The 69,758-nt window shown below is 35.7% G+C and overlaps 10 protein-coding genes, 1 non-coding gene and 1 pseudogene across 14 annotated transcripts in view; 1 reads left to right on the plus strand and 11 right to left on the minus strand.

The window, feature by feature from the left end:
* Positions 1-358: 358 nt before the first annotated feature.
* LOC105163397 (LOB domain-containing protein 16-like) lies at positions 359-1,542 on the minus strand. The gene is made up of 2 exons (XM_011081721.3): positions 1,112-1,542; positions 359-965 (listed from the first exon to the last, which is right to left on the minus strand). The coding sequence occupies exons 1-2, from the start codon at positions 1,391-1,393 to the stop codon at positions 681-683; spliced, it is 567 nt and encodes a 188-aa protein (XP_011080023.1). The 5' UTR covers positions 1,394-1,542; the 3' UTR covers positions 359-680.
* Positions 1,543-4,119: 2,577 nt separating this feature from the next.
* Positions 4,120-11,765, minus strand: PARP1 (poly(ADP-ribose) polymerase 2). Of its 2 annotated transcripts, XM_088881864.1 has the most exons (21): positions 11,495-11,765; positions 10,909-10,958; positions 10,623-10,806; positions 10,255-10,438; positions 9,844-10,189; positions 9,185-9,380; positions 8,921-9,085; positions 8,734-8,794; positions 8,578-8,641; positions 8,235-8,486; positions 7,560-7,797; positions 7,334-7,446; positions 7,184-7,260; positions 6,937-7,097; positions 6,330-6,521; positions 6,066-6,174; positions 5,877-5,959; positions 5,647-5,784; positions 5,300-5,482; positions 5,056-5,099; positions 4,120-4,451 (listed from the first exon to the last, which is right to left on the minus strand). In XM_088881864.1, exons 1-21 carry the CDS (start codon positions 11,636-11,638, stop codon positions 4,445-4,447), a joined length of 2,991 nt encoding a protein of 996 aa, XP_088737990.1. In that variant the 5' UTR covers positions 11,639-11,765; the 3' UTR covers positions 4,120-4,444. The 2 variants fall into 2 exon arrangements, with proteins under 2 accessions (XP_088737990.1, XP_011080022.1); XM_011081720.3 differs by lacking the exon at positions 4,120-4,451 and having other exon boundaries at positions 4,777-5,099; positions 11,495-11,763.
* Positions 11,766-12,628: 863 nt separating this feature from the next.
* Positions 12,629-15,861, minus strand: LOC105163395 (ARM repeat superfamily protein). The gene is made up of 7 exons (XM_011081719.3): positions 15,559-15,861; positions 15,101-15,234; positions 14,800-15,014; positions 14,572-14,710; positions 13,786-13,912; positions 13,179-13,297; positions 12,629-13,094 (listed from the first exon to the last, which is right to left on the minus strand). Exons 1-7 carry the CDS (start codon positions 15,722-15,724, stop codon positions 13,050-13,052), a joined length of 945 nt encoding a protein of 314 aa, XP_011080021.1. The 5' UTR covers positions 15,725-15,861; the 3' UTR covers positions 12,629-13,049.
* Positions 15,862-16,000: 139 nt separating this feature from the next.
* Positions 16,001-19,466, plus strand: LOC105163394 (Membrane fusion protein Use1). Of its 2 annotated transcripts, none has more exons than XM_020694868.2 (8): positions 16,001-16,167; positions 16,357-16,449; positions 16,745-16,812; positions 17,547-17,619; positions 17,757-17,875; positions 17,951-18,052; positions 18,483-18,582; positions 19,091-19,466. In XM_020694868.2, the coding sequence occupies exons 2-8, from the start codon at positions 16,366-16,368 to the stop codon at positions 19,265-19,267; spliced, it is 723 nt and encodes a 240-aa protein (XP_020550527.1). In that variant the 5' UTR covers positions 16,001-16,167; positions 16,357-16,365; the 3' UTR covers positions 19,268-19,466. The 2 variants fall into 2 exon arrangements, with proteins under 2 accessions (XP_020550527.1, XP_011080020.1); XM_011081718.3 differs by having other exon boundaries at positions 17,763-17,875.
* Positions 19,467-19,871: 405 nt separating this feature from the next.
* TRNAG-GCC (transfer RNA glycine (anticodon GCC)) lies at positions 19,872-19,942 on the minus strand. Its single transcript has one exon. It is a non-coding gene; the product is annotated as a tRNA-Gly (tRNA).
* A 1,344-nt stretch (positions 19,943-21,286) lies between these two features.
* Positions 21,287-21,874, minus strand: LOC105163582 (protein LATE FLOWERING-like). The gene has a single exon (XM_011081993.1). It carries the CDS (start codon positions 21,872-21,874, stop codon positions 21,287-21,289), a length of 588 nt encoding a protein of 195 aa, XP_011080295.1.
* An 8,500-nt stretch (positions 21,875-30,374) lies between these two features.
* On the minus strand, positions 30,375-32,842 carry LOC148787957 (uncharacterized; annotated as a pseudogene).
* A 3,491-nt stretch (positions 32,843-36,333) lies between these two features.
* LOC105163580 (transcriptional regulator SUPERMAN) lies at positions 36,334-37,499 on the minus strand. The gene is made up of 2 exons (XM_011081991.3): positions 37,320-37,499; positions 36,334-37,197 (listed from the first exon to the last, which is right to left on the minus strand). Exon 2 carries the CDS (start codon positions 37,067-37,069, stop codon positions 36,452-36,454), a length of 618 nt encoding a protein of 205 aa, XP_011080293.1. The 5' UTR covers positions 37,070-37,197; positions 37,320-37,499; the 3' UTR covers positions 36,334-36,451.
* Positions 37,500-40,946: 3,447 nt separating this feature from the next.
* Positions 40,947-57,590, minus strand: LOC105163579 (myosin-11). Its single transcript, XM_088881893.1, has 38 exons — positions 57,456-57,590; positions 56,592-56,735; positions 56,315-56,460; positions 56,056-56,212; positions 54,995-55,053; positions 54,734-54,893; positions 54,477-54,626; positions 54,261-54,397; positions 54,034-54,180; positions 53,828-53,929; positions 53,683-53,740; positions 53,503-53,604; positions 52,480-52,517; positions 52,274-52,400; positions 52,001-52,183; positions 51,740-51,871; positions 51,534-51,643; positions 51,387-51,447; positions 50,883-51,060; positions 50,551-50,756; positions 50,353-50,472; positions 49,971-50,069; positions 49,564-49,785; positions 49,337-49,476; positions 48,378-48,492; positions 48,245-48,274; positions 47,913-48,164; positions 47,671-47,826; positions 47,255-47,452; positions 45,327-45,470; positions 43,312-43,382; positions 43,125-43,224; positions 42,998-43,054; positions 42,493-42,549; positions 42,323-42,403; positions 42,067-42,149; positions 41,753-41,956; positions 40,947-41,341 (listed from the first exon to the last, which is right to left on the minus strand). Exons 1-37 carry the CDS (start codon positions 57,588-57,590, stop codon positions 41,833-41,835), a joined length of 4,581 nt encoding a protein of 1,526 aa, XP_088738019.1. The 3' UTR covers positions 40,947-41,341; positions 41,753-41,832.
* Positions 57,591-61,507: 3,917 nt separating this feature from the next.
* Positions 61,508-63,979, minus strand: LOC105163393 (transcription factor MTB3). 2 transcript variants are annotated; one of them, XM_011081716.3, is made up of 2 exons: positions 63,878-63,979; positions 61,508-63,382 (listed from the first exon to the last, which is right to left on the minus strand). In XM_011081716.3, the coding sequence occupies exon 2, from the start codon at positions 63,220-63,222 to the stop codon at positions 61,717-61,719; it is 1,506 nt and encodes a 501-aa protein (XP_011080018.1). In that variant the 5' UTR covers positions 63,223-63,382; positions 63,878-63,979; the 3' UTR covers positions 61,508-61,716. The 2 variants fall into 2 exon arrangements, with proteins under 2 accessions (XP_011080018.1, XP_011080019.1); XM_011081717.3 differs by lacking the exon at positions 63,878-63,979 and adding an exon at positions 63,582-63,871.
* Positions 63,980-65,176: 1,197 nt separating this feature from the next.
* On the minus strand, positions 65,177-65,910 carry LOC148787958 (Serine protease inhibitor, potato inhibitor I-type family protein). Its single transcript, XM_088882004.1, has 2 exons — positions 65,780-65,910; positions 65,177-65,587 (listed from the first exon to the last, which is right to left on the minus strand). The coding sequence occupies exons 1-2, from the start codon at positions 65,793-65,795 to the stop codon at positions 65,394-65,396; spliced, it is 210 nt and encodes a 69-aa protein (XP_088738130.1). The 5' UTR covers positions 65,796-65,910; the 3' UTR covers positions 65,177-65,393.
* A 2,767-nt stretch (positions 65,911-68,677) lies between these two features.
* LOC105163392 (cytochrome P450 94A2) overlaps positions 68,678-69,758 on the minus strand; it is a 1,799-nt gene continuing 718 nt past the window's right edge. Inside the window, exon 1 of the mRNA XM_011081714.3 lies at positions 68,678-69,758. This exon is cut by the window's right edge and continues 718 nt beyond it. Coding sequence (XP_011080016.1) covers positions 68,885-69,758 — 874 coding nt within the window. The 3' untranslated portion in view covers positions 68,678-68,884.

The following is a 69,758-nucleotide window of genomic DNA, read 5'->3' on the forward strand; positions in this document are numbered from 1 at the left end:
TAAATTGGTTGTAGTCATCTAAGAGGGTGTCTGGCATTTGCCTCAGGCTGCTGCATTTGAAGGATTGCATATTACGGACAACTTGCCACCAATTCAAGGCCAAAAGAGATGCAATCAGATGGAGAAACCAACAGTTGATGCAATGATGTTATTTGCCCCACAAGTCTAGCCGGTAATGTGGAGTGCACTACTAATGGGACCTCTTAAAATCCCAAAGAAATGTGTTTATATTGTGGTTGGCAATTCAGACAAAAAACTGCCTACATCAGATAAGTCATGGCTGCAATATGTAGGAGGGAATTGTGTTATATGTGATGACCATGTTAGTGAGAGCCACTCACACCTCTTTCTCCAATGTCCGTTTTCGATGCGAATATTGACGTCAAAAGGGATATTGCCTGAATTAATTAGTGTTCCTATTTCTCTTCAATAATAATTTGAAGAGATACGACTTACATAGACATTGAAAACAAGAGAGTGATTAATTCATGCTTAGTTCTTAGTATACAATATCACTTCTACTGTAGTTCACAACTAAGTTAAGATTGACACTAGCTAGGTACCATTTTTCATCATCGTCAGGGCTCCCAGCAACAGTGCAGTAAGAACATGAAGTCTCTGCGTGTGTGTGTGCGCCTGCGTCTCTCTCTCTACATATATGTATATATTTATATGAGTAATCAGTTTTGATTCTTGATCATTGCAAGAGCCAGTTCTTGAAGCTCAGACAAGTCAGTCTGTGGAGGTCTCTTCTTGCTATATGGTTCTCTCATCACGCTCTGCGGTGGTGCGATGGAATAATTCACATTGTAATTCAACGTTGTAACTGGTGATGATCCAATTATTCCTCCAGCCACGCTGCTCATTGGCCATTCATTGATCTCCGCATTTCTTGATGATTCATCAATCATGTTTCTTGCCAGCTGAGCTTTCACCTGCATCACCTGAGCTTCCAAATATGCTACCTACGCACACCAAATTCCCAAAAAAGCAAAACTAATTATATACACGAGAACGGACAAGTCCGATGTTTTCTTGAAATCGTGTAAGTAGCGGACCTAGTACGTACCCATGAAAACAGTTATGCAATTATGAGACAAGTGTTAATCACCTGTTGTTGCAAGGCAAACATATGAGCCACGCAGCCATAAATCGGGTCTCGAATCCTCGCTTGAGCTTCATAGGCGATGGTGAATACAGCCTCACAGCGATCGGGAACAGGCACATGGAGTAAGAGTTTAGACACATTGCTGGCCCCGAACACCTTGTGGATGGCCGCGAATCTTGCCGGGCCCTGCTCCGACCAAAAATACGGTGCAAAAATACAGTCCGCCGCGCACTTCCGGCGGAGAAACTTGCAGGCGCCGCAGGGTGAGCCAGTCCCGGTTGCCATGTTAAAGGAACACAGAGGAAGAAAGTTTGAAAGCAAAAAAGAGGTATACCTTTCAATTGTTTAGGCGCACGAGTGCACTAGAAAAATGGTGGAAATTTGAAGGGCTTGTTGCAGGCTTTTGGGTGGGTTAGGGGGTATGATTGGGGATATTTTATTTATTTGCACAATACAATTTAGCCAGGTTTAAGTCGGCTATGACTACTCTATATAAACAAACCTAAATAAAATTAAATATTTCTTTCACTTGATTAACTTGTATAAGGATGTTGGTAAAAGGAAAAATGTAATTTTGATCTTATAATTATAGGGATGTTATTTTTTAAATTCTCAAACTAGTTAGATCTCGTACAATGCATGTGATTATTTATGATCAATTTGACTTTTTCAAGTAAGATTTGGACTAAATGTGTTATTTTTATAATTACAATCCTTAATTGTAATTTTCAAATCGGACAAATATGTATGAAAATACCACCACTCTATAGTTAATGCACCGAAATTATATTTTTTTCCCATTGATAAATTTGATCTTCATAGTCTCACCAATTAATTTGATAAATTGCATCTTGAGTGATGTTTTGCTACTTCCAACTTATATTCAGACACATAAAATGCCAAGTTCAATACATAATTTTAATAAAGTTCAAACTCATATCTCTTGAATAAGAAAACTTAATAACCTAATCATGTATAAAATAAAAGAAAAAGATAACATACATATTTTTATATATGTGTTGCGTCACCGGGGAGGAAAAATTCAAAGGAAATCATTACTTTTATAATTAAATTTTTGTAACATAGTGTAAGAATTGAATGTTAGTGTAATTGTGGATGAACCCGTTTCAATAGTTGTCCCAAAAAAACAATTTATTTCCGCCGAACGCCGTACCTGGGAACTGCTGCTAATCTTTGTTGCTTTTCTTGAAATTGTGTTTTTTTTTAAATCCTTTGCAGACACTTTCTGGTGAAGGTAAGTGCAGTTCCATTAAATGTAAAAGCCAATGATGATGAAGCGCTTTGTTGAGTTGAGTGGTGTGGTCTGATTTGAATACAACACCAAGACTTTGTTTGGGTAATACTTTAGTACAAGTTGGAAATTACAAAATGTAGTGGGTGCCCAGTTCAGAAATCACAACTGTCCAAACAACTATCTTAGGGTTTGTAAGTATATGGGCTGGGAATTAGGGGCCACCAGATGGGCAGGAAATCAGTTGAAAGAAAAAAAGTCGGAGAAAATTATATTTTTGATACCATAGTTTAAAATATTGTGAAATATTTGTAATATATTTTTCAAAATAACTAGAAATGATATAAGAAAATAGGTTTCGTTTACAGTTCTTTGGTATCATAATATATTTTTTTTTTTTTTTTTGACAAGGTTTTGGTATCATAATTTAGATATGCATTTTTTATACCAATGGCGAGCCGCATGTGGCTGTTTACTCATGCAAAGGGCGATAAAAAATGAGAACATTGCATTTTTTGTAGTGTAATTTAGGGTACATTACGATATTAGTACAAAAATTTAGTGTAATTTGTAATATTAATACCATAATTTTCAATTTTGTTAAGAATTTATGTGTCACCATTTAAGTACTTCTTCCGTTAAATTTGAACTTGTATCACATATACAATTTATTTGGTATCTCTTGTGCACAATATATTTGGTATCCTCAATTAACCTCTTTAATTGGAAGGGTACCTTTTATGACCGTCTAACAGTAATTCTTAGCACTAAAAGAATAAGTGAATTCGCGTGAACTTGTTAGCTACGCATACCATGAAGATATTGTCTTGCCTTCTAACCTCCTACCCAAAATCTCAGGCATGCAATTCATTACCGATTTCAAGATAGAATCTGTTGTTTATCATGAGATGACAAAGAACTTCATATATTCTCAACAATATGCATTTCTAAAACCCATGACCCCTCTCACGAGGGGCCTTCCTCAAAGCGCAACGTGTAGCTAGTAGTCCGCTGTCTACTTCCACCAATCTCAACACACACTCCCGCACAGCACACGCATCGACAGGAATCACAATAGGGAGGACAATCACACAACAGCAAATTGCACACGCGATTTCAGAAAGGAGCTTTTATTAATGCTAAAAAATGCGTATACAATAAACAACGATGCTAGAGCAAGGGGATCGCCTTGAGGGGGACTCTAACACGTCACTATGCCAAGCTTCTTATACTCATTCCCCCCTATAATAGGCTTAAAAAAAATAAATCCTATTGAAAGTACTAGATACTGAAAAAGCTGAAAAATGTACCTCAGGAGGCATAACGTCCCCCTGAGCAATTTAAACAACAGAAAGCAAATAACAAAGCAATAAAAGACCAACACCTAGGACTCTAAGACTGCGGATGTCTAGCATCTGTCAATGAAGCTGAGTGGTCGGCCATGTAAAACGGTTGAGTGGCCAAAATGCACGTCAAGGGTGCCGAGTACGCGGACGGCCCTTGACACCACGGTAGTGATTAAACAGAAAAAGAGCAGCCCTTGTGGTACTAATATTACAAAATACCCCTAAATTTTGGTAACAAAAATACGATTTTCTCGTTTATCAGCCCATTTTTACTGTATGACTAATGGTCAAATGTAGCGCACATGATTTTATCGTTAGAAATCTAATGGCAGTATAAAAATACAAATGGACTCTATTTTTAATACCCTTTCAAGCTATTTAAAGAAAATATGATATGAATATTACAAAGTCCCTTAAATTATAATTCTAAGACTGCAATTATCTCAAAAGAGTATGGAGATTTGAGTTGGGAAATACCCCGCATACCATTTCACTTGGTTGCGATAGAATGAATCAAAATAAAATTTAGTATTACCATACCGTACAGAGACGACATCGCCCTATGGTTGCGACAGAGTAATTCGAAATAAATTTTGATATTACCGTACTGTACAGACACGATATGGGTCCCGTGTAAAATCATACATAGGCAGATGACGAAATACGACTCTGTCCAGACGAATGGTTCAACAGCATTATTAAACGACTTCAGCTAACCCCACAAAGATAGCATCTCATTCATTTCCTGAAAACAAATTTCCAGCTTTAAAAAACACGATTATGGATTTGGAGGAATGTCCGTCCATTCATTCAGAGCTTATATATGTCTGGGTAGATTTTCTTTTTTTCGGGTAAAAAAATATAAAAATTTTATTCATGTTGTGTGCAGAATATGTAGGATTTTTAGCTTGGCAGTACTGAGAGTTTCTAATTTAATTTAAAGAAAAAAGAAAGGTGCTAAGTCTTCAGGAAGTAGCCAAACAAACACTAGCGAATGAATAAACCTGCTTGTATATGCATAGACGAGCATTTTCACGTAAATTTAACGATCGGAGATAAATCACACCACCTTGAATAGTTCAGCAAAACGCGAATTCATAGATTAAATGTCCAGGATGAACGGCATTACTTAGAGAAGCGACGCACTACCCTGAAACGATGACCCCTTAGATCTCCCGAGAACCCCAAAATGAGATCTAAGTGAGATTCAATTCGCATTACACCAAAGATATCAGTGGCAGGGACATATGGTTACGAAGATGATGATAAAACCTACTACCCAAAATGACGCGTTTCGTTCTTTACATTACTATACATATCTAAAGATCTACTTGACGTTTGGGTCTCACCTCTTGTGATGGAACCTCACCTTCAGTAGGAACTGCATCTTGACCTACAAAAACACAGAGTCGGTCAATATCAAACTCAACGTGTAGAAACTTTTGCCGAGAACCATTTGGAGTCCGCGCGTAAACTAATATAATTACAAGATAACGAGAGGAGCATCATCTGGCATTCTTTGTTCGCAAAATATACATGTGGCTCATTCATTTCCAGGGAAACAAGGGGAGATCAGGCAGTGAAAATACTTACTTGAGCTGTATTATAGACAATATATTCGTTATACATGAGCTCTGATGTCTTGACTTTTGATGCCACCGGTTTTCCACACGGTACAACTACTTCGTCCTTCCATTTCACATGTTCTGACTCTAGAGGCACTTTCTTGCCAAGCCCTTTTGTGGAGTGCTTTCCTTTAGGAGGTTTATCCATGTACTGGATGAAAATGCAAAATACAACAAAATTGTACATGAGAAGACTTCCAAGTATTTAGAGCATCAAGAACACGAGACCTATGCTTGAATAAGTGAATCGAGATATACAAGCCAACAATGTAATAAAAGTGACAGCTTAGAGGAAAAATGACGACTTCATGTCACCTGTGACTTGGTTAGCTCATAAACCTCGCCTAAGGCAACTTCACTGAGAAGCATCAGTCCCACTGGATTCTTCCGGTCCGTGTAACAGTACTGAGCACTCTTACTTACCAGGTCGGCAAAGTAAACTCCCTTCCCAAACTACACATCATAAAAGCTTTTCAAAGTAAGTACATATATGAAACTAGCTAATTAGAATTTCATACAAATACGGTAGAGAAATAGAAGAAGACCATGTAGCCTGTTGCTGGGGCTTCTGGGGGAGCAATTCTTAATCCTTGGCTAAGGATACCAACAAAGTTGGTCAACCGTGATCCTGTATGAAACAAAATATTATAGCACCACTGTTCATTCTCACTATTTCACATATAAGTATATGCTGTCCGAGTAATAATTTGCCATGCATAGACATCACAACCCACCATGCCAGAGAAGCATCCTGTTTTTGAGTTTCGCGCGATAAGGCTGATACTTATCCACTTCCCCTTCCCTTTCAAGAGAAAACACTTCCTCCAATTCAAGAGCCCATTCCTGGGATGATGCAAAATTTAAATTTTACTGTTGTTCAGACATGCTCATCAACTCAATCATAAAATTGGAAGTATAAGTAGTACATTATTAAACAAAAAGAAGGAAAATCAACACAAAAGAGAAAAAGGGCGAGTGGTAGGAAAAGGAACACCCACTGTATGTGTAGGAGCATGTGTTGTATTGAGATACTTCTCAATCAGTTGAAAGTCTTCACTATCGTGAGAAAGAGGAGAAATTTGGCACCGTAACTTTGAATACTTCTCATCAATAGATTCATCGCTATCAGCATCAAAACCAACTAATCTGGAAGCTATCTCAATATCCTGGAGAGCTTCCAGCATTTTCACCTGGGAAAATACATGTAAGCAGATCATTGCACAGCTGGAAACAAATATCATTGTCTAGGCTGGAAAAGAAAATGGACGATAGATAAAGACATGGATTGGAAGAAAGAAAAGGAAACCAAACCAAGGACCCTAAAGAAGAAAAGGTGTTCCTACATGGAAATGCTTTCAAGATTTTCTCCACTGTATCAAGCATAGTCTATCACAGGCTCACATTAGTCTCCAAGAAAGTTACCACTTCCACAAGATGAATGGCTAAATCAGAAGTCACTTCTATTGCAACATACTGATATTTACTTGTCTAAGAAGGCACTCTAAATTTGATTTGGGAGCAAAGATGGAAGAGTTTGCATGAATTAGAAAAATATACAGCAGCCTAAAAAACGCCTAGGACAAAAGAAGTGCCATCACCATGTACCTTTGCTTTAAACTCATCCTCATCCTTAATAACATGTGGATGGATGGAAGGAATAACCGTGAAAAATCGGTTGCTAGCATCAACTAGAAGACTCTCTTTGACATTAGGAGCATAGGCCGTACCATTTAACAAATTCTGTATCTGAGTTAAAGCCTCAAAACCTGAAAAATAAAGTATAACAATATGATCAACATAAAGTCCACAGAGGCATTTTGCAGTAACATATGATAAAGCAAGATAGATGCACCTTTTTGGATATTACTTTTGCTGAGTTTCCCCAGTGGCATTTCAGACAAATTGATCTCAAATTCCATCATAGCAGCCCTGGATAACATCTTTCAGATCAATCATGCAACGTAAACTATAAAATTTTTATACAAGAATAAATTCCTGAAACCTGTATGTCTCCACATTGAAAAGCATCTTCATCAATTCTACCAACTGAGGTGCAAGTTGGCTGCTTGAGAAATTAAGCTGTTTTTTCTTAGATAAATCTTTGACCCCATAATCCTGCAAAGAATCCCCAACAATCACACTGAATGCATTAGAGGATTTTGATTAAATAGCTTTGAACATCCAGTGGACAAAACTTCCAAGCAAAAGGGAAAAAGAAAGTAGCATACAATGTCCAACGGATAGAATCTCCCTGGTTGCTTGTGAAAATCCTTTTTATCTTCCCATGACTCCCACGAGTTCCCAGTCTTCTCAAGAAACAAACGCTTGAATTCATGAATCGCATCAGATTTAGACATTTCTTCCAACTTGTTTCCCCCAATTTTTTCATTTCCAACTCGACCCCATTTCCGAAACACATAACAATCAGAGCTTTTGTCATCTTGGATGATTTGAAGAATGTAATAACTTCACAGACAGGGCAAGAAAGATTATGTAAGAGAATACGTAAGTGAAAGCAAACATCCTGAGAACACAAGTGAACACATATCAGCAATGCCAGAAAGATTTTCACACATCATGGGAGAGGAACTATTCAGACCAAAAACTAAATGCAGTTCATGGCATATCATAGAAATAACATACTAGAGATCTCTGTACCATGTGGCAAACAATAAGAAGATTTTGTTAGTATGGTACCATAGAGCCAGGAATATACAGGTGTATGTACTCAACCAAAATGAACTTCAATGACATGGAAAGATTGGCGTGAGATCAAAAGTAATCCAATCAATGGTAACTTTAATTTGCGGTGCTCAAGGTGCGGTTTCGATTTTTTTAAACCTATTTCAAATTGAATTGCCATTGGCGATTTCATAAAATAATTTTTTAAGAAAAGAACTTACCTATTAACACCAGTTGACAAGTCAGACATATTCAGTGTTGTATTGTAAATACTTTTTCCATCCTCAAGAATGTGGCCAGAATCTTGTAAGCCAGAAGACTCATGTACTGCACTTTGCCCCTTCACCTTGACAGTAGCCATACCATGTGTCTTTTCAGTGGTTTCTACTAGGTACAAGTCAAAGGGGAGCTTTTTCTGTCTTTTTATGCAATCAACCAAATAATCTTCCCTCACAATTGGTATCTTCATCCTCCTGCCAAGATGGAATACTTGAGTGGTGGAAAAGCACAAAAAGAAAGTAAGGTCAAGACTCGCAGGAAATATGTTGCACTGTTCAGCATTACCTCGCCTTTTTCATCTCAGCAGCACTATCATCCAGCACTCCGCAGACAACTAAGCAGTTGGTTTCTGTAAAATTAACATAAAGTGAAGGAACATAAAATTTTAATACTACAAAGGAGATTGAAATAAACCCCTATATTAAGCACATGACTATGAACCTTTTTTGATCTTCATATGAACTTGTCCACCAGCTCCCTCAATTTTGTGCTTCCACTCCTCCTGCAAAGGAAGCATTCTTTTCATAAAAGGAAACTAATCCAACAATCCCTTCATGAAGTTATGAAACAGTTATTATCTTTAAGATAACAGGAGAGAAGGAACAAGAAAGTGAAAAAAAGGAAATACCATTGACCCATTAGGTACACCAGCAATGGACACTTTTAGATCTCCAATATTTTCAACCATGGAAGATTGGCGTGGCCCATTAGCAGCTTTACTGCCTGATGACCCACCGGGCGTAGTTGGAGGAAGCATTCGTTCAGGTTTTTTCATTTTTTGCGATTTAAACCACTGTGAACATCAATTCAACAGCAAAACCAACTCTTAAGCTTAAACATAACACGAAGTAAGCAAGCCCAGGGAAGGTTTATATTGTTTTAGTAAATTTACCTTCAGAAGATACTCGTTTCCTGTTTCTTCAGGGATTTTCCACTTGGCCTTAACACGCTGAGGTTCAGTTGTAGAATATGAACACTTGCTCCACTCTGATAAATATCCACCACATCTATACATGCTTGAGGAATAATGGAGAGATCCAGAACACATAGGGCACTTCACAAGTGCTCCAAAGAGCATTCCATCAGCACTGAACAAACCAAGATTGAGATACAAAACAAGAATATCAAAATGCATGTAATACAATAAATTTAGCATAAAAGTGTAATATGCTTCTAAATAATCATATCGTAGTGACAACTAAGATTGACGGAAATCCGCACTTTGAAAAAATAAATTATGGAATAAAGCATAATCAAATGGGTATTATAACATTTTCTTGCAGAACATATATAGCTAGTGAGTAGAAACAACCACAACTGTCAAGCAAGAAAAAGTAAGATTTGAGACATCATAAATAACTCAAGCCTGACACTGGAAAAGGAGTAAAATTAGGTTAAGCCATTATGTCTCTAACAAAAAAAAAAAAAAGAACTTGACACCAGACATATATTTCACTTTTATATTCCGTTACCAGTATTGGTACATCAAATGAGTCAAAAGTGGGTCGTCTTATTTGGTTAATGATTATCAGGAAGAAGCTGAAATATTACCAGCGTTCTCGCAGATCAAGTTCTGATCCTCTTGAGTCCTGCTCATTGGCTTCAAGCATCTCTCTTAACTCTGATGTGGTGACATACTTTTTGAGCTCATCTTTAAGGTCCCACAATGCCCTGGTCTGCGTCTCCAGTTGGCTTTCCAGGACAGATGCTTTAGAGTGTTCATCTTCTAAACTTTTAGTATTACTTGAAGAGGAATTCTTCTCGGAAGAAGCGTTTCCTCCAGCTTTAGAAATTTTTGATTTCTGATCACTTTCCAAGGCTCTTTTCCTCTTGGCACCACCTTTAGATGTTGATTCTTGCAATACTTCTCTCTCTTCCTCATGCCCCACTTTTGTGCCTGAAACAAAGAAGTGTGTGACATAGACAAGAAACCAATTAGCCAAACTAAATCAAATGTCAAACCTTTTGATGTGGATGGATTCTTCTTGACGAGTGAAATAATCGCAGCATGGTCAGAGGCTGAAAGACTTTCCCATCCAGAAAATTTCTCTACTTGAGAAGTTGGGGATTTTTCCATGTAACACTTGGCATGGTTCCAAGATAACCCTCTGGGACCTTGACCTTCAGGCTTAGTTGAAATGCGAATCTAACAAAAGAAGAAAACCGATATATACATATATATATATAAACAAAAATATGAATCGCTTCCAGTAAAGCTTCAAAAAGTAGAAAACAATTTACAGCATCAATTATCCTACAGCACATAGAGAAAAATGTTGTTCTTTAAGTTTCAACCTTATCCATACAATTATTATCAAGTTAATACCCACCTCTCCTTTCACAATCTTTAGGTTGCAGCAGCGACAAGTTGCGCGAGAAGTTTGTGAAACTTCAATGCCGCATTCTACAACAGCAGGAGCAGAGGAATTTGACATCACAGCACCATCAATATACTTCCTGATCTTCTGCTGATCTTCCCAACGAAGCAATTCTAACCCTTCAACATCATCAACCCTGAAAGTAGCATTGTGCATGAATCAGGAAATCACCGGAATCAATTATTTGCCTTTTCAATTCAAGACAGATATAGTTTTATTTAAAATTTGAAATACTTACGATTTTATCTGATTTGCTTTCCTCAAGATACAAGCAGCATGGTTCCACATCTGGCTCAAGAAACAAACTTAAGTCAAGAGGCATAAACAAACAGTTCTTCTCTTTTTCCACCTGTCCCAAAATTAACAACAAAGAACTCTAAACAACTTACGGAGTCAGTTTAAAGAGTTTAGACCAAAAATGTAAATGAGTTCAAGAAACCTCAAAGTATATTAGAAACTACCACACTGGTAATAGTGTGGTATAGACTACCACACTGCACACTTTCTTTATAGAACCATGAAAAAGATGTGTCAAACCCAGGTACAACGAACAGGAAATTGTACAGAATTTAGGGAAGAAAACGGGTATGTGAAAATGAAGCAAAAAGTAGTGAAAGACAATTTGACTTAAAATAAAGGGACAAAAGTTGCAAGAGGAGAGTGCACAGATAGCATTACTAAAAAAAGTGAAGCAAATGAAAGAACCCACATTGTCATATGTGGGAAAAAGGATTTAGGGCTTTATCAAGAAACACCAAGAACGACTAAAATTTCATCCCATCAAAGTGGAATAAGAGTGAGAAAGGGGGTAAATAAATGTTTACAGGCATGAAGCCATCAAATTGGGAGGCCTGGACCATCTTCCCAAGCCTGAGATTTTCCTTTTCAATGGGGTTCTTGCAAGTCTTGCATGATGATCTCGACGACTTAGCATACTCAGCCTTCCACGGCTTCGGAGGGCTCGCCATTCCCCCTTTCCCTTCGGAAAAACACTAATCTTTTTCTTGCCTTTTTTTGCAGAGTGGAAAACTGCTTGTACTATATATATATATGGGGTTTGGGCTCTGCAGAGAATGAATAAATATATTTATGAATAGTTTAAACCACAAAAAAGAGAGTCCAAAGGAAGGAACTTTTATAAACAAATCACATCATCATTTCATGGGGTTGAATCCTGATTATTATTATTCAGCCTAAAAGGAATCTTTACTGCTCTTCTTCCTACAAAAACACAAGCACCCGTGCGGGCTTTATTTCTATGGGCTTGTCGTTTGCTGTTCAAACTTTGTGGCGGACAACTTAGTTTAGGCTAATTCCCCATCTTTTTCGGCCCAAATAGATTTTTGTTTTTTTAGTTGGTTTTAATTCGATCTGTAATTAGATTAAATTATAACGAGATTTCTTATAATTTATCAAATTATAAATATTTTTTATATTTAAAAGCTGTAGTTGCCCCCTAAAATTAATGATATTTAACAAACACTCTCTCATGACAATTCAATATCATAATTTTTTAAATATATTCGTAATTTTTCAAATAACAACATAATTCCGTTGGGATGTATAGTATAAGTTATAACAAAGAAAATTATGCTAATACTCTCTATACTGTTGCTATTGAAAAATGAATCTCAAAATTGTATTTATAGCATGTCATTGTTATTTGAAGTAACTTTTTATATGATGCCAATGATAAGAGTTCCCCTTCTAATTGACCAAACAACGAGTGATGGTTATGTACCAAACTTATTTTCAATGGTCTGATAGATAATATCACAAGTTCGCATTTTGTATTTTCCAGGTCACTTGTATATGTGGTCAAGCCATTCTGTCCCAAGTTAACGGGCATGAGTTGCATTCAACAGAACACCAAACATATAACACATGCATGCCAATCGCATGTTCAACCACAATCCATGACATATAAAATGAAATACGTATCGAAATATAATCCCACCTTGAATGTAAAATTCACCTTCAATTTCGTGTCTTGTCCCGCCAACAATCAACTGTCATAATAGTTATCGTAGGTGGACTAATAATATACTAATTTTGTCCACAAAAAGATCTACAATTTGTGGAAAGTGTACATACACAAGAATTAGAAATGAAGGCAGAAGAGAATGTGAAGTATGCTTTTTTTGTCCCTTCATTAGTACTAAAAACCTAGGAGAGAAGACAGACTAGAACGAACTCCCTGAGGTACTTGTCCAGAAATATACGGGTATCACGCATTTGTTGAATCAATACTCCTCAACCACTGCTTGCCCATAGGATCAGAATCATTTGACTCTATCAAACAAACAGAAGTTGGGCTGCATATCAGGACATTCTCTGGGAAACAGTACAGGCAAAGTTGCCCAAAAACAGAAATCCAACTTAACACGAAGCCTGCTGCACTTGAGGTGCCTGCATGAAAAGGTACTGCAGAAGAATAGATCTCAGATACCACCAATGATAAATATAGTCTTAACTAAAAGTCTCAAAATATTTCTTGTTTTCAGTTACCTCAAAGGATTTTCCTGATCTCTCAAACTCAAGCATGCTGAGAGCAACTTCACAGCTCTGTGAGACGATGGGTTCAGGGTCCTTGGCAAATTCCTCAAGTAGTGCAATACATTGATTGTCTACAAGATGAGAATAGTATGAGAATCAATGAAAATGAAACAGGGAATGCATATAGCAGATCGAGTATACACATACAACTGAAATTAGCTTTATTCTTTTATTTATAAAATTGATGAACCAACAAGCCATTAGGTGCTAAACCGGAGCAGCTAAGTTGAAGTGCTTGTATCTTGGTGCATTATGGTAAGTGTCTATTTAGTAAGTAATGCTGAGTGCACAAGATAGACCCCTCCTACTCCGACTGATTGCCCATGGGACAGCCACATTAGGTATAAGACGTTAGGTTTTTTATATAATTTCTACCTCGGTACATGCACATCTCTCAGCTGAGTCAGATCATCTTTTTCAAAAGAATCAGATGAAGCACATTCAAAGACTGCACCTGACGTACTTGTAAGAAATATTGAAACATAAAACTTTCAATAAACTATGGATCAATTACAACTTTCTTTTGCATTCATGATCAAAATAGAAATATAGGTCAGACCTGCAATCGAACCAAGAGCCTCAGCTGCTTCATGTCTGACCATAGGATGTTCATTTACATCTCTAAGAACCTGGGAAAGTGCAAGTGATGCCTTCTTATTCTGCAGTTGGCCTAAGACATAAGCAACCTGGCCCCAATCAAATTCAGAAAGGCGTAAGAAGTTGATAATATAAGAAATTTGATTGCATGCCAACGGAGTACAATCAAGTCTGATTGTACATTCAGAAAAAGGAAGGAGGAAGTGACGAATTTGTCCACGCTATTCTATTAGACACCATTGTCCGGAAAATACAGCATCAATGACTCACCACTTTAATGGATCTTTGTACCAACAGAACCTAGTAGCTCCGAAAAAATTGACTTTACATTAGAGTCCTGGTAATGCAGGATTACAGGAGGTTCAAGAAAATGTGAACAAATTTTAACATGATACAGACATCCATCATGAACAATTTCAACCACCAAAACACTCCATTAGGCAGTCCACTTAGACTCTTTTTTCATTAGCTTCCAAAAATTTACTCATTACTTGTAACCGATTTGGAAAAGATCTTCTGGTAGTCAATAACAAGATTTTCATAAAATTGGACTTGATTGGCAGGAAGAATATTTTCGACTAATAAAGAAGTTCTATATATCCTTGCTGCATTCAGTACGAATTATAATGCATCAGAAATATGGCATCACCGGCAATGCCATTCCGTAAACATGTAAAACACTATCAATTATAATTCATTACTTCTATTCAGTGTTAAAGGGGCCATGGAGCAGGAGATTGAGAATAACCTCATGCCGTAGCAGAGCACTATTTGCACCTAGGGATTCAACAATAGCAGAGATAGCTTCCTCTTCTCCAAGGTTCCGAAGAGCAAAAAGAGCGGCATAACGCTCATACATGCTCTTATCTTCACTTAGTAGAACCTCCCTTAAAAACATAGAAGAGGATCAAGTTATGAAGAAAGCTATCAGTGAGATAAGTGACTAGTAAACCATCATATATATTAAAATGACTACCTAAGTTCTCGTACAGAAGAACAAGCAGCTGGTGCGGCAGGGTCAACTGACAAGAAACGAGATGATTCTGAAACTGAGGTACTCTTGAGCTCCTCAATCCGACTCAGTGCTAGTTCACAGGTTTCTCGAACTTCCTGAGCTGGATCTGAAGCTAAACTATTCTTAAGAAGTGGAACATTATGCTCTGAACCAATCGCTCCAAGAGCTTCTGCAGCCTGAGATATAGCATTCATATGGACAACTAGTGAAAGAAAGTCACTCACTGATATATATTATACATCAAGATTTAAAAGCATAATACCTCATGGCGAACAATAGGGTGCAATGAAAGATCATTTAGAACAGCTTCTAAGGCAGGAATAGCATCTGCATCTTGCATCTGACCCAAAGCAAATGCGGCCTCATGTGCAAGCAGGTTCGAACTATCCCTAGTCGCTGAAGTAGCAAATATTGACATCAAAGCACTGTGGTGTGGTTTTTCTTTGTTGCCCAATCATAAAGAAAAGAACTAAATGGTTCGTTTAAATTAAGAATGCAATCAGAATAAAGGGGGAAATAAAAAAAGACGCCACACAATATGATCTAGAGGAAGCTAGGTTTATTAGATTTTTGCCAACATCTTTCTGCTTTAGCTTCAATCAAGCAAGTTTTCATGCTCTAACTTTCACATTTAAGGCCGTGGAAGATTAGCTAAAATTCCATATTAAAGGGCTCTTAATCGCTTGGAAAAACATTCATAAATAGATACATAAAACATACCTTGGATAAGCGCATTGCGAGGCCCCGCACCACGGAGGTTGCGAAGAGAGAAAAGGGCTCTAAATCGCTCCGAGATAGGCTGTTTCTGATCCAATAATCGCTCGCACAAAAACCCCTCGGTTTCCGGTGAGACTTGAAACGAGCAATCTCCATCAGAAGACTCCATACTAGTAGCAAGCGGAACTGGAATTCGATAATTGTAAACCCTATCACCCCCCCCAAGTTCCAGAAAGCTAGGGTTTAATGCAGAACGTGATCAGTAGAGCAGTAGCGTGGTTTTGCCGCGGAAAACTTTTACCGACTCGGAACCCGTTCAGGAAGGCTTTCTAAGCCCATGTTGTATATTGGGCTGTATTTTGGGCCTATAGCCCATATCCTCCAGCCCATAGTTTTACTAAAAAATCATGCCCCTAAGCAAGAAGGATCCCCCTTTCTAATCCTGTAAAATGTACAATCGTATAATGCGCGTCTCCGATCAGTTGCAGAGAAAGGTGTCAGAGACTAAACGAAAGCATTCTTCCGATCCTTGAGGAGTTTCGAGGCGTGAGGATTTTCCAATCACATGAGCTAAAACAGTCTTTCATCTTGTCAATTTCGCGGAAGTAAAAGGTGATGTACCGTCAATTCTTTGTGTAGTTCATCTTTGTAAAAAGAGTTGATGCCATGAATTTTCTGCTGTCACCTGTTGTTGTGTTCTAATTTTAAGATTGAAATTAAATGCTGAAATTTTTTATTACTGGGTGTTGGTTTACTAATTCATATTTTGTGTGAATATTTATTGTAATTGGCTTTTCTTAGGATACTGAGATGGGTTTGAGCAAAACAGAAGTTAATTTGAGAAGATTACTTGCAGCAGCTCCGCAACAGCAAAATCAAGCAAAGCTGATACATGTATGTATGCTCTCAGTCCTCTGACGGCAGATGTATATTTCAGTAATAGTCAGATGGAGTGTTCTGGTTTAATGAAATTAAACATGTGATTTGTATGCATCTGTAGGCTAATGTGGGATATTTGGAATTGGGACTTGGGAGAGAACATGATAATTCTTAAGTTTTCACTGCTTTATATGACTTTGAATTTCTATTGATCTCTGATTAATTGCCAGATTTTTAGAACTAGTATCGTATCTATTTTACTTACTGAACAATGAGTAATTTTCTTTGCGCTTGCTGGGTAACTATATAGTATGTTGCGACTCTAAGAGAGCAACTCGAGCAGCTTGCTGAAGAGAGGACTCCTGAAGGTCTGCCAAGGTCTGTTTGATTTTCTCTTGTACATTATGCCTGACACTTGTTTCAATGATCTAGTTAACATACAAAATTGTTGGCATCTCTGATATTGTCAGATTATTATTAGTTTTTGAATGGTTTAATTGCTCCTTGTTGACCAAGATAATCTCCTCTACATAACTGATTGATTAGCGTTGGAGCATGTGATATTAACTTAAGTGGACGCCCTAAAAAGTCATTATAGCATTGAATTTTAAAAATTTCATGATATACAATAAAGATTATAATTTTGGAGAAAGATTTTTATCGGGAGTCATTATAGGTTGATGTTTCCATTAGTTTTATGATGACTGATACACCTGTTATTTGCATCAGTAGTTTGGTAATTGTAGGAATTAAGTGATGTCATTTGATTGATAATGACCTTTAAGATTATATCATGTGTACTTGAGATTCTAAATGATACTACTAAAAAATAAAAAGCAACTCTGGAAGTGTCTCTTTGGTTAATTTAATGCTGTTAGTATAATAAAAAGCCACTAGTGTATTCCCATTGTAGGAGTCAATTCTACTTGATATGGTACACTGGAGAAGTGTTCCAGTTGCTTTTTGGTTGACGTGTAAGTTTAATGCTTTAGCATGTCGTCTTTTGCTTTTTCTTTAATACCATAATCTTAAAGTGGATAGATAGATGATATCCAGAAGTCTACTTTATTTGTATTCATATATTAACTCTTGTTTTTTAACTCTTTTGACAGAGTTTCAAAAGCTCAGTTAAATGAGTATTCAGAGAAAATTGAAGCTGTAGCATCCAAATTAGTGGTCACGGAGGTGTGTTAACTTGATTGCCTCCTTGAAGTGAACACAAGAAATTAACGAACTACATCCACATTTTAAATTTTTCATGCTTATTAAATGTCAGTATATTATTATCATTATTATTTCTGACAACTCGTTTCCTTGGCAAGTTCCAGTCAGGTACTAAACTTCCTCAGGAGCCTTCTCTTGAGTCTAAGGTCAGGGGTTCCCCTTCAACATCAGTGGGAGATAGTGTTCACTCTCCCAAGGGCTTGAGGAGGAGAATTGTGTATGTCAAATGATAGCTGTCTTATTGTGTTAGCTGTTATCAATTTTTTCCAAAATTGACTTTCAGTTGATACAGCCTCCCATCAGAAGATAAGTCATCCATGATTGATAAGGATAGCAGTACTTCAAAGTCTGTCAAATTGGATGCTGCAGCACAGGCTCATATTGAAAAACACAGGTCTTGTTAATATCTTCACTGTTTCTGAAGTTTGTTGATGACAAAATTCTTTCAGGATTACGCAACTAGAGTAAAGTGATACTTGTTTATGTCTAGCAAGTTCAATGTTAATTAATACTGGTACTTTTTACTTGAATGAGCCTATATTGATAAGTCAGTATATAAAGTATATTAGGTCCTGAACCATATTCAGATACGGTTTTGATATGATTTTATATATGAATATCGTTATTTTTAGGTTGAACGGTTAACAAATTGCAGATTACTGTTCTGATCTAATGAAAATTTTCGCCAGGTCACCAGATCTCTGGGTCACACTTGGACTGTTCTATCTGCTAACTTTCAAATTGAACATCTGATACAAATTTAGCTTCATGCTTATTACAGAGTTCTTATGCGGATAATGATGTATTTATGTTGTTTTCTACAGAAAGCTACAAGAAGATTTGACGGATGAAATGGTTAGCTTGGCACGACAACTCAAAGAGAGTAGTCTTATGATGAGTCAATCCATCAAAAACACTGAGAAGGTGACTACAATTTTGTTTGCTGTAGTTTTTAGCCACCATAGATTGCTTTGGTAGAATATCCAGCCCCCTTTTCTTTCAGTGCTTTCTGTTAAATTACGTCATGCTATTTCCGTTTCTATAGGTTTGGTTGGCTGGTAACACTAATCTCCACTAAACTTCGTCAGTGTGTTACTGTATTCTTTTCTTTGCATGACTATGGCTGAGTATAACTTTTCCATGCATTCACAGTCGGTATACAGCAGTAGCTTCATGATTATATGAATTAACAGCATCATTTAGCGCTGCTCTCAATTTCCCATTCCTGTTTTGAACTTCATTTTAAGGAGGCTTTTATTTCATTTGTCCTGATTAATGTTGCATGCATCATAGCATCATAATACATTCCTATGAAGAATTATCTATGCTTCCAATCTCTACTATCTCAAGTCATCTTGTTCACCTATCAACTTCACCTCCATCTTTCTCCATTTGTATCTAACTGATCAATCTTTATATCTTTGGACTGTAGATTCTTGACTCAACTGAGCAAGCTGTGGAACACAGCTTGGCAAGCACTGGACATGCCAATACACGAGCAATGGAGGTTTACTCCCAGAGTTTGAAAACATCATGCTTCACATGGCTGCTGATCTTTTTCATGACATGTGTATTTGTCATGGTTGTACTGCTTATCCGAGTGACATAAGAAGCTTCTTTCTGGTGGGATTGTAATAGCTACAAGATTAGTAACATCTTATTTATAGAAAGTTTAGTCTTTTGAGTAGCTTTAAGAATCAAAATATGTACATCCGCTTAGGAAAACTGATCTTGACTGCATTTCTTTGAGGAAACAGTCATCGGTGTTGTGAAGGAAAGAGAAAAGTCAATGAAATGTTTGTGTAGAATGATGTGGCTGCTGAAAATTCTTAATTCTCCAATTCTCCTGGTGTTTCCGGGTCTTTTCAATCTAGGTGTTGAAATTATGAGTAGGACCGGTAGTAAACGACGACATTTAACTATTTTGGTGTGCAAAAGAGACGTTACCATTCCTAGCTTAATTTATAAGGTAGTTGTTTGGACACTTGGAGGACATGGTTGTCTCTTTCTTAAGTTAGTTGTTGCTGCGAATGATGTGTGAGAGGACTTCACCTAAGGGGTCGTTTTCTTGTTTTCACATTTGGTCAGACTACAACAATCACGAGGGTGACATTGTTACACGTGGCGCCTATATTCAGTACGCAGCCAGAAAGATAAAAACAGCACAAGACCCGCGGGGGAAGGAATTTCGACGCCACAAAATTGGGGTAAAATGCACCAGCCGGGAATCGAACCCGGGTCTGTACCGTGGCAGGGTACTATTCTACCACTAGACCACTGGTGCTTGTTGATAGTTCTTGCTTATGAGATATCAATCGACCGCACAGCAGAGCAGGATGCCAAAGTGCCGGCATTCCTAGCCATGTGATGAGCTAGTTTATACAAAGTCAATTCTAGCTACTGTCTGTGTCTGTAGGGCATACAACCGGAACCCAAAACACAATAAATTAAATAACATCAAGCACAACATTTTACTAATTGCATGATTCAGAAATTGAATTAATTCTTCCCCAGTTGTTTATATATATATATATATATTGTATATATATTCAAGTTAACTTCTCTCAGTATATATATATACACACAACATTGTACAAATCACAATTGGCAACGTAGGACTATATATATCCAATGCAGCAAATTAACATATATAACGATATATGTATTGAATGTTAATAAATTAAATTAATTAGGGAGAATAATTAAGTGAAAAGCAAGAGAGTTTAATTGTAACTTTGGACGATCGATAACCAATCATCCTTTTTAATAATTAGTGATTAATTTTGTAAAATTACAACCTTACGCTCACTTAATATAAATTCAATATATATAGAGAGAGAGATTAAGCTCTACACACTCCAACACTTCTTGAAATCATACAATTGTATGCACATATTGTCAGTTCTACTGTACTCATCATAGCCCTCAAGATACATAAGCAAGAACAAGATATTGATCTTACAAGATCAACCCCATTCCCCCCCCTCCCCCCAATCCAAGTATATATATCTGTGTGTGTAGCCAAGCCTTCATCATCAAGTTATATCTATATATGTACCTACCAAATTCTTTTCAGTTGCATACATTTCGATCTCTAATCTAAACATTTCCTTCACATTTTCCAGGTAGCTAGCGGGGGGCTGGTAATATAAACCATCTGTTTTCTTGGAGGGTTAATTAATATGTATATTAATCATGAGCATTAGCTCAAACTCATACTCTACTACGTACCAATGCATACTACAGTAGGCAAAATGAAATCCTTATGAATCCCATATTTCACTGATGAATTGCACAACTGCACCAAAATTCTAAAGTATGTTTATCAACGCCAAAATGAAGTTACGCAAGTCGAAAAGACTGTTTAGTAGTACAAAACCCTAATGATGCTTAAATTAGGGTTAGATTGCACAGAGAAATTACAAGGTAATTAAAGAATCCATAGCCCTAATTACCAGCAAAGTGGTGTAGATTTTTCCCATCAAAAAACCCTTCATCCACCCCGAGTTCTTAGCAAACACTACCATCTTTCTTTAGCTCTCAAAAAAACCTTATTATTACCATTTATTACAAACATCATTAAAATGTTTACCTGCACTTATATTAGTACACTAAATATATGTATACTTCAAGAATCATAGCCGAGTCGAAGCTCCAAATCCAACTCATCCTCTTTCTGGTCCGTCATGAATTCCTGCCTGTTCTTTCCCAAATCCTCCGCGGAAAACTCCATACGCCAATCCCCTTGATTCGTGGGCTGTCGAAGATCACGATGATCAGCATCATCAGAACAATACTGTTGATGATGATGGTAGCTGTCGTTTCCATACAAGGGTAGTAATCTAGAGCTGGAAGAGGATGCTGGAAAATATGCAGCATAGCTCAAGTGTGTCTGATGATGATCCTGATCATCAGACACAAAACGATGATTATTACTTGTATGAATACTTGATGATATTGCTGGTATCTGCTGATACAGTCTAGGGCCGGCGTAAATCTCGTCTAACTTCTTGGCGGAACTAGGTTTGTTCCTTGCTCTATCTTTCCTGTGGATGTTCATGTGCCCGCCTAAGGCTTGTGCGGTGTTGAAACCCCTCTTGCAGAACACGCACTCGTACAATCGCCCTACGCCTAACTCGTTGTTGTCTGATTGCTCCGGATGGTCAACTTCTTCGCTCGAGTTTATCGATTCTTGATCGTGATAATTAGATTCCATGACTGGATACTAGAACTTGCACTTGATTGTTCTTGGACAAGTTCTTGTCTGAAAATTAATCTAATTGAAAAAGGAAAGGTATGTATATATGGTCTATTTCTTGTAAGGAAAGAGGGAGAGTTTGAGGAGAGGGAGCTGGAGGATTATATACACATGTATCTATATATTTGGGGGGGGGGGGGTGATGGAAGAGACAATATAAGGGTTTAGGTAATATGTGTTGGAGGTATTGGACAGTATGGGAAAATTAAGGAAGAGAATGGGGACAGGGTCTTTGAATTTTTGTTGATAAGACTCATTCTCTGCTCAAGGCCGGCTGTTTTAGATCCTTTTCTTAATCAGCAAATTGCACACACACATCAATTTCGATATATATGTTGCTACCCTATTCTCTAATTTTTCCCTTGATTTGGGTGGTTATAGACTAATTGAATTAATTATCTTTTGTTATCCTGATTTAGGCTATTCTTCGATTTCGTCTTTTAATTTTCTAGGATATATAGTATTTCAGCCATACATTTTTTTAATTATTTTTGCGATTTCAATCATTTCCTTGCTGGAGTTCACCTTCATCGACGAGAAGGGTGAACTTTGGAGGAAAAAAAAGACTAAAATCATGAAAACTAAAAATATACAGGAACAAAATGCTACTCTATAAAGTTAGAGGACAAAAATACTGATAAAAATGAGCTAATAGGAACAATTGCCCTAATTTTAAAAGACCATGTAAGACGCACATGTATGTTTCCAACGAGAACGGTGAAATCCAGGAGGCAAAAAGAAAAAAGAAAGAAGAAAAAATTAAAAATATCAAAATCAAAGTGCTACCCTAAAAAGTTAAAAAACGAAATTCCCAAATAATTTAAATCGACCAAAAATAAATTCAAGTCTAAAGTAATTAACTAATTGGCATGGTGAAAATTAGATAAATGATCCAGGATCCAGGAGGCTTGATCATTTCGTCCAAGTCGTTTGCCTGTTGATTGATTAGGGTTCACTGTACAATCATCAGTACCAACAATTCTTTTATCTATTAAAGAAAAATATATTCATATATATTATTTTTATTTATGTTAGTGTATATGATATATATAATTGTGCATGATCACCCTGATCGATCGATGTAACATATGTATTTCTTAATTAATTATATATAGTATCATGTATCTCATTTTCGCACTAATCACCGGATCTAAGTAATCGTCCCCGCTCCATATTGTTGTACGTGAATCAAATTTAGTCGAATCCAACCATTAATGATGTAATTAATAACAATAATTATGCACTTGTATCACCCAAAACCAATTTAAAATACATACATTGTTATCACTTTTCGGCACAACACATATATACACGGAGAAAATTATAATTTTGGTCTTGTAATTTAAGTGGATGACATTTTTAGTCCTGTACGAATTGCTTTATGCAATTTAGTTCTGTAACTTTGTAATTTTGATAATTTTAAACTGCAATTTACTAGTAATTTTAGTCCTGTAAATAAATTCATGTAGCTAGGACCAAAAATGCCAACTCCCTAAGTTATATGACTAAAAATGCCAATGCCCCCTAAGTTACAGGATAAAAATACAATTTAATTAAGACATGTACAAATCACATGTGATTTTTCGGCTAAATTGGTCGGAAAATGATGGAAATTACCAAAATTTTAAAATTACAGGACTAAATTATGAAAATCAATTCGTGCAGAATCAAAAATATCACTCCCATAAGTTACAAGACTGAAATTGCATTTTCCCCATATATACCTTATAACCAACAATTTAAACGAAAAAACTTATTACATAAGTGAAATAAGTAATTAAATTAATGTCTGATGGTTGTAATTTTATGAAATCTCAATCCATAAATTTCATGAATTTCGAACGGGGAAGAAACAAAATCAAAGTAGAAAATTACCTGTTAATGAGTTGCATTGCATAATAACTGGTGGGAAAAGATTTAGGAAGCTTCTCTGATGAAAGATTATTAGCAAAAAAAATGTACCAGAATTTGTAGTTTGCAATTGTCCTTAATTAATCATGATTAATTGACATTAATATAATTAATTAAAAGTTGGTTCTTGCATCAGATTTTAATTGCACGTACATCGTCCTTATTGTCTCATCACAATCACCATCATATTAATATCACTATCATGCAGAGGTGTCATTTTAAATTTATTTTTCTAGATATAATTTTTGGTCAGATCCGTTCTCGACGGCTTTTAATTTTGACAAGAAATTTGAATTTTTTGGAACAAATTAATTGAAATATGTAAATATATATATAAATATAAGCTATGATGTCAGACGCATCAAAATCAATTCCAATAATTTATCTAAGTAGATTCATCAGGGAAAATAATAATCGATGGAAAAACCCATTTCACCTAATTCATATTACTTAATTAACTTTCTATAAAATAATTTATTGTTAATTAACCGATCGATGACATTTCATATATATATAATCTTTGATTTGATTAATAATTTAAACTTAATTTGATTAAATTATGTTCATCAAAGCTAGCCAACGACTCGAGATCGGATGTATTCTTGGATTGCTGTAAAATTGAGCAGTACATCGATTTAATTAATATATCAATACAATTAAAAATAATAAAACAAATCACAATATATAAACACATACATTAAAATAAATACTAATATGAACTCACATTTTAAACATATTCATAAAACATCAATCTTAAATACTAAATTAAGACATCATAAATTTCACACTGATACCTTATTTGCTTCACTCTCATATATAGGGTAAACATTTACTTGAAAAACCCTAAATATAGTGAAACTCTCCCCCCCTCTCTCTCTCTTGCAGGCCTAGCTAGAATAGTATAACAAAAGTAGTTAAGAGCAGAAGACATATATTATAATTAGCGTAGAAAGAGTCAAATTTATATATATATATAGAAAAAATGAAACAACTCTGTTGTGATATTATAAATGAGCAAATTATCCCCTTATGAAAAAAAAATAGTGATTTATCTTCTTATATTTTTTAAAATACAATAATTTACCTTCCTAGAAGTAAATTGCTTCATTTAGTACAAGGGGATAAATTGCTATATTTTTTTCGTAAGGGGGTAATGTATTTATTTTCAATATCACAGGGGGTAAATTGCTATTCACTCTATATATATATATATATAAAGGTGAATAACTAATTTAGAATCCTAATAAATCACATAATTAAAATACCAAAAGTATATAATTCCAGAACTATAAATAAAATTAAACTAACAAACTCAGTATTTTGGTTGAAATATAATTTGTATCCATAATGTTACAATTTTTTTTGTCAAGGATAAAAAAGTCTATTCTCGAAAGATTCATAGACAACTGAAGCAAATTCGAAATATTAAATTGAAATAAACATCAATCTTGATTTATTTACTATTTTTTTCTTCAATACATATACTAGCTAGTTCAAACCTAGTCCATGGGCCGACACAAAAGTCCAGTGTTTTATACTAGAAAGTCCAAATGTTTAGAAATACGATGAATTAAAAATACTTAAAATATATAGGTACAAGGTTTCCTTGAATTGAGGGGAGACAAAATGGGTTCGAAGTAGTTAGCAAAAGAACGAGGGAGAAGGTTTAATTTTAGTGTGTAATTAATGGTGCATGTAGGAAACATAAGTTAGTGGTTTGTGATGTAATTATGTAAGTTAAATAAAAAGGGTGTGTGTGTGTGTGTGTGTGTGTGTCTCTCTCTTGAGGAAAACTGTTGGCTTTTTCAGTTAAGGACAATGAGAAGATTGGAGTTGTAAGAAAACAACCTCACTCCGTCTTCATTTCATTCTTCTCTACCAAATCATTTGTGCATGGCTCTACCCTTCCTTCTTCATATCACCACAACTATATTTTATTGAAATATTATATTTTGGTCCTGTAATTTTAGATTATTAGTATTTTTAGTCATGTGTTTACTACTCTATTTATATATTTAGTCTCTGCTTTTTTTGACGAATTTAGTCCTGAGCATCTCACACTTCTTTCTTTTCTTGACAAATTTAGTCATGTATTGATATTTTTTGTCCCCTTTATATTGTATTAGATTTTATTTTTTGTCCTTTAACTATAAATTGTAAGAACCAAAATTGTCAATACAGAACTAAATTTGTCAAAAAAGGATCAAATGTGATTTGCTCAGCACTAAATTCATAAAAAAATGAGTAAATGTACAAATACGAGTAAGTTATAGGATCAAAAATACTAGTGACCTAAAGATACAAAATCAAAATATAATTCTATCTATTTTATTATAAATAAATTAAGAATTTATATCGATTATTCATACATCCAGGTCATTTACTAGGTCGGATCGGATCGAATATCGGCCAAATTCACATAAACACAACCAACAATTCCATTGTACAGCCATGGTAAGTATTTACTACAATTATTTATTTTTAATCATAATAATTAGTTATAATTAAATATTAAATTTCTTCTGGTAATTAGAAAATCTTGATCTAGATAAGCCCTTATTTTTCTGGTGGCCAATTACATAAATATCCCCGAATCAGCACTTGAATGGCAACAAAGAACCTAGTTTGACTTAAAAGGTCACGACGATATTTTTGTCTCATTTCTGGGCATTTTCATACTTTATTACAACTTCAAACAATTACTGGTAAACACTACACAAAGTAATTTACAATAATATAACAAAAAATCAAATTAAATAAATGAAATTTTTATTAACCATCCTAATTTATCATTATATATTATTATTTATTAATCTATCACATCATAATCACATCACAGTAAACAAACCTCATCTGTTTGTGTTCCTCTGTGGAGGAAACGAAGCCCAATATGAGATGACATATAGTGGGGAGTCCACAAAGATGTTCGTAATCAAACTAATGGGCCCTCGCAAAATATAAATAATAAAGGGTATCTCAAAGTTTGCTGCCTGCAAATACAGGAACAATTTAAGTATAAACGAGGCCTAGTTTAATCAGTAAAATCGAAACTTTACGATTATAAAATTATAAGTTTAAATTTTATTAATTTACAAATATTTTATCTACATTAGTAATTGCATTTTCTACAATAGTTATGAAATTCTCGTTAATATTTTCGTAAGTCATAGAAAGATCTTACTTTTAGTGATTTCATCAAATTTTGAAAGGCACGCGTCGAGCATGTGGGCATTATCCAGAAGGACTGAAGAATTAACGACCATATTGATGAGTGTCGAAGTCACCAAAAATAATTCCTACTACACTTGTGAAAGTGGGAGTAGGGTCGATCCACAGAGATTGGCTTTAAGTTGATTTCTTTGAGAAAATAGAAAATAATAGGGGGAAGGTTGTGATAAATAGAAGTGATCAAAAACTAAATAATTAAAAATACCTGATAGAGATATGAGAGAGAGATTTCCCGGTTAAGGCTAGGATTATGCTTGATTCTCGTGAGTTGATCATTGATGCAAGAATAACACATGTATGGACAAATAAACCAGTTATGGTCGTTGGTACGACCTAACAACCTCACCTTTCCTTACCTTTTCGTTAGCCAAGGTACGACCGTTGGCTAGATCTCTAATTAATAGACAACCTTGGGAACGTCCACAAGATTTAATCTATTAACAGCATTAAGAATTAGAAAGGCCTGATTCTAATCAACAAACTCCTACGAGGACAATTCGTTTAAACTAGATCATGCATTCCCCATAACATAATTAAATACTGTGACATAACTAATCATGCTACGTTGCCACTAAGTATTGAACTAAATAAACAATTACACGGATTTATAAAGTTCAATTAGCTAAGCAAACCTTCTTGATAATGAACAACCGGCCGAATCATTCATAAATCAGATGTTTGTAATTAAAGTACAGAGAATAACATGAATATTTGCTTGACAAGTGTAGAACGCAGATTAGATCTCACAACATAATGGGAATCAAGCAATCACCATACCTTAACCAGGAAATAAGGAATTTAGCCGGACATATTAATGGAAGAACACACTAGAAAGTGGAATTCCTTTAATTCCAGTAGTAAAATAAAATAAAAGAGAAGAGATGAACAGAGAATTCTATAGAGTTCTAAGATAAAAACTGAATTACTTCTAATAAAGAGATCCTCCCTATTTATAATAAAAGTCCCTTACGAATCTAGACGTAATGGGGGGATAGATACGTGATAAACTCTAAAAAGGTAAATAGATTACAAAAGATAAGCTTAAAAGAATCCTTTCTAAATCTAAACACTTGATTCCTTTATCTCTTGGGGAAATCATTCGTGCTTATCCTTATCCCGAGTTGACTACTCCATTAAGCGTGGGCGCACTTTGTCAATTTTGCAGAAACGTCCTTGTAATCTTCCTTTTTGCTGAATATGTAATAAAATCACATAATTAGGAATATTTTGGCTTAAAAAAGGAAGATTAAATTGCTATAAAATCATTATAATTGCAGAGTTATCAAATACCCCCACACTTAGCCATTTGCTTGTCCTCAAGCAAACTCAAGATGCATTCAAAAATCCCTCCAAATTTTAAACTACTCAAGGCAATTTGTAATCATGTGCAAAGTAAATGACATATTTTATGAAGGAGATAATTCAACATGTATCAAACAAGTTTTCACGTGATGACCATTATCAAAATCAATCGCATAAAACTAGTGGACTATTTTCTCTCCACTTTCCATTCTCTCAAGTGTATATATGGCACAAGTGTATCTCTCGACACTTACTACGGTAGTGCTTCACCATAGGCTTGCCTATACACCACATCTCCACCACTTTTGAAATATGCACATATATGGATCAAAAGGTCTTTTATTTTGGTTGTAATGGGGCTTTGGTTTGGGGTAGGATAAAAGGATAACGAGGTTAAATTTCAAGAAACTAATTAGAGCACCAAAAGAATTTGAGTGAACAATAATTCGAAGCTCTCAAAGTTTACTTATCTCCCTTCAAGATCTTTTGACAATTCCTTGAACTATGCCTTTCTTATTCCTTTTGGAGAGTTCATACATTTTTTTTTCTTTTCTTTTGTTGTTTTTTTTTTCTTTTTCTTTTTCTCCTCTCCAATTTTTGTGATAGGCATAGACCAAGGAAATTGATGTCGGTTCCCACAAAGTAAAGCAGAATATAATTTTGGAACCCCCACACTCATTTTGAGGTACATCTTTTAAGCATGTGAGTCAGAAAGATTTTGACGATCTCCTATTTTGAGAACTTATTCTTCTAAACCCATTTCCCTTGATGCTCTAGTAGTTCTTAGAGGGGTCAAAATCAAGGTTTTAAACAAGCGACGGGATAGGTTTGTATATGACGGTTTATTCAACAAAATAGGTCAAAAGGCTCAAAGAAGTTCTCTAATGTTAAAAATGTGTTAGGTGGTTAAAGAAGGCCGAAAGTGGTTTCTAATGCCTTTATCATATCCAAATAAATGCACATTTGTGTGGCCTCGATGTGGTTCAAGGCAAATTCTAGGAAGACAAAGCCATAAAAGTGTTACTCTCTCAGGAAAGAATGAAGATTTTTATGGATATATCAAGCTCAAAATCTCACGAGGTATGTTTTAGTCCACTAATCCTATATCAGAAGATTTTAACTCAAGTCATTTTAGTAAAAATAAGCTTTCAACTAGTGAATTATCCTCAAACATAAAACATGTATTCTTTTTACACATAACATCATCAAGTCAAGATCAGTCCAAAATTGAAAGGGTTTTATCATGCCAAGAATTATCATATATAAGCTCAACAACCACACCCCCACACTTAAAATTCACATTGTCCTCAATGTGGACATTGACATGCAACGCAAGGAAAAATTAAAATGAGAGAGAGTTTAAGGAAGTGTCCCTGAGTGCATGCCGCGAAGAGTTCATGGCGTGGTCGGGCTGGTGGCAGATGATGGCGGCAACTTCCGGTGGATATGAGGGAGAGAGATCTTGGTGGTAGGTGAAGTTGCTGTGAGAGAAAGTGAGAGAGAAAGTTAATGAAGATAAAGATGAAGTCAAAGAAAATCTTGGTAAAATATATGAATAAAAGTGGAAAGATTTTCTTTTGATTTTTTTCGATTTTCTAATTTTTTTTTTTTTAATGGAAATCAAGAAATAAAAATAAATAAATAGAAGAAGATAGATGAACGTAAATAACAGCCTACGAAGTGCGACTAAGCGTGGGCACGCTTAGTGGCATCTCCAAATCTGTTTTTGTGAGGTGAGGTGAAACAGTTTTGAAAGATCGACTAAGCGTGGGCACGCTTAGTGGGATCTCCAAATCTGTTTTTGTGAGGTGAGTTGAAACAGTTTTGAAATATCGACTAAGCGTGGGCACGCTTAGTGGGATCTCCAAATCTGTCCAATTCAGCCATCCAAACAGAATTGAGTAAAATTTGCAAAAACTAAAATTAAACGAAAGATGAAAGGAAAGGATAGAGATTTCATGGGTTGCCTCCCATGCAGCGCCTTTCTTTAATGTCTTTGGCTAGACATTGTTGTGCCTCAACTTGAATAAGTTGGACACTCTAAATCCACTTCTTCTATGTAATGCACCCGGTGATGGTGTGGATTTAGGGGAACTTGGTAGTCCATGGATGACTTCTTCCTTGAACTTATTTTGTCATGAAAGACTTTTTTCTTGTAAGTTCTTCGACTCGATCTTTTGACAATTGTTGTCTTGAATGCTCCTCTACCATTGAACATAGCATTTCTTTGCGATGAAGGATCAATAGAATCAATGAAAAAAATAGAATGCACATCGTTAGAATATTTCATGGCACCATCAATTTTAAAACTCATAACCTCATTATCAAATTCCATAGAGAGAATTCCGGCATCAACATCAATTTTGGTTTTTGAGGTTTTAAGGAATGGTCTTCCTAGCAAGGTGGATGTAGATTTGGGAGAAATATCCCCCCTCATATCAAGCACATAAAAATCAGCAGGAAAAACTAATTCATTAACTTGCACAAGTACATCCTCAAGAACTCCTTCGGGGTAAACTACAGAACGATCGGCAAGTTGAAGAATAACCCCCGTTTCTTTCAATGGGCCAACATTCAAAGATTCATATATAGTAAGAGGCATAATATTGATAGAGGCACCTAAATCACACATTGCTTTTTCTATTCCAATCTTTCCAATTTTGCAAGGGATAGAAAACGTACCTGGATCATTGCATTTTGGGGGTAATTTTCGTTGGAGAATTGCGGAGACGTTCTCCCCCATACTTACCCGTTCGTTTCCCTTGAGTCTACCCTTGCTAGTGCACAATTCTTTGAGAAATTTCGCGTATCGGGGTATTTGCTCGATGGCATCGAGCAGCGGGATGTTTACCTCCACTTTGCGGAACATTTCAAGGATCTCTTTTTCCTCCTCTTCCTTCTTCGCTTTGGTGAATCTTTGTGGGAATGGTGGTCTAGTTACCAAAGGCTGCGGATGGTCCACTTCGTGTTTGGTTTGTTCTTGTTGGACCTCAATTTCTTTTTCCGGCTTTCTTTTCACACCGAGCCACGTTTGGTGTCATCTTCGTTCACATATTCCTGCAATTCTTTTCCACTACAAAGCGTAATAGCACTAACATTTTGTCTAGGGTTAATGACAGATTGAGAAGGTAGCTTACCTTGAGACTCTAGCTTACCAACAGACGACGCCAATTGACTGATTTGAGATTCTAGATTTTGAATGCTCGTCTGAGTCTGTTGTTGGACTTGTTGGAATTGTTGGAAGCTCGCCTGGGTCTGTTGCTGAAATTGTTGTGTGTTGGTCACTAGCGCTTTCATCATGTCTTCGAGGGATGTGTTGGGCGTGGGGTTAGGTTGTGGAGGTGGTCGGTATTGAGGTGTTTGAAAGTGTTGGTTGCCGTAATTCAGATTCGGGTGGTCCCTCCATCCGGGGTTGTATGTGTTGGAGAAAGGATCATATCTTCTCTGTTGTTGTCCGACGAATCCTCCTACGGCGTCGGCATGTTCGGTAGTTGATTCTTGAAGAGTTGGGCACATGTCGGTAGCATGTCCCGTTAAGGTGCAGATACCACATGCTTTGACTTGTTGATAGATATCTGCAACAACTTTTTCAACAACAGTTGTGAGTTGATTTAAACGTTCTTCAAGATTACTTACCTCGTGGCTCTTCCTAGGTGGATCATCATGTCTAACCCCAAATTGTTGCGTGTTGGACGCCATAGTCGAGATTAGTTTACGCGCCTCGGTGGGGGTTTTGTCGAACAATGCTCCACCACTTGCCGCATCTATCAGTTTTCTATCCATATTTGATAGACCTTCATAGAAATATTGGATCAACAGGTGGTTCGGGATTTGATGATGGGGGAAACTCTCCACTAGTCGATTGAATCTTTCCCAATATTCGAAAAGACTTTCTCCCGCGAATTGTCGAATTCCGCTGATCTCCTTCCGGATTGTTGTGGCTCTTGAGGCAGGGAAGTATTTCTCAAGGAACTGTTTTTTGAGATCGTTCCATCTTGTAATGGATCCTGAAGGTAGGAGATACAACCAATCTTTCGCTTGATCGGCGAGAGAGAAGGGGAATGCTCTCAATTTGACTTGTTCCTCGCTTATGCCTTGTGGTCGCATTCCGGAACACACCACATGGAATTCCTTCAGATGCTTATGTGGATCTTCACCTGCGAGACCACGGAAGGTAGGAAGTAAATGAATTAATCCAGATTTCAGTTCAAAATCTACCTCTAAATCGGGGTATTCAATGCACAGTGGCTGCTGATTTAGATCGGGCAACGTCATGTCATTGATCGATCTTTCAGGGATCAAAGCCATTGTCCCTTCTTCGGATTCGCTTATGGATTCCTCAAATTCAAAATTTGGGTCTTCTTTGTCTTTGTATGGAGTGGATGTTCCTTCCAGTTGTTGCTTAGTCTCCTGACGAAGTCTTCGTGCGGTCTTTTCGATTTCGGGGTCGTATACCAATTCACCTGTACGAGAAGACCTTGGCATTAATGGTGATAAAAATCAAGTAACTAAAAATAAAGAAATATACTTAAAAACGCCAATCCCCGGCAACGGCGCCAAAATTTGATGAGTGTCGAAGTCACAAAAAATAATTCCTACTACACTTGTGAAAGTGGGAGTAGGGTCGATCCACAGAGATTGGCTTTAAGTTGATTTCTTTGAGAAAATAGAAAATAATAGGGGGAAGGTTGTGATAAATAGAAGTGATCAAAAACTAAATAATTAAAAATACCTGATAGAGATATGAGAGAGAGATTTCCCGGTTAAGGCTAGGATTATGCTTGATTCTCGTGAGTTGATCATTGATGCAAGAATAACACATGTATGGACAAATAAACCAGTTATGGTCGTTGGTACGACCTAACAACCTCACCTTTCCTTACCTTTTCGTTAGCCAAGGTACGACCGTTGGCTAGATCTCTAATTAATAGACAACCTTGGGAACGTCCACAAGATTTAATCTATTAACAGCATTAAGAATTAGAAAGGCCTGATTCTAATCAACAAACTCCTACGAGGACAATTCGTTTAAACTAGATCATGCATTCCCCATAACATAATTAAATACTGTGACATAACTAATCATGCTACGTTGCCACTAAGTATTGAACTAAATAAACAATTACACGGATTTATAAAGTTCAATTAGCTAAGCAAACCTTCTTGATAATGAACAACCGGCCGAATCATTCATAAATCAGATGTTTGTAATTAAAGTACAGAGAATAACATGAATATTTGCTTGACAAGTGTAGAACGCAGATTAGATCTCACAACATAATGGGAATCAAGCAATCACCATACCTTAACCAGGAAATAAGGAATTTAGCCGGACATATTAATGGAAGAACACACTAGAAAGTGGAATTCCTTTAATTCCAGTAGTAAAATAAAATAAAAGAGAAGAGATGAACAGAGAATTCTATAGAGTTCTAAGATAAAAACTGAATTACTTCTAATAAAGAGATCCTCCCTATTTATAATAAAAGTCCCTTACGAATCTAGACGTAATGGGGGGATAGATACGTGATAAACTCTAAAAAGGTAAATAGATTACAAAAGATAAGCTTAAAAGAATCCTTTCTAAATCTAAACACTTGATTCCTTTATCTCTTGGGGATATCATTCGTGCTTATCCTTATCCCGAGTTGACTACTCCATTAAGCGTGGGCGCACTTTGTCAATTTTGCAGAAACGTCCTTGTAATCTTCCTTTTTGCTGAATATGCAATAAAATCACATAATTAGGAATATTTTGGCTTAAAAAAGGAAGATTAAATTGCTATAAAATCATTATAATTGCAGAGTTATCACATATGCTATGCACATGCCGTTTTTGTTAAAATATATTAGCCGACATAATCTAACGAAATGACTAAAAATTTTTCATTAATAAGAATTTTATGATTAATGAAGCGAAAAATATACCGGCTCTAAAATATGGAGGGAAAAATAACAAAGTTACCCAATTTTCGGTTGATAATAATTAAATTTCTAATAGATGGAAAGAGGGTGGATGGGTGTAAGAAAGGTAGTACAAAGAGGTGTAAATGAAATTTAGTGAATGGAAAGGGACATATAATAATGTATATAAATAGATAGAGGAAAGGAAATAGTGACGTATGTTGTTCCTTTATCCCATACCCCTCTCCTCATAACTATGTTGTCTAAATTCTCTTTCACTAAAAACATACCCTCTGCCGACCCCAGGTTTCTCATCTTCCCCAAAAGTACTACTTCTTTTGTCTTCCATTTTTCACCTGTCCTCCCCTCCTCTCACACATCTTCTTGTCCCTCATCTCCCTAATTACCTACCTACCCTCCCCCCACTACCCACTTCATATAATTCTATGATCTATCATCCTCTTACATCTCCAACAAAATTATAATTTTAGTCCCATCAAATTGAGAGTTCAATACTTTTAAATCATTTGTTTTACGAGAAATGATCTCAAAATTGTAAAAACTCAATGCATTTAGTCATTTGTTTTACGAATTTTTAAAATAGCCCTAAAATTGAGATAATTCGATATATTTAGTCCCGTGTTCAAGTTTCTGTCGAAAAATAGACGGCAATGACACGTGCAATATGCGTGTTTGTTAGTTTGGCTGTCGGGTTGGGTGCTCACGCAACTTATGGACACACACGTTGCACGTGTCACGCCATCTCTTTATTTATGAAAACTTGGACAAGGGACTAAATTTGTCGAGTTTTCTCAATTTTAATATCATTTTAAAGTCCCTTAAAGATATGATTAAATGTAACGAGTTTTTTCAATTTTGGAATCAATTTAAAAATCTCGTAACACAGAGACTAAAAGTAATGACCCCTATCTTATAGAATTAAAAGTATAGTTTCACCAAAATCTATATTATAAAGACGTCAGTACATAATATAATAAATTATATTGATATGATGCGAAATGACACAAACATGAGTTTTAATAGACTTTTAACGGATGTTCTTGAACTACATCTATAATGTAGTTATAAGCATATTATGCAAGAAGTTTAAACCTTAATTACTGAGCATACATTTGAAGTAAAAGAAGTGAAGTATACTGGGATTGAAGAGGCCAAAATACCAGTTTCTATAAGGAGAAAGGCCATCATGCCACTGACAACCAGGCATTTGTTGGGAACATGCAAAGGAGCAGGTATCGGAAAATGCAATATCCCTTGTGCACAGACCAAAATAACATTTGCAATAAAAGCTTGACATCTCTAAGGTACTTACAACCTCAGTACTAGGAGTAACAGTTTACTCCTCAATACATGTAATGTATTAATTAGTAGCATGCATCTCACTGAGACAAAAGCAAGAAAATAATCTCAACTGATAGACTTTTTCTTAATTCCTATCCTCTGCACACACACACACATAAATACATATATATCCCTTCTTCTAGTACTGTCTGATCATCATGTTCTTGTGCCTGGCTCTTAATTTGCTGTAAGGAATTTAATGGGCTTTGGAGACTGGCAACTGCTTGAGTTCTTGAATTAGGTTTGATGAATCATGAATTCGGACAATTAATTAATAATGCCAGCTACTCTAATTAATATCACAAATTATATAATAAACCTTATTTCTAGTTTTGATCAAGAATTAAGAGGAAACCCACGTACATATGTTTAATTGAAGGGGGGAATGGATGTGATTTCAATTGCAAATCTTTTTGATCATGTTCACTGTCATCATGATCATCTGTACCATGATTTCAGATTAAATTCCAAAGAAAGCTAGACAAGAACATTAATCACCAAATGGCTGATGATGCAAGAAATGGACACAATCGAATTAATCAAGCTAGGGACATATTGATCAGAAGAATTAATAATGTATATCCGTCACCAAGAAAATAGTACAGAAACAGGATAATCGACGATAATGCGATCCCTGAACTACGAGTTTCTTAATTTCTTTTAATTTGACGTGCTGGGAATTAAAACCTAGAAAACATTGTTGCCGGAGGAACGAAGAAACTTCCGAGTTCATGACTTCAAACTTAGCAAATACATACATGAAATTTAACGATGCAGCAAAAAATATTGAACACAGTACGATATTACATTACGATACAAACATTCTAAGTTAATTACACCCAAGTCTAAGCTCCAAATCCAAATCCTGATCCTTAGTGTCTTGGAGCAAACCCAAGTTCAAATCTAACCTAACAAACTCACTTGCTGTCCAAACCCTTGCATCCCTTCTTCTCGCTAAGCTTGTGACGTCGAGCATTGTCCCTTTGGCCGTCGTCTTTCCCCTTTCTCCTCCACGAAAGGCGGTGATACTGCGCTCGATAACGGCTGGAACCGGCTTTTCTTGGTGCTGCGAAGCTGAAGGGGGTGAGTAATTAGGTAGAAATGAATGACATGAAATACTATTATAAGGTGAAAACTTAGCAACGGAAGGCCTCAACCGTGTCGACGATGACAAAGAAAAACTAGGGTTAGGGTTAGGGTTAGGGTTGGGAATTTGAGAATCCCATGAAGGTGAGAGTCTCATTCTTGCCCTATCTCTCCTATGAACATTCATATGACCACCAAGAGCTTGTGCAGACTTGAACTCCTTCTTACAAAAGCTGCACCTGTAGTTCCTTTGAGGCCATGAAAACCCGTACGTACGATCCTTCTCAAAGCTTAAGGTTGTCCCATCCCATGAATCCCTGATCAACCTCTGATCACAACCACCCCACCTCAATTTCTCCATTTTTCTTCTCAAACAAGAAAAGAGAAGAAGAAGCAACAAATTCAGAGACGGATGATATCCGTCTCCAAAGACCTTTTGTGACAGTGATGCAGAAGCTGATTTCTGCTAAGGCTTTAGAACTGAAAAACCTGCAGTGTTTAGAAGAGAAAGGGAAGCTTTCTATGAGAGGGGCTGATGGATGAGGACTGTAATTATATATGTAAACAGCAGGTGAGAGAAAGCATTAAGAGGAGTAGTAGTCGTAGTTCACCTGCAAAAATGTCTGTTGCCAAAACTGGGGATTGCTTAAACAATGAGTGCAGAAGCTTTAGGGTTCCAGTGGGGTTACTTTTTCCCCAAATATAGCTGAAATCTAGTGGATGTTTAGCACTCTTCACATTATTATGTATGCTTTTCAACCAGCTTTTTGCAACTACAGGGAATTATCATTCTTTGTGTTGCATGTTTTGGCAGATATATATATACATATATTGCACTAACTTTCTTGAAGAATATTAGTATAGAGATTTTCAGTGAATTGACTTCCCAAGGTGCCACACAATTTGTTCTCTTTCTAGCTTAATTTACCTGTGATGTGACCTGCACTGCGATCGATACTCCTTTGTGCGAAATATGATTTGTTTTGACTTTGCATAAAACTTATGATTTTTATTTTGAAAAAGGCGCATCATTGCAAGAGATGAGGCTTTGGAGCAATAAATTACTCAAACTCCTTATCTGCAATCGATGTGGAAAACTTGCATACATCATCAATATAATAAATAAAAATAGATTTTGAAAACAACTGGTGAAACTGATCAATTTTGTCTAACCATTACTGGTTAATTAATTGACTAGTTAACACAATAATAGTAGTAGCGCCTAACTTAATCTATATTCTTCATCTACCAATTATGTTTTAACCCAATTGTTAAAACTAGGTCACAGGATTGATACAAAAGTTATGAGTTTTTGTGTTACCGGATATATGTGAGTATTTTATTTAATTTTATATGAGTTTATTGAAATTTGTTTTATTATTTTTTTATTATATTGATTGGATTATATTGGTGTAATCATAATATTATTGTTTAATTTTTATGAAAATTAATTAAAAAAGAAAGAAAGAAAGAAAGACAGACTTACTAACTTGGAAAATTTTACCATTCTAAATTTCCTAGTGCGGGTCTTGGGTTCGGATAATGTGATAAAATTTCAAAGAGTTTAGTAGGATATTCTTATTCGAATTACTCAAATATAGAATTTGTCGATGGTTGTTTCTTATGGAATTACTTCTCATATCAACTTTGAACTTCGTGAATTATATAAAACAAAAAATTATAAAATTAGTTCTGTGAGTATAGAGTTAGTAAAATTGGTCTGGTAACTTTGGAACTGGTGATTTTTATTCTTTATATTTTAAATTTATTGCAATTTTGATCTTTTGATCGAAAATTAACAAATTCACTAGGGTTTAGGGTTTCGGCATTGAAATGAACTTTATTTACATAGCCAGCATCCTACGTGGATGCTGACATGACAAATAAAGAAGAAATGGAGGGAGGTGGTTGGCGTTTATGAAAACTGATCGAAGGCCATAACGTGGATGGTGTCATTGATGGAACTGATCGCAGGAATGTGTGTGTTGTGGGAAGGCGAACATAGGGGTACTGGTCCGTCAACGAGATGATTGCTGGTGGCGAAAATATGATGGAGAAAAGTCGCGAGGCGATGAAAAAGTAGTGAAAATGAAAACAGAAATAACCAACCGAATAGTGGACAAAAATGGATGGGCTTGGGTGCAAATGATTTGCCGAAGGATGAGGATTCGATTGGTAGTAGTCTCAAATGATGGATAGATCGGATGGCAACAAATTGAGAAGAAAAAGAAAATAAATTTAGGAGGTTTAACAACAGCGAGAGGCAAAAAAAAATGTGGTCTGGGTGTGGTTAAGGCAAGGGATTGGGTTGCTAGAGGCGAGGGCGAGGGTGAGGGCTCGCGGCGATGGGAGACGGGAGAGAGAGGGGACCAGGCAGCGATGAGGGTGGTGCAGGTAGGGGTGTTGGGTGGCCAGAAGGGGGACCAAAGGGGATAGGCGGTGGTGTTGGTTTTTTTTCTTTTTTTCTTATGTCATCATCCTATGAGAATGTTATATGTTTGGAGTCGGAACTCTATGCCCCAATTTTTTCGGATAAAATTTGGCAATTTTTAGTCAGAAGACTAAAATTTTCACTAAATTGAAACTTATAGGATTAAAATTGTCAATCCAATATTTACAAAATTAATTTTGCCACCCCCTATACTTACAGGATTAATTTTGCAATTTCTCCTTTATAAAATGTATACAACAATGACTTCTTGCTTATATCTCTCAGTATTTTATGTTTATTATTTTAGGTAAATTACATTGACACCTCCTGAACTTAAATTTCAAAGAAAACATAATTTTTTGGTGTAATTATACGTAAAATTCATGTAGTTTAAAAAAATGCATTTAGTATCCTGATATTTATTTTCATTTAGCAAATAGATTTAGTCAAAATTTATCGAATTTGTTGATATTTAAAAAAATAAATAAAAATTCATATTTACCCCCATTGATTTATTACAAGTCAAAAAATTCTTTTTTCTGACCAAATTATACTTGTACATTTTCACACATTAATGCATGTGAGGAAATACATCTATACCTTTATAAGGGCAGTTTGGTCAAAGAAAGATTTATTTGATCTGTAATAAATCGATTGGAAGTACATATAAATTTTTATTCTTTTTTGTTTTTACTAATATCAACAAATTAGGTAAATTTTGACTAATTGAGGGATCTATTTTTACTAATTATTAGGCAGAAACAAATGTCAAAGGTCCTATATGTAATTTCTCAAACCACAAGAGGTTTACGTGTAATTACAACAAATCTCAAGAGAGAGCAATATAATTATCACTAATTCTAATTACACAATAAAATAACCCTTGTACTTCCCAAAATTACGAGTACACTGCTGCTTGAGGTTGTAATTATAATTTACATAAACATGTTTTCATGGGAAAAAAAGAATTGCACAAATACCTCTTAACATCAACAAACTCTTAAGGCGTGTACATGTAATTCACAAATGGCATAGAGTGTTTCGCATAATTAGACTTAAGATCTAAAAATAACAATATAATTTACTCTATTATTTTTTTCAAAAAAGAATAAACATTTACTAGAGTATAGAATTGAACAATTAACGGATAATTATCTCAACAGGAAAAATTACAATTTACATCCCAGAACTTACCCTTTATGCAATTTTGATTCCATTATTTTAGCACCCACCAAATTTAATCCCATGAGTTACAGGAACTTACAATTTTAGTCCCAACCATAGATTTCATTACATAATTACGGAACACAAATCATGTGCACCCTCCATTAAATCTTAACATAATTTGACTAAAGTTGCTAAGGTTTGTGACTTATGAGATTAAATATGATGAATGCTAAAACAATGAAACTAAAATCGCAAAGAGAATAAATTGTGAGACGTAAAATTGCAATTTTCCCTATCTTAACAATAAGATCAAGAATATATATATATGTGTGTGTGTGTGTGTGTGTGTAGTTTTAATGAAACAAAAATGAAATACAACTACTAGTTGGTGCATTAACTGAAGAGGATCTTATATGGTGTACTACAGGGTAAAAAATATAACTGCTGAGCTATTTAACACCAACAGTTTGAAGGGCAATGTACATGGCCCCCTAAGTTGTTACATTTTAAGGAAAGAAACAATTAATAGAGCTGTTTTTGAGCAATGAAAGCCATCATATATCTTGTCAACAATTCATATCATAAAAAGGTAAACAACAGTGAAGCATTATGGAACCTGACATTCAAGTACAGCATCAAATCAATGAAGATCAATATTTTTCTTGCAATAAGGGCCTATGTTTATTACACAAGAATTATCAAAACAAATAAAAAAAAAAAAAGGTGTATTATTCATTTACATTTGTTATGAATGTCTGTGACTAATCAACTACAAACTCCTCAAAAGGGTGAACTTCTATACTACACAAAATTTCATTCCTAAGCTCTATCTTCTCACCTCGTTAAGACAATCTGCTTTCTAACACCTCCGATGATCAACCTATGACGCATGACCGGGAGCATTCATTCAGATCAACTCCCGTCTCCTAGCTAACATAACGGTTCAACCGTGTACATGTTTTTCTCCTTCGAACCAAATGCATAAATGTATTAACACATTCCAGTTTCCAGCCAGCAACAAGCATATTGGAAGTTCTGTGGCCATGAGCACACGCAAATCAGAGATTTCTGGTTACACCACACACAATATTTGTGTTTTGTAAACTGATTGGAAATCTGAAAAGTGGCCACTGCCCCAAAAACTACACCAGACCAAATTCCAGAGCTTAAAACTACACACAGCTATTACTGAAACATGTCCCAATTATTGCAGCAAATGTAAAGCCGTTATCACTATTTCTCGTTCTCCTATGCCTGTGATCTTGTGAGTGGAGGGGAGGAGTGTTGTAAATATGTCTTTATCATACAACCAGCATTCACATACCATAAAGAAAATTAAATGTACATCTTTCTTGAAATGATCAGTTTCTTAAAGAATGTAATGTCAGATTGGCTACAGGGTCTTGTATGAGAGAACGCATCCCTTGAGAATTATAGTTCACTTACCACATACGATTCAGGCATGTCCTCAAAAATGAGGATGTTTCGGCTGAGATTCAGACAGAAAAAAGATTAACTACGATCAGTTAGTTTGTGGCAGGCAGTAAAAAGCTGAAGCCCGAATTTTCGCGAATGAGCGGCGGTGGTTCAATGTCTGAAATATCAAAACGATCCATCGATTTGGAGAGATCATCGACTGAAAATGGTATGCTGCAACATACAAAGATTAAGAACAAATAAAGAGAGATTTGAGAAGAAATGGCGAAACCAATATAAATTAATAGCAGCCTTAAAGTGGATGGATAATGTTCATTTTCAACCTTGAATCATCATCCAGCAGGAATGAACTACTAACAGCATTGTTTGAATCCTCAGTCATCAACACCCTCATGTTGGATATTACCTGTGAATAAAAATGTCAGTAAAAGCCTCTCAACCAATTTATATGATCATTTAAAAACATGAGGCTGAAGGCATATGAACCATATGTTATTCTTTAGCTGCTCTATGTTTGAAATGCATCAGCAGTTGAGTCAACAACTGAAAGCAGAGATAAGACAACTAACAAGGACTTACATCTTGGGATAAGCTATGCGTGCCGTATTTGTCATCCCAGTACATTGTACTGATTCTATAAAGCTGTTGAATGCTGAGGACCTGTAAAGGACAGAAAAACTCATCAGCATAAAGAAACGCAGATTTAACATGCCAGTTTCTTAAGAAAATCATATTTACGGACTACTTACAGGACACAGATCATGACTTATTTCATCCAGGGTCTTCTTTGGCTTCTGATGTATAACCTGTTACAGCAAACCAAAAGTTTTGATACAATTAAATTTTGATTCATTTTGTATTTCTAAAATCACAAACAAGGGCTTTCGTGGTTGGCGCCAAGACATAAGAATTATAAGGATTAAAGTATAAAAAACAAATCCCTTAAAGTAAGATGATTTCCAATAATCTCATCCAACTATAATGGCATTTCTGAGTTTAGGTGGTGCATAACTCATGTGCTTCCTCATAAACTTTTCCCCATCTTTTATTTTTTCTGATATATGTTGAAGCAATTTCCCTCTTGATTTACTTTTCCGTCATTACACATTCAGGCTTCAGTCTTTCCATGGTGTATGTACCATTTAAGCATAACATAGGGAACACACTTTTCCATATAACTTGAATTTTCTACAATGATTACCACAAGCATGGGAAGAATCCTCCATGTAAAGAAAAGATAAGTCAGGAAAATACCAGGAACCCAATAGCCTGTCTGATATGCTTGAGCTCATCCCAAGCTGTACCTGCGTACTGGAATATGTAGCAAATTTAGCAGGATAATAAAAAGCAAGCCATACATATCTTTCCTAAACTTAAGTACCTCATCAGTTGCCTTGTAACACCAGTGCTCTAGTTCAGCCAATCCAGCTTTGACATATTCACCGTTACTAAATGAACAGCATTCTCGTCTTAGTAAAAGACTGCACCAAGGAAATATTAGTCCAAGGCCTAGTGACAAGACTTAGCAGTATATACAATTAAGTTAACAAAGTAATGTACTGCTACACCTGTTGAATAACTGGACGTTGATGAATGAAAACAATTGAGTGAACACTTTCCGAACTAAAAACGGAGGTACCTGAGATGGATCCCAATAAAATTTGTCAAATGTCCGAATGGATAATGATAGACACTCATTATAATCGGTACCTTGAAAACAACATCTTGGTAACCCTATAAACTATAGGAAAGGATGAAAACTTCATGCAGACCAGATTTGAAAAAACAAAAGCTAACTGTAAAGGAAACCTTAAGCGCATCAGATGCCATTCAACAGCCCAAAACCATCTTCAATGATTCTGTATCAACTTATATGAATTATCTGTTATGTTATCCTGGGTATCATCAGAAAAGAATCTACATTTCCAGGATTTCCAGAATAGAACTCTGCACCAGAGTCTATTCTTTATCCTAAGTCATATTACTACATGGTAAGCAATTGATACGGTTAATAAGAATTCAAAATCCTACTAGGTTAGGATTAGAGTTGTCTATATAAAAGTTGTTTAAGATAAAATTCCGAATCTTTGTGCTGATGCCATGGAGTTGGAATGCATTCTCTACTGTATAATAATATCAGATGCTAAAATAGTCGCTAGTTGTTTCCATCTAAACCTTCTAGCTTTAATCCTTTACCCATCTCTTATCTATATGGTCCATTTTTTGGGTGCCCTACCGGCAGCAACCTTTTCTTAATGACACTATTTTGTCTATTCTTCTCGAAGATTTTTTCCCAAGTTAGATTTTAAAATGGCTTCTCCCAGTTGCCAAACAATTGAAAAAGTATCTCTATAAATCCGAAACCATTAACCACCTAATCCATGTTTTCTTCTGAATCTTATACAGGGAAAAATGTTTTCCGCCTCTAGACTATTTTTATGTTCTAAACCTTCGCCGAAGTCAAAATCCTCGAGCAAAAGAAGAGCCCCAACTTCATCTGGCAAAACTCAAGAGGGCCAAGAAAACCATAATAATCCAAGTTGATGGACCCCTTCAAGTAGAATAAATGATTTAATTTTATCCTCAAATCTTTGGGGGTAAAGGCTATATCAGGGGTGGTTCCAACCATAGGTTGGTAAATTTTAAGCCACCTCAAATCAGCATAAGGTGGAGTTTCAAGGACCTCAAAACCTGATTACAGAATTTTTTTTTCACTGCTGCATGGAATAGTTTATCAGCAATGGAGATGCAAGAAACGACCGAAGCATCTATGAAATTTCAATTGATAATGATTTTCAATGTATTCCTTTAAAACAAGAAAAATAAAGGACCAACAGCAATACTTTCACAACATAAGTGTTCAAAGTATTGATACATGATATCAGGGAGTAAGTAACCCTTGGTCAGTAAATATGCACAATCGATGATGAGATTGAATATGGCATTACCCATTTATGTAACCTAGTTCCCACTGCCGATGATCCTAGATAGCACAGAACCCTTCACAGACTTCCTTTTACAGATAAAGAATAACAAGTGATCTGTGTGAAGTTAACCAGTTTAAAGCTATAACAGAATATGACTGGAGAAATTTGTATAAAAGTTTATGAGAAGAAAAGTACTAATGACCATTAAAGAAAATTGGTGGGCGGTAGACTAGCAGTAAATGTCAAATTCCTACATATGAGTTAGGAGATTGACATCTCCTGTGTCTAGGTCACTCTTCAACCCAGTTGTTGTACAGAAGAGTTTAGGATTTTAGTTAATAGATAACATGATAAATAAAAAGATACGGCTTTCATCCTGGGACCTAGGCTTGGATTGTAAGTTTATCATGGAAGGAAAGTGGGTATGGGGGGAAATCATCAGTATGGTGAACATAAGTATATGCATTGCATAGATGCACAGAGGTAACATGAAAGTCATTCCCAAAACAAAAATTCCTAACACTGAAAAGGAATACATCTTTTCAACTGATTAATGAAAGGTCATGCCATCATATATGAGCAACACGTCGGTAACGATTAAGTCATAGTTCCACAGCTATAGCAGGCAAAAATGTGTGCAACAAAATTGCGCTTACATGGTTCGTTTTAAGTACGTTGAGAAAATTCCCAAGGCTCTTTACAATTCCTTGCCAGTGAGAAATTAAAATCTCCTGGGCAGCAGACTTTTCTTGAGTGCGGGCTGCTCCTTTAATTAAGTTTGCTCGCGATATTCTTGGAGCCTACATCAATAAAACCACATAAAAGGTAAAGTGATAGATGAAACTGAATCTCACAGCCTCATCTGGCTTCCAGGAAAAATAAGACAAAAAAAAGGAATAAATACAATTTACCCCCCTTGAACTCTCTAGTATTTGCCTTCACCTTAATGAATTAATAAGTGTGAAATTTTCCCCCTAAATAAGTGGTTGATGAGTGGAAATAGGCTGTTGCCTATTAGTAATCATCATCAATTTAATTGTCTCCTCATAAAGTTTGTGACAAATTGCTCTGTATACCCTTCGTAGGTCTTTTATTTAAATTCAAAATTAGCTTTTACCGAAAGAAAATAGTTTACACAAGTTAAAAGATGACCAAAGTCTGATACTTTATTGAAAGAAGAGAAATTTGAGGTAATTAATAAATGGAACAAGATAGATATCTTTAAGTTTCCTCCCAAGGATTTTGTCAGAAAATCATTAAAAGACCTAAGAAATGAAAATATTTTTTTCCAGTGGCAAAATCAATGCTTCCAAGGACATAAGTTCATGCCTTTTCAAAATAATAAAATGATATAAGTTTACCAAACTAGTTTATGATATAAAGATGTACAAAAGGGCCTATTACATAACAAATCAAAACAAAACAATTTCTATCTTTAATGATGTAAGTAATTATTTAATATCAGAGTGCATATCTTACATTTTTAGTTTATTATATTATATAAAAATCAGTCAACGCATGCATATATCTATAATTTTCATTATTATAAAATGGATATATTACGATAGGGTAACTTGACATTTATATCTTTTGCTTTTAAGAACAATATGCTCGTAAAAACTAAAACATTAAATACTCATCATTTTACTAAAAGGTTCATTAATATTTATTATATCAGTTTACATACATATTCTAGGGATAAGTTCTTTAAGGATAGATTTATGACAATTCCTTCATTTGCTATCGAGAATGTCATTTTGGTAATTAACAAAAAATCTCAAAAAAAGATTGCAATCCAAAATCTTTTTAGTTCTAAAGAAATTATTGTAACTTAATTGATTGGAAGGTTATAAGATACAGGTGGCTGTTAATTGAATCAATTGGAACATGGAAAAAAAATTGTTCAAAAACTATTTTTCCATGGAGCATCTTTATATACTTCTTCAAGAAGCTCCAAATAAATTTTAGTAAATTTGCAAATATTAGTTGAAAAAATGAATGCATAAAAATCCAAACATTTAAGGCCATGAAGAACCTAAAAAGTCTTTTGAATATGAAGCCAAAAGAATAAAGGAAAACCATTTAGTTCTCACCTTTCAATTTAATTTTTTTTTGTAAGTGCAAATGAGTCCTTGGACAGATGGACAAGATGATGTCAGCAATTTGTATAAATTATAAAAGCAACCACATTTTAAAATATAAAGATGATTTTTTTATAAAAATAAATACTTGATAAATAAATTCTTACAATGTGAAGTTGAAGTTGGGTGGAGAAACTGTCGGGATGTATATATAATACTACGAGGTAGTTTCATCTGAAAGCAACTCAAAATAAAAGGAGGTGTGCCCGTCTATACAAAAGGAGACTAATGGGAGTTGAAGACCAGTGGGGCAAATGTCAAGTTTATTATCTCGGGGTTTTATGTGACCTGTCTTATTGAACAAAGGGGTTTATGTGACCTTTTAGAAAATTGAAGTGAGCAAACTGTATGTAACCCTAATATATATCCTGGCAATCTGTATTTAACCCTAATATATGCTGAATTTCTTCAATAATTTGATTATATAAGTTGAATCCACTTACCTGGATGCATAGTCCGAGCAGTGGAGAAATCTCTTTTTTCAAATTATCTCGGATCATGCCATAAATTTTCTCCACATAAGCAGTCAGCTGTTGTTTGAACAGTAATGCAGGGTACTTGGCATCTACTTGGCGTATGGTACCAGCCGAATCATCACTAAGTAAAGAAAGATTAACGCCTTGAGGGGTACCTCGGAAACTCTAGGGGAACAGAGGCATTTTAACAATTAGAAAATGCTTATAGACTGCAAACTAATTTGGCATCTACTTGGCGTATGGTACCCGCCGAATCATCATTAAGTAAAGAAAGATTAACGCCTTGAGGGGTACCTCGGAAACTCTAGGGGAAAAGAGGCATTTTAACAATTAGAAAATGCTTATAGACTAAAAATTAAGTATCATAATGACATATCTGTTACCTGTGTCATTCTCCCAAATAGAGTGGCTGATGGAGATCGCCGATGTTGTGGGGCGGCTCCAGCAGCTCCTCCAGCTTTCAGTGTGCGCTGCAGCAGCAACAATAAAGTCGATGCATTGGACAGCCAATAGGCCAATATATCATTGTTGTCCTGGGTCTTCAGTTCAAAGGTACATTAAAGTTATATAGTGATAAATAAAATAGAATATCACAAAACATGCCAATTAGATCCAGTTTTCCTACCTCAATGGCTGTGCCAATAGTTTGTATTATCCTGTCAAAAATGCTTGTCCTATCGACCTCAAATGAATGCCATTGCCTAAGACATTTGTAGATAATGCAGGCAGCAACGGGCCTGCCTCTGGAGAAGCCCAAGTGCTGAGCAATACAACGGATAAGCAAATCTTGATACTCTTGTTGCTTCTCGTTGAGTGACTTTTGAGGCCTATCATCCAGCTCTGATTCTCTTGAGTTCATTGAAACACTATGCAAATCCTTTTACATTTGTAACAAGATATTAACATTCTAGACTGTTTCCATAACAGACAAATGGTATTCAGAGTATATTGACTTACTACAGTAGTTTTAATTGTGCTTTCAGCTCTCTGACAAATTTCACAAAATCAAAAAGAAGAAACAAAATTATATATTAGTGCTAAATTCTATATGAGCAGAAATATTAATAAAGCAGTTTGTTTTTAGATTCACCTGCATAATTGACCTTGAACTTCTTGATAGCAATTTATTGTTCTGTGCCATGGCCAACGCCTGTTGGCGAAGAACTTTGTTTTCTGATTCTACGTTAGTCATCTTCTCTTCAAGCCTATCAAGGGGACAAGTTTTACATCAACTGTACCAATTGAAATATCACAAGAAATGCCACAAACCATTCCATGTTTAGAAACGAGTGGGTGAAGGAAAAGAGAAATACAATATAAAACTAAAGAAAAAAAATGCAAAGCCGGTGGACATGAATGCGGTTGGTAATTGAAAGAACTTAGAGATTCAGCTCTGATGTTCTTCATGGTGTCAAATGCATCACACATGTTATGGTTGATGATGCATCATTCTCCCAAGCAGAAAACAGAACATAGTTAGAAGAGATTAACAAAGTAGAAACATTTCTTGAAAAAACTAGGTGGAAAAAGAAATACAGCAATAAGTTTAGACAACACATGGCATCAAATTATTTCCCTACTTGGAGTTAATATTTGAACACTGCAGGAATATAAATAAGTTTTCTTGTTTTAACTTATCTTAATGATTTTCCCCCTAAATGATGAATTTTTTGAAGGAAAATCCTATAATACTTCCTGGAGCCAGAGCAAGATAAAATAATTAATCATTGATCCTATATCAGGATCAAATAATTATGCTCCAGCTTCTATGTAATACTCTATCATCGTAAATGATACAGACTTCTTATTGAACCAAAGTTTCTACTTTAGTCCTTCTAGTCCCCCAGTTTACATCAAGATGATCAAACAACATTAAAAGACCTTCAATGTCTCAAGTTAACTGTGTAATCCCTCTTAGTTCTAGCTCAATAATAAATTCAAGGAGAAATAGTCTACTTAAGCAACCTAAAATATACATGTTTAAATTTGCATTATGGAAGTTTTCCAGGGCAAAATGATGAAAGGAACAATTTATAATAATCGTTGTACCTGGTCAAAGATTCCTGAAGTTGCTGGACTCTTCTTTCAGCTTCTTCTAACTTCTGACTCTTTCCCTCACTTGATTCCAGGGCTTCGGCAAATTTTCTTTCAGAATCCTCAGCTCGTTGTTTCTCGGATTGCAATAAATCCTGCGAATCATAATATGATAACGAAGATGGATTTAGTGAGACTAGGAAGGTTTGTATGGGAGTAATATCACATTCCACCAGCATTACCTTAAACTTTTCTACTTCTGCAGTAAGAGCATCAACTTTTTCTGTATCCTCAACAGGAACAGGGGTTTCTTTGACAATTGACGTGGCTTCTTCAATTGCTTTCTGAGCAGCCTCACGTTCTTTAAGAAGTAGTGCATTTGTTTCATCCAATTTGCTTTGCATAGATTCCAAGGACTGCTGCAACTTTGTAATATCCTGGGCCTTTGCCTCTTCCAAGTCACTCTGGGCACAAAAATTTCTCAATGTAATAAAAGCCAAGAGCATTAAATAGCACAAGCGCCTAATATTGAATCTTTCATCATTGATTATGTTTTGACAATCAACTTATGATATATGCATATATGTATATATCTCGACAAACTTCTATCTCTATGCATATGATATGCATTCTCAAGAAGTGAACTTACCCTCCGACGTTTTTCTAACTGTAAACGCAGTGTAAGGTCTTCCACCTGCTTTTCAAGCTTATCTTTCGCTTCTTTGAGAGCACCAGTTTCTCTTGCAGCCTGCAGATATTTAACATGTCTATCAGAAGTGTGCAGGTAAAAATGGAAGAATCAGAGACAACGATTTCCTTGGCATGGAAACTAGCATTCCAGGCTCTTGAGTAAAGATGGTAAATTGGAACATAATCTGCATCCCTAATCTAATCATATGCAATAAATGAGATACATTAGCTAATGAGAAGACATCTTAGCTCTTCAGATGACATTGGATTGTAAACTTAGGCTAGTGACAATAGATTCATAAGAAATATACGTCCAATAGTGTAAGAATAGCAAAGCCTACCATTTTCAGTTTCCGAAGCTCTTTTCTAGCAACCCTTCCCCTCCATCTGCATTGGGTCCAAATTGATGCCCATACGAGTTTCTTGTAGTATGAAAAACCTCTATGACCACGCCAGCAAGCCTAAGAATATTATTTCCAAATTATAAACAGAACACCAATTGATCTAAAAAAATTTGCCAATTGAAAGACTTATACTACCTGTATGATAGTTGCTGCTTTGGTTTGTTTCCTATATCTAAACTGAACATGGGCAGCCATCGCTCGCATCCCTGTTTGGAGTACCACAACTGAGTATTTGAGTTGAGAGTAGTTCTTCCTGGCCAAGTACCCTCTCAAATTCGTCTGGATTTTAAGAGAAGCTGCCTCCCTTTTCAAATTATCGAATAGTTTGCAAGCAAGCCTTCCTGAGAGCAACAACAAAGGAAAAATGAGCTAAAAAGTTCCACCGAGACATTAACAATATAAAGTATTAAACAGGTTGTCTACAGTATGTAGGTAAAGATTTGAGAGGTCAAAAGGTTGATACGAACCTCTACATGCAGATTGCATGCAAATTGCTGCCTTCTGCAGAGCAAGGAAGTGCTTGCGAGCAATATGTGTTCTAACCTTCCTTTGTATTGTCTTTGCTGCATTACTAAGTTTTAGCGCTCGGCGGGCATCCAACTCAGCCATCTGACCAGCTCTCAGGAAGACCTTCGTTTTTCCTGACTAAAATCACAATGCACATTGGATATAGCCAATCTTGATGTAAATAAAGCACACCATAAAACTTAAGAGAGATAGAGTTATATATATATATATATATATAGAGAGAGAGAGAGAGAGAAAAGAAATATACGAAAAGAATCTCAAATGAAAATAGCAAAGGCAAAAGCAAGAGAGCATTAAACAAACATTAGGGGATATTGATAACAAAATCATAAGCAAGAGAAGCCCATTGGCATTGAGTACTACCTTAATCATTTCAGATTGTTATGCTAAAAACTCAACGAGTTAACATTCTCATCAGAAGCAAGACAAAATATTCAGATTACCTGAGCCCCAGCAAGCCCCATCTTCTCCAAAATCTTTTGGCAGGCAGCTTTTTCGTCATTGCTTAACGTTATAAGGGAAACAAAAGTGTCAGTTCAGCAAATTATTAGCCTACAAATGACATAATGTCAAACACAAACTGTACTTACTTTCCTTCCAAGACCTCTGGAGCAAGAAGACCAAACCGATGAAGGAATTCATAAAATGTCTTACGGGTAGGGTAACCGGCACAACTGATTCTAATTGCCTCTAAAACACCCTGTAATAGAGTAAAGGACAACAAAAAACTTGACTGTTAATTTGACAAATTATTTACTAAGGAATAATCTGTTAACAAGGAGTTATCTATACTCACACCACAACGTAGTTGCTGCATGATATTGACATTCTCAAAAATAGCAGGCTTGAGAAGATTATTCGGCTTCACACATCGAATATAATGAGGTTCTGTAGAATTCAGCGTATCCATCAATTGTTGGAGTTGTACCTGAACCATTTAATCAAGCATCAGCTCTTGACCTTCTTATGAATGACCTCAAAAGCTCAATCACCGGAACCTCTTTAATTATTGCTCAAAGGGATTGAGTGTGTGCGGAACCGTAAGGGAAAGTAATACCTTAAAGCGAGAACCTATTGATGAAAACTTAGAAGACTTATTTGAAGATTTGGTTGTCTCTTCAGGGACTGGAGGAAATAGTCCTGATACAAATGAGCATTTGGAAGCACTTAGCAGATCTTGATGTTCAGGAACAACATAATCTTTGTTTTTATCCAAAAACTGATCGGATTGGTACAGAACCTGGAGCATACAAAATAGAATTGCATGGTCATTTTAATTCAACTCAAGTTGCAGATAATTAGCCTTGCAACAAAGTACAATCCAGGTTACCTCTCCAGCATAATGAGCAATAGTAAAATCTGTGCGGGACAATTTTGGTTTTATGAAACGCTTGTGGGATTTAAAGGTCTGATAAAGCTTTTGTGAAAATGTTTCATGTGTCGATTTCGGGAACATGCTGGAAACAAGAAACAGAAAGATGTCATGGATGACTATAAGTATAAACCAACTACCCTTTGCAAAATGTAAAACCCTACCAGGCCTCATCAAGAAGAGCAATGATTCCTCCAGGTTTCTGCAAAGCCACAAAGCATTTCTATGAAAATACTGCTCCAACATGCAGCATCAGTAACAAAAAAGAAAGAAAGTGATAATTCAGGCATCAGAACCCAAAAAAAAGTATAAATTAGTATTTAATATGCTGTCGAGCTTGATGCGGCAGAATGTTGCCAGTTTCTGAATTTCAAGGAATAGGAGGATTCATCTTAATATTAACTTATACATGTAGATATATGCATAGAACTCAATAGTCTAGAAGAGGAAAAGGAACAACCAATAAAATAAAACTATCCCCGGTAACGACTAGATCAACAAGGTATAGCTTCAAGAGAAACTCCTATTGAAGTTCACTATGAATCTTTAGGTACTCATTATGAGATTTATGGATACTATCCAATAGTAAGGAAGTATAGAAAAAAAGTTTCTGTTTATATACATTCGAACCGCTGTTGTCATATTTCTCTTTATCGAGAATCGAAGTAGCCATACAGCGGTTTTCTTAGGCCTGTTCATATAGTACCTAACTAGGCTAATGAATTCCACAATACCAGTAGGAATTCAGACCTCCATTTCAATTAGGCCCCTAGTTCCAGAAATTCTCTGATGTATATGACCTCCCAGTGGTACAAAGTCAACCTCTTCCATGGAAGCAACCTCTTCTCTAGAAGCAGGTAGTGACATAACCTTTTAAAAAATTTGTTCACGGGGCACAATTATGTATCAGTAGAAAAATCTCCATGTGTGGTGTGATAAGGAATCCTAGAAAAGACCGATTGAGACTCCCTCCATTGTCCCACGAAGATCTCTATGTATGTCTCTTCTTTAAGCCAAATGAGACTTGGCGATGGTTAACAGGTTCTCCTAGCAATGTTAGACTAAGAATTCCAGATCACTAATCATTTTTATAAGCATTTGACAGTCTACACAAGTCTTTTGCTATAAACCAGTTTCTAGTGGCTTGTGCATCATAAAGCATACAGTTTGAAATTATATTGAGCAACCTTTTCAATAAGATCAAGGACATCTTGGTTATCAACAAATTCTATGTAGCTCCAGTCAATCTCTTCTCTTGTGTATTCCTCCTGCTCCATCTTGAAAACATGCTGAAAAAAGAATATGTAGAATTTCAGTATTGGGTTTCAACATGGAGCTATAATTTCTGCAAATACAACATTATGTACCTGATTAAAATGTTGCTGTAGCTTTTCATTGGTAAAGTTAATGCAGAACTGTTCAAAACTAATCGAATGAAATTATGAGTTAGTTCAGACACCAATAAAGTGCCTATACAACATTACCTTGCCAGTGTTATCAAGCAATACTTACCTATTACTTTTAAAACTTTCAAAACCATATATATCGAGAACACCAATTAGACATTTTGAATTTGGATCTTGCCCAATCGAGACATTTATTTTGTCAACTAACCTGCATAATTTTCAAAACCTTGCATCAGATTGACTATACCAGTGGAACAAATCATAACCAGATATGGAGGAAAGTCAAAGCTACCAAAAACACTAGCAGCATACCAGTCAAACAAGCGAGAATATACCGTCTTAGCTAATCCATCCCGACTGACTAGTGCACCATCAGGATCAAGACTTCTCTTAATAACTTCTTCTGGGGTGACCATCACACGCTTCAGTAATGCATCTTCTAGTGCAACAGGATCACACCTAATGAAAAGCAAATTTCAAATTAGAAAGTAACATGCTGCTAAGGGATATATTACTTCAAAATAGGCCTCCAAGCATACATGAGAAGCTCTGCTACAGTCTTAAGATGGAATTTTGATTGGTCATTCTTGAGAACTGATGAATCAATTTCCTTGCCCTTCGCAAATTCAATGTTACCAATATGGAGAATAGATGCCACTACTCTGAAAATTGCATCCTGAAGAGTGAAAGAGATTGTAAGCACCTGCAGAACGAGTGCATATGGCACCACAAAGATACAAGTCTTAAAATTGTACCTGCTCTTTCTGACTTATTCCGACAACATCCATGGCCCTTCGTGTAGCCAAATAATCATGAGCATCACTCACACCAACAAGTTCATAACAATTAGACTGATTGAGGTAGTGAAATGTTTTTGGATTTCCAAGCTTATACTTCTCAACTTCCTGATCAGATGTAAAAAGTATTTAGAAGAATATGGTGAAGATAAAGATGATGAATATTGATCTGCAAAATAAGACAGGTAAAGAGAGCTAGAATAGAAGTAGTTGACCTCCTGTGGTGCTGCACAAAGAAGGTAAAAACAGTGATAATTGCGTTCAGGATCTGAAACTTGGCAGACACGAGATCTCTCAAGAAGATATGTTCTGATGGCTGCCCCTGATATTCTTCCTTGCTTATCAAACTGAATTTCAACAAATTTACCAAAGCGACTGCAACATCATAAAAAATTAGCAAATTGGACTGCAGACAGCTATTTAAACCTTTAACACAATCAGCTTCATTGAACTAGATGACGGCTCCAACATCTCACCTTGAATTGTTATTTCTGACAGTTTTTGCATTTCCAAATGCCTCAAGTACTGGATTTGACTGCATTGAACCAAGAGAAGTTCAGATGTATCGGAGATAAAGGCAAAATATTCATGAGAACCACATCAGATCAAGAACGTATCTACTAAAGAACCAAACTTCAAACTCCTACCATGCTTTTATAAAATTTCACGATATAGGCCCTTCTATAAAGTCATATCAGCAGTAGGAAACCTACCAAAAAATTGAGTGCTGATATGAGGAAGGCCATTTCATAAATTTATTAAGCTTCATCTGTAGATTCTATAGCATATCAACAGTATTGATGGGGAAAACCCCAATTTTTAGCCGAAATACCAAAAACACCCTTAATGAAGGGTATTTCTGTCATTCGCCAATACCAGGATCCGCGCCTTAAAGGAAACGGGTCAGATGGACCCATTTTATAGCTGAAGACCCGACTTAATGAGAACCGCCAGATTGAGGGCGCCCATCAATCTAATGGTGACACGTGGCCCTAGCAACAGTATCCACATGCGCCTATAAATACCCCGACGCATTACTTAGTGAGGTAACTCTTATCTTTATATTTTCGAGCTACTATCTCCAATTCGCACATTTTTACCTCGAGCAAGTCTAACTTGAGCGTCGAAGGGTCGTAGTCGGGGACGAGCCCGACGAGTGTTCATGTTTTTATCCTCAGGACTCAACTACTGAATCTTGGGAGAGTACGTGGCCGTGATCGATCATACCAGTCGAGGTCGCTTGTTTCGAGCAAGATCAAGTATATTCCCAGAAAGAGAACAAGCACACTATTTGATGCAGTATTTTAAAATTGAATCTTACATCAGGATGTTAACTTGGTAATGCATCTTGAGCACTTTGTTTTCTTTGGTCAGTCTAAAGTAATGGTCCAACATTTTTTTTTCTATGTACTGTTAGTTTTACATCATGAAATCATTAATACTGAAACTGGACTAGAGCAGATCTGAATACTTGGCTAATGACAAACACATATAGAAATTAAACCATAAAACTGTACATCAAATGATATATTTTTACCTCAAGAACTTGTTGTTCTACCGTGCGCCCTTCAGTTCCTTTACGGCCACCCAAATAGGCAAGGTATCGCATAAGCATCTTCGTAGTTTCTGTCTTACCGGCACCACTTTCTCCACTTACCAGTATCGAGTTACTTTTTCCCTCATTAATCATTGCCCTAATTCATCTTATAAGAATCAGACATGATTCAAATTATCTGCTCTGAGACACTCATGCAGGAAAAGAGAGAGAGAGAGAGAGAGAGAGATTTGTCTATCACCTGTAAGCCATATCTGCAATAGCAAATACATGAGGACTCAGTTCTCCAAATGGTGCACCCTTGTATTGCTCCATCATGTGTGTATCATACAAGTGAGGAAGCCTTTGAAATGGATTGATGGCGATAAGAATCCCTCCAGTATAAGTCTGCCATAATGTCCGATTAGAATATTCTGTTTTGATTTAATCCACCCACGGTCCCAAGAAATTCATTGCTTTCTTGCCAGGAGGAATATAGATCAAGGATGATCTTGAACTGAATGTTATATTTATCTTACATATATTTCGTTGAGCTGGTATCTTGTTGCCAAGTTCTGCAAGACTCCAGGTTCATGCAAATAAGATAGCTTGGTCATGTCATCAACTCCACCAGCAGGTGCATCCTCATCTTTGGGATATATGCTCTTTAGTTTAGCAACAACCTGACAAGTTAAAAGGAAAAGAAAAATAATTTAACAATGACCACTATCACTAAGTTGCTAAAAACTTGAACTCCTATACCATTTACGTTGACTGCTTGATGATACAAAGCATTGATGGCATATAAGAAGAGAAGAACCTTTGGTTTACTTAACAGTGGAAAATACAGCATACTGATGATTAATTTCAATTTTTCCTTCTTATTTGGATACAAATAAAACTGCTGAGGCAGTTAAAAATGTCTTTACCTAATTCGGATGAGAGTCGTTCCCATGGTCAATAGCATGTTTCCAAGTTGGTAGTCCAAAATATTGCACGGATAAAAGCAAACAAAAGAACATATGCTCAACCCATGAATAATTATTTATGTCTTAGCAACCAAACAAAAGAATTGTAATCTGAAAAGGAAATAAGTTAAAAATTTGGACATTTTGCTGTTCCTGAAGTAATGTCCCAAGAAATGGTTGAAGAAGGACAATAAAGTTATTCTTCAAATATGTTTCAAACATACTAATTTGTTCTCTGCAAGCAATGATCTCCCCCATTCAAGACTTCTATAGATGATACGACGGAAAAATATCAAGCCTTTTGCATGAAAAGCTTTTTTTTTCTTTTGTCCCGGGCTCATACCAGGACATATAAGCATACAACTCCATTGATACAGGAGAGAAAAGGTGTTCATTTGTGTAAGCAAGTTGTTGGGTCAGCAAGTGCTACATTACCTTCTTCCCGTTAGATGTTTGCACCTCAACTTCATCTCCCTTTATTTTTGTCACTTCCCCTTCAACCCAAGCAATATCTGGGTCCTCAACCCAAACATGGGAACCTACAATGATATTCACTGGGGTACCCTGCATGTGAAATTTATGAGATCTTTAACTAAGTGTATTCCTTTTTGGAAGAAGTGTTTATGCACGTAAAGTACTTTGCTTCACATGTGCTCAATAGGAAATTGAATCCTATCGACAGATACGTAAGAATAAGGAAGCTCAGCTTCAAGAAACTTAATTGACACTGATAGACAAAAATCAGCAAAGAAACAAATGGAGTGACATATATATTATCATATGTGTATTTCAAGAAACAGACCAAGTACGATCGAATTATAAATTTAGATTTGCTTCTGCAATCACCTCGTACTGGTTCTAGACTAGCCACGCATTTATAAAACGGTTAAATTTTGGTAGCCTTATTTGATTTTGGAAAAAGCTTTCCTCCTTTGTAAGCTTCTTAGTTTTTTTTATATCTTTTTCCCCAACTTCTTTTGATTCCATACACCATCAAACATTAACATGGTACCCCTTAAGGATCTTTCATCAACCACAGTCTGTCAACAGTAAGACTTAGACTCTTAACCCCAATAATCAATCAACGAAACCTCGAACAATTTTAAAGAATTCTCAACATGTGATTACCAAGATTTCAGTATTAATTCAAGAACAATTCACGCACTCCTTTTCACTTAACAAGAAAACAACACGATCAAAATCAAAGCCATATAAAGATACATACCATCTTATTTCAAGAATCAAGGAACAAAACTATATGGAGCCCGATCAAACACGTAAACCACTCATCTTGCATTCAAGAAGCCAAATCTTGAATGCAGTTTCATGAAATCAGCAGAAAGACAGCGAGACTGGAAAAGGGTCAAAATCTTGAAGCGGGCGCCGCCGGAATCTTGAAAAAGACAGCAACCTGTGAGATTTGGGTTTTGGTTCTTGAAAGAGGGTTTGTTGCATTGGTAAGAAAAGTGACCGTTGGATCGGAGTTTGAAGCTGGATTGCGAGGAAAGGGAGTGGGTTTGTGGAGGGGAGCGGCATTCTTCCGAGAATCCTACGTTACCGGGGCCGTTGAATCCTTCTTCGGGCACTTGTGTGCAGACGTTTTTGGCGGGGGAGGAGAGAGAGTTGTAGTAACACTAACTGGGGAGCGTTGGGCGACACTCACAGGGATAATATAGGAAATTCACTTGTCATGAACTGGAACTGTCACAATAACGGCTATAATTGAATTCGTCCCCATACCATAACCCGAATTTCTAATGAAACGATAACCCGGAACTTACAAACGAATCGGGTCGGACTTACTATTTAAATTTAACCCAAAGAAAATCCAAACTTAATTTATCTTACTATACACATCAATTTCGTCGCTTCATCTCAAATACGCTTACCCAATCATATTTCAATAATAATTTAATGTATTTGTTATAAGGTTTGCATGACCAAATTTGGAAAATATTTTTTATTTAATTAAGTTTTAATAACCTAAATTATTTTTCTTACGTTGCAAGGATATCAAACGTAATTGTATTTTATTTTTTATCACGAGTATTCGCATCTCATATTAAAAATGAAACTAATCTTATTTGAAGTAAAAACGATAGATCTAAAGTCTTTACAATAGATACGTGATTCTAAAATTTTAATTCTTACTAATTTATATAAAAATTCACCTTAAAATCCAACACGTCTATTACAACTTGTGAATGGGTGCATCAACGTAAATAAAAAGTGCAGAATTTAGCAGTAGAGAAGCCGCGGAATTGATGTTTACCGTTTCTCAGAGACGACGGACAAGGGCTTATCAAACACGACCACTATCTTCAAAGGTTTTGATTAGACCACACCCACTTCATTATTTATTTTTAGAAACAAAATAAATCAAACCCACCACCAATTCTCCTGGAATTGACGGAAAATTTAATTAAGTCCCCAGTCAATTCCACATTACCTAATCTCATTTGCGATTTCAACTATGCATATCAAGAAACGTGGTTTCAAGCATCTCGCCTTTTTTTATTTATTATTATATTACGATGTGCTTTTTTAAAATTTATTATTATTACAAATATTTTTATATTTTTTGAAATTATAAATATTCTTTTAAAATTAATGATCGTATAATAAATGTCCTCTCGTAACAATTCATTGTAGAATGAATATTTGTAATTAGACAATCGTTAGTTTTAAAAAGATATATGTAATTTTTTAAATATTACAAAAAAATATATTTGTAATAAGGATAAATTTTAGAGGAGCCTTTGTACTATACCCTAATTCTTTTGAGTTGGGTTTAAAACCCTTGAGAAATAATTAATTAATGAATTGTGGATATGATACTTTATCTTTTCTATAGTAGACTAGTTGATTAATCAAAGAGTAGTCTTTTTTCTGCTTCAAATTGGTTCATAATTTACTATAATATGATAAAAAAAAATAACGCATTTAATGCAATTTACCTCAAATTTTAAATATTTAAAAAAAATCATGTGAAAAAATAATACAAAAAAACCACTCGTAAGAAAAAGAAAATAGCAAACAACTTTGCTTTTTTTTTTTTCCAAGATGAAGCCTTTTTTTCATATTTTTTTTACAGGAAAGTTTTTGGACATTTATATAATTTGGGGATAATTTGCATTAAATCCAAAGAAAAATAACCATATTGTTGCATGGTTGTTGTCAAAATATTAATATTTTACATAATTTTTTTTAATAGATTAAATTTTTAGATGAGGTGATCATTTTAAACATGATGTCAAAATCTCACGCCAAGAATAGATTTTTTGGGTTTGAATATTATTACAATGCATATATAAAAGAAAAAATTTTACGGGCAGAGTTTGGGAAACGAAGTAATCGTTTAACTGATATTACAATAAACAAAGCCACTTTTTCTCTCGTCAGGACCAATTCAACCTCTTTTTTATCCTTAACAGTCAACAGTCAAATCCCAGAACATCAAACTGCATACTGATTGGAAAAATTCAAGTCTTACCTTTTCATGGTTCTCATGCACTATATATACACACACAAAACACACCTCTAACCTCACCAACAACCTTAACTTGTGTCTGCTTCTTGCTTGCCAATTCCAAGGAAACAAGATGAGCTCCGCAACAACAATCTTAGTTATTACAGTGCTGCTTTTGCTCGTAAGCATGAAACCATCTGAAGCCAGTCGAATACTAGACGAGGAGGAAGAACAATGGATGAAGAGGGAGCAACACCTTGTGCTGCCATCCTTGCAACGGGGCCGTCCCACAGGGCCGCCATCGCCTAACGGCTGCACATGGATCCCCGGCGGTGGTGGGAAGCCATGCAAGGCTGCCTCGATCAACCAGCGGAACTTTGCCGTGGTGGCGTCTCGTCCGCCTCCTCCGGCCAGTGCTGGTGATGATGCATATCCGAAGCAAATGGTTCAGTTTGGCGTGGCCAGTGGGAGTAAATAAAGCAAGATTTCACAGTGACTAAGAAGATTAATTAACTGAGATTCTTTTTTTGTTAATTATTTTTTCCTTCTTTTATTCTTTTCTGTATAGGCATTTTGGGTGTGAATTTTGATGGATTTTAGCGTAGGACAGACAATAAATGATGAGGAAAGGTAAAAGACAGAGCCTTTTCTGTGTGTCCATGGCTTTCAAAAACACGACTGACTATTTGTAATTATATCAAATTTTAGGAGAAGTGGTTGTAATTTACACTTTCATCTAATATGATAATACTTCAAAAGCATGCAGATACCTCTCCTCATGACACATTCAATGTTCCAACTCTTTGAAAATCCAGCAGTCAGCATTCCAGTCCTCTACATCTAATTCAATATGTGTAAAATTCAAGTCATGCCTTTTACTGTTTCTCACACTAGTATGTGTATACATAATCCATTTTTCTCTCCGTCTGCGCTTGTGTTGATAAACAAGATGAGGCCTTCAATTGTTCTTCAACAAGATCATGTAAGAATAATAAATGTTTCCAATGATCAAACACGATAGACATAACAGCCACCGCTGACATGGATTCTATAGAATACGTTGCAATATATGTTCAGAACAGAAGTTTCTTTCAATTTTGGACAATCAGCGAATAGAGTTTTCACATCAAAACATGTTAATGATAATGAGGCACTCCCCTCAAAGTACACACAGGAGACACGGGGTGTGATCGAGGTACACATCTTATGCAGTTAAATTAACAGGTGTCATTTCAGGAGAGCAGCAGCTAACTTATCCTTCAGCTGTTCAGCACCACCAGCTTGTGTTTGGATCGAGAACGTATGAACAACTTCGCCACTCTCGGTTATGGAGATAGCCGCCTCCTGTGCCTCCACCTGATTCTCTTTCAGTGCCTTTACAACTCTGGATACAGGGTGAGAGTCGAGAGCGCAACTTACTCTTACAACTGTGTCTTCAAGTCTTTCGTGGAAATCGATGTCTTGTACAGCACATTGATTTTGCTGATCGTTCAGAATTCCTTTTTCTGCTTCCAATACCCTTATCTTTGTCTGAAGATCCGTGATGCAGGCAATTGCATCGCCGAGCAAAGAAGCTTTGTCCATCTTTGAGATATTTGGAACTACTGCTCTTAATGCATAAAACCGCTGATTAAGCTTCTCCCGTCTCTGTCTTTCAGCTTCCACATGGTTCAGTGCTTCTTCCCTCCCGTTTGCCGGCTTGCGGCCTCTTTTTCTAGGCCTTCGATCATCGCAATGGATAATCAAATCATCCTTATTCTGCTCCATGTTAGAAATAATGGCTTTTGAGCTCAATCCCCCAATATGGTTCATGTGTGGAAATAGTTTTGCTTCACCATCATCACCCCGGTGCCCGTTCGATGAACTTCCATAAACTTGAGTACTGCCGGTAGCTTGAAAATCATATGATTCTGACGAAAAACCAGAATCTTCCTCCACCTTGGGGGCGAAACTAATGCTTATCGGACCTGATCGGGATCCTCCAAGACTGAGGTCTTGCCCAAAAATCTTCCGAAAAGCTTTTGTCTGAGTTTTATTCAATTTCCCAACTATAGATTTTGCTGATTGAATGATGCTCTGGTCCTCAGGTATGGACTTCGTCGAACCAATCTCCACAACCCCTGATTTTGTAGGAACAAACACCACTGTCTCGAAATGAGCCAACTTGGCTAAATGTGATCTCGACTGATATCGTTCTAGACAGCTTTTCACGTCGGAAACCCAAATTGACCTGCCAGAATTGAACGACTGGGAAGGAACGGAAGGCTTATCAAAAGGGAATACAAAGTACATTGACGTGAGATAAAACATCTCCACATTCGAAACTCGATCCAACTTAGAAGCAACATTATCATCTTCTAATCCCCCGAAACAAGCATGAATCTTTTGAAGCACCCATTTTCCACAATCTCCTTCAGTCGGTTTCCCATCTTCTGAATCATGCCCATTCTCATCCTCACCTTCCTTGGGCTCCCGACAATGACCGTCACCCCATATTAATGCTGATTTACCAGATCTAGACTTCGAAACATGCCAATAAATGGCGTACGTCCAGTCAGATCCTTCAACAATCTTGCATAGTGCCTGCTGCACTCCCAGATCCCCACCAGATGCAGCAAACTCCGACAACACGTTATTCGAAGCCGACCATGCTAAATACTCAGTTGCTTCACTGCCCAACACACTTTCGACAACAACCTTATCCTCTTCATTCAGCCAAATCTTACTCCCCATCTCCAAATCACAAAAAAACTCGAGTTTTTCAAATGTCAAACAGGGGAAAAGAAGCTCTCCCCAAATTTCAACACAACCCCCTAAACCCCCAAGTTCACAAAAATACGCCAGAGCCCAATCTATAAACCTAGAAAACCTTCAAACAACCACTTCAAAGATTCTGCAACAACAAAAAAACCAACATAAACCCCAGTTCCAAAATTACGAATCTTAAACCTCTCAAAACTAGAATCAAGAACCTCTTTCTACGAAAACCCTACATCTGAAAATACCAGAAACAGCCATTTCATTAAAACCCCAAATTCACTCAGATAATAACCAAACCTAGAAAAACAACAATATCAAGAACAAAGCTTTACCCAAAGAAAACCATGAGAAGCCCAACAAACTAGGGATTCTCTCTCTAAATCAAGAATCTTGAAGGCTTGAACCGTTTTCCCTTCATTTTCACTCACTTCTTTCCTTACCAGAAAAAAGCATATGCCAAGAAAATAACTCCAATAATACTGAATTATACAGAATAACTTGGAGTATATACTTAATTTCATCAGAGGAAATCAAGGATCAGGTCCAACTCTAGATAATGAGAACATGTGAAATTAACCCTAATTGAGGAACAAAAGGCGTGTTTCAAAAAGATTAGAGCACTAATTACCTGGAAATAAAGACGGGTTCATGAATCTTCTTGCATATATGTTGAGAAAGTGGCTCGTGTTTCATGTGACTTCCAACTGGTTCTTTGGATCTGAACACGCCGTCCTTCTATTCTAATAAATAATAACAATAATAATAAAAGATAATTATATTTATATCTCTAATTTATATTCAATTTATATAAATTATTCCTATTTTTTATATAATTATAGAAATTATTTTTAATAGTAAAAAAATATGGGTAGTTTCTGTAATGATACTAATATTTTTAGGGAATGTGTGTATAATTTTTCAAAAAAGTAAGGGGTGGTTTGAAAATGATCATGATATTTTGGTGGGTGTATGTGTAGTTATCTAAAAGATATGGATGATTTGTATTACCGATAATAAATTAAAGAGTGTAAATATAATTATCTCTAATAATAATACGTTATGATAAGGGTAAATTATGTCAAACTCTTGAAATTTGGCATAATTATAAAAGTACCCTTGTAATTTAAACAATTATCTATATGTTATGATGTTTGATGAAATTATGAAATTTTGGAAATAGAGCTTTGGAAATTATCAATTTTGATTTTGTTGTATTTAAAAAAAAATAGCTTTTTTGAAAAAAAATTGGACTATGGAAAATTTGTAAAAAAATTATCCACCTAACCCATAAAAAAATAGAAAAATTCAATAAATAAATAAAATTATAATGTATAATACATTTGGTCAATTCCCCATAAAAATGAATGAAAAACTGAGGAATATTAATGGATTGAACTAGTTGTTAGGCAATCGCTAAAATCGGACAATATTTGTAATTTTTCAAATAAGGATGGAATATTTATAATTATGTTAAATTTCAAAAGAGTTCGTTTTAAATACCTAATAATAATTACATTTAGAAATTAGAATACGTAAGACTAGCTATTTATCTTTTTTTTTCTTTTTAATTTTTCTCTGTATCTGAGATTGAGTGTTGAATAGGGAACAGTCCATCGATTTGAGTTTAAATTCCTTAAGTCGTTTATTTCTAACACCTCAAAAAATTCAAGAATTTGATTATTATTGTTTGTGCTAATATTTTATTTTCTCCTCAAAACCTCTTGAATTAAATAGATTGTAAGAGCCTGTTAATAATTAAAACTTAATATTTTTAATATGAAACGAGTAAGATTTATTAGGAAGATTGATGTTTGTAACTATCTTAGATCCGAACATTTGATCATACAAATGAAACATATAACATAAAATCCAAACTAATATGAAATAAAACACAGTCCAACAAATATTGTCTGAGTAATTAAACCAATTAGACAATAACAAAACTCATTTATTCATATATGAATAGAAATTACAGCACGGCAGCAATATGAGTTTTTAATATTATTATTACACGATGTGAAACAACAATAACACCCACCAGTCACCAGTCACCAGTCACCAGTCACCAGTCACCAGTCACCAGTCACCAGTCACCAGTCACCACCTTTATTTCTTCACGGTAATGAAATGAAACTCCAGAGAATTCAGCCAATGACAGGAGCACGAATCACCACTCCGTAGTCGTCAACCCAAACCCAGACACGATCGCACCTGAAGTCTTTAGTCACCGGAGTTCCGTCCTTGAGAACAATGGCATTCACATTCGGATTCTGCTTCTCTATCACCGCCGCCGCATCCTCTCCCTTCTTCCCCACCAACTCCGGCCACGAATTCTTGCCTGTTCCAAACACATTAGTTCGTGCGGTTACGGACATGCTCAAGTCAAAACAAAAAATCTATCGACAGTTAAATTTAAACCGGTGATTATATGCACAAAATACCAACATATAAACTCGAATAATAGTAAATAGCAGGGAGTCTAGCTATATTAGTGTATATATAGAGAGAGGGATTGCCGGGTTGTTCTTGCCTGGACAATCAGCCATGTGTAGGTGTGATTGATGTTGCTAAATGCGAAGTAATTTTGTGATTGTTGCGGGGGGTGCAACCGTGCAAGTGCATATATATAGGGAGAGATATAGGACATGTCATGGTGCCTGCCGATTTTATTGAAAGTCGGTACGGATATATCTTCGTTTGTCAAAACTCATCTTCGACTTTTTTTCTTTTTTTTCCAACTTTTGGTACAGGATGATTGTAGAATAGCGATTTTTGACTTTTTGGTCCATTGGCTTTTAAAATATATGTCGATAGTTTTAAATAAATCAGTATATTAATATTATAATAGAACTTAAATAATTTATGTTTTTCGAGTTTTAATCTTTGAAGGAAGGAGAAAACAATGTCGGGTGTGTATATGTAATAGCATATGCGAAGGTTTAATCCATCCCAAATTTTGTCCTTTTTCTTTTTAGAATATTATTCATGAATTTATAATTTGGAGTCGATTTAATTTTCAAAGTGGGGCTTTTGAATATTGGGTTCATCATGCTATCATCAACTCTTTTGACTTGATTTTTCTATCTTTTTATTGTCAAAGTTGTAGATTTCAATACGGTTAGTGTACTTGCATTCAACACTGCAACCTTTTTTTCTTTTTCTTTTTTTCCTATTTTTGTTTTTATTTTTTTTATTCAAATAAAATCTGTCCAAATTTCGACCAATCACATATTAGTCTTTTTGTACCGTACATTAATCACATAAAAAGTGTACTACATTTGTCATATAAGTGATTTAAGTTTAATCAAATTCGATTGGACAAAAATATTCTTATATTTATTTGTGTATAAGTTAAACGGTTCCAGATACGAAGCAAGTGCATTCAATTTTAGTACACTTTTTTAAATATTTTCCTTTTCTATTAATGAATCAGTTGCTACTACATCATGAGTTTTAATGATTAATGAAAGCAATTAAGAGGTTGAATGGTGCCAAATCATTTGAATTGAGGTGTTACAATGATTTTACACTTCTTATTTTAGAAAATATAAAAATATTGACTGATGAATTAACACGTACGTATGGATGATCTAGTGTATTCAAGTGATAAGGATGGACTTATATATATAGAGAGAGAGAGAGACATGTTTTGAAAGTCAACTCTAATTAAGTTATAATTTCAAGATGTTTGAATTCTTGAAATTTCAATTTTAAGAAATAAAATGGATCTCAATTTTGAGTTAAAACTCTTATTAGATGTGTGTGTATTTTTTATTTTTGGTAATAAATATTTGTTAGTAATTAATTATTATAATTATTACTTTGATTATTTTTAACTTCTTGATTCATGTGAAGTTTAATATAACACACGTGATTACGTGTGCACAACATATGATAATATCCCATCAATTTAAGTCTTTTCATCGAGATTCAAATTAATTGTACTAACTTTTAATTACAATCCTGAATTATAATTTTCGGATCGAATCCAACCAAAAGTACTACTAAACTATAGTTAATGAACTAACATTGCATTTTTCACAACACTTTGTAATTTTATTATTAATGAGTATGTCTCCACTCATACAAGACATTACAGTACCCATGTACACAGGCTTTCGTTATTACATTGAAATAATAAAGTTCGACGATCACATACGTTTTAGCCAATATGGGGCACCAACTTCACTCTCCCATACTTATCAACCCAAACTCGAACGCGATCACACCGAAAATCAGCGGTCACCATCATCCCTTCTTTCACTGTCGTCACGCTCACTTTCGGGTTTTCCCTTGCGATCACGCCCACAGCCACCTCCCCCGCCACGCCCAGGAGCTCCGGCCACGAGCTCTTTCCTGCATCTATTCCACACAAACAAAAGATCACACGACAAGTGAATTACAATCGCCACATAATTGACGTACAGTTTAATAAAAGTTGGGACGGGGAGGATGATACTTACTAGGACACGCATCTTCCATGGTCTTGAAGTGGAGCTAAGTATGAAGGTGTGACGAGGCTGAATAATTGGGATGGTGAAAAGAAGAAATTTATAGAGGAAGCAAGTAGGGATTAATTAAAACCACGACTCATTATATTAATATTAAAATATTTAATTGAATTATATTTATATAATTTACTTATTTTTTAATAATAAAAAAATAATTAACCCGAACAAATATTGTTTGAAGGGTTGTTTTAAAATTTTGAAAAAGGGTAGCCAATTTGTTTGACATTGACTTTGGAGATTGAAGCAACGTACGGCTTTGAAATAGTGTAAATTAAAATTAGGTATAATTTACACCGGCTTCTTTTTTTTTTTTTTAAATCTGATATAATTATATTTAGGGATAATTATTTTTTTAAAAAAACAAATTAGTGTAATTATACATATATCTCATGTGGTTTGAAAAATTATATCTAATACATTTGAGGTTTGTTTCTGTCTAACAACTTGTCCCTCCATCAATCAAAATTCAATAAATTTGTTGATATTAATAAAAAAATTGAAGAAAATTTAATATTTACCCTTAATTGACTTATTACTTACTTACGAATGAGAATATTTACCATTAACGCATGAAGACGTATGAGAATAATTTGGTCATAAAAATATTTATCTGACATGCAATAAGTCAGTAATAAATCAACAGAGAGTAAATATAGATTTTATTTATTTATTTGTAAATATCAGCAATTTCGTTGAATTTTGACTGATGAAGGGACTTATTTATTAGACGGAAGTAAACCTCAAGGGTGCTAGATATGATTTTCTAAATTACGGGGGTCTAAATGTAATTATAAAAAATTTTATGAGACGAAAGTATAACTATTTTTTAATTATATGATAAATAAAATATACTGATCGTGCAATTATTGTACAGTTCAAAAAATGAACAAAAATTTTCCTATTAATGCATGCCGAGATTCAGACAAAATCTAATTATATGCTGTAATTAATCAAGCACAAGTTCCATGGCTACAACAATTTTCGGAAAGATCATACTTCATGGAAGATCAAACAACTAGTTCATATTCTGTTCTACGAGTACCCTTGTTATTCCTAAACATATATGTAAGTACCTAATTACGATGAATATTCACATTATTCAACGTAATGTATTATGCTACTAGCTAGATTTCTGTGCCCGGAACCCTCTCTTCGATCTTCACCAAGAACCCGCCTTTCATCTTCGACGTGAAGTCCGACGCATACACTGGTTCCAGGTTTTGCACCACCGGCACCACCTTAAACCTCCGCAGGACTCCGGCGACCACTCTCTTCATCTGCAAGAAAGCCATCTCTTTCCCAAGACAAACCCTGGGCCCAGCTTGAAACACCGGATAAGTAAACGAATCCCTGCCCACGAACCTCCACTTCTTGGCCGTCTCCTCCAGCTCCAACCACCGCCCAGGCCGGAACTCCGCCCAGTCTGCTCCCCAAACCTTCTCAACCCTCCCCATTGCATACGGATGGTAGCTTATTCTTGTGCCCTTTTTCACCAGCGTCCCGTCAGGTAAAACATCGTCTTTCAATGCGGACTTGGTGCTGACAGGAACTGGCGGATACAGCCTCATGGCTTCACAGAGTGAAGCATGAGTGTAAACCATGCTCTTCACTTCATCGTACACCGGTTCTTCTGAATTCATTTCTTTGATTTCTTTGAGTATCTCACTCTCAACGCCTGGATGATTGAAAATCAGCCAGAAAAACCAGGTTAATGCTGCAGATGTCGTGTCCCGGCCTGCCAATATGAAGCTTATCACTACGTCAGTGACGAAATCTTCATCTAAGTGGCCGGAGCTCAAGTATCTGGACAAGACATCCTCGGATTCAAGGGAATTTTTCTCTTTCAGTTCTTGCTTCTTCTCTCTGATTATTCCTTTAGCGAATTCTCGGACTTCCTCAACAGTGATTTTGAGTTGCCTTTCCGACCCAACAGAAAGAGCCCTTTTGATTTTCCATATGAAAGGGATGTTGGAATTGAACCTTTCAGCGATAAGCCTG

Source organism: Sesamum indicum, linkage group LG6 (assembly GCF_026168435.1).
Source record: "Sesamum indicum cultivar Baizhima isolate 11 linkage group LG6, ASM2616843v1, whole genome shotgun sequence".
Taxonomy (NCBI): Eukaryota; Viridiplantae; Streptophyta; class Magnoliopsida; order Lamiales; family Pedaliaceae; genus Sesamum; species Sesamum indicum.

Coding starts and splice junctions, on each gene's coding strand:
- LOC105163397 (XM_011081721.3), bottom strand. CDS start 1,393: ATGGCAACCGGGACTGGCTCACCCTGCGGCGCCTGCAAGTTTCTCCGC. Junction 966..1,111: donor TGTTTGCCTTGCAACAACAG/GTGATTAACACT, acceptor TGGTGTGCGTAG/GTAGCATATTTGGAAGCTCA.
- PARP1 (XM_088881864.1), bottom strand. CDS start 11,638: ATGGCGAGCCCTCCGAAGCCGTGGAAGGCTGAGTATGCTAAGTCGTCG. Junction 8,795..8,920: donor GTGTACCTAATGGGTCAATG/GTATTTCCTTTT, acceptor CTTCCTTTGCAG/GAGGAGTGGAAGCACAAAAT. Junction 6,522..6,936: donor AGGATGAGTTTAAAGCAAAG/GTACATGGTGAT, acceptor GTATTTTCCCAG/GTGAAAATGCTGGAAGCTCT.
- LOC105163395 (XM_011081719.3), bottom strand. CDS start 15,724: ATGGAGTCTTCTGATGGAGATTGCTCGTTTCAAGTCTCACCGGAAACC. Junction 15,015..15,100: donor ACCCTATTGTTCGCCATGAG/GTATTATGCTTT, acceptor GCTATATCTCAG/GCTGCAGAAGCTCTTGGAGC. Junction 13,298..13,785: donor GGCTCTTGGTTCGATTGCAG/GTCTGACCTATA, acceptor CTCATCTTGTAG/ACAATCAATGTATTGCACTA.
- LOC105163394 (XM_020694868.2), top strand. CDS start 16,366: ATGGGTTTGAGCAAAACAGAAGTTAATTTGAGAAGATTACTTGCAGCA. Junction 17,620..17,756: donor CCAAATTAGTGGTCACGGAG/GTGTGTTAACTT, acceptor TTCCTTGGCAAG/TTCCAGTCAGGTACTAAACT. Junction 18,583..19,090: donor CCATCAAAAACACTGAGAAG/GTGACTACAATT, acceptor TTTGGACTGTAG/ATTCTTGACTCAACTGAGCA.
- LOC105163582 (XM_011081993.1), bottom strand. CDS start 21,874: ATGGAATCTAATTATCACGATCAAGAATCGATAAACTCGAGCGAAGAA.
- LOC105163580 (XM_011081991.3), bottom strand. CDS start 37,069: ATGGAGAAATTGAGGTGGGGTGGTTGTGATCAGAGGTTGATCAGGGAT.
- LOC105163579 (XM_088881893.1), bottom strand. CDS start 57,590: ATGCAGGGTACCCCAGTGAATATCATTGTAGGTTCCCATGTTTGGGTT. Junction 52,518..53,502: donor TCCTTGATCTTATTGAAAAG/GTTGCTCAATAT, acceptor GTGGCTTTGCAG/AAACCTGGAGGAATCATTGC. Junction 48,275..48,377: donor GTTCAAGGTCAATTATGCAG/GTGAATCTAAAA, acceptor GAAATTTGTCAG/AGAGCTGAAAGCACAATTAA.
- LOC105163393 (XM_011081716.3), bottom strand. CDS start 63,222: ATGGGGAGTAAGATTTGGCTGAATGAAGAGGATAAGGTTGTTGTCGAA.